We start from the raw sequence: 64,717 nt of genomic DNA on the forward strand, positions 1-64,717 counted from the left end.
AGTGGTTGCTAGGGGGTAGAGGGTGGGGAAAAAATAAGCTATCAAATCATGAAAAGACGTACAAGAACCCTAAATGCATATTACTTAGTGAAAAAAGTCCATCTGAAAAGACTACATAGTGTGTGATACCCACTATAGAACATTCTAGAAAAGGCAGTAAAAAAAAAAAAAAAAAATCAGGGGTTGCCAGGGGATAGAGAGAAGAAAAGATAAATAAACAGAACACAGAGGACTTTTAGTGCCATGAAATTAATCAGTATGATTCTATAATGGTGGATACATGTCCTTATACGTTTTTCAAAATCCAAAGATTGTACCATGCCAAGAGTGAACTCTAATGTAAACTGTGGACTCTGGGTAATGATGGTGTGTCACTGTAGCTTCATCAACTCTGGTGTGGAATATTGAATGTGGAGGATGGTGTTGCGGGGGGGAGGAGGGGGCAGAGGTTATACAGGAACTTTGCATAACACCTCACTCTTGCTGTGAACCTAAACCTGCTCTAAAAAACAAAGTCTATTTAAAGGAAAACAAAAAGTGAACGAATTTGGAGGAATATTTGACTTCCGATGATGTACGTTACTAGCTTTTCTAGAGATAGCCTGAAGCAATCAAAACCACATCTTGTTCCATAATCAGGAAGTAAATAAACTGAGCCTGCAAATACATCCTGTGTACTTAAACAGATTTGTTAACTTTTGCCAACCTGGGCATAGCTGAAGAGGGGAATTAGAAAGCTCCGTGGCTGTAGGCATTCTTAAATGCTGGGACGCTTTGCTAAGAAGCCCGCTAAGAACTTAGAAATAAAGAGGAAAGACTGCCCCATGTAAATATAGACAATTAAACTATTATTGTGTGCACAGATATACAAAATGAGCTAAAGAGAAGAAACCAGGGCACCTGGGTGGCTCAGTCAGTTAAGCATCTGCCTTTGGCTCAAGTCAGGATCCCGGGGTCTTGGGATCAAGCCCGCCTTCGGCTCCCAGCTCAGCAGGGAGTCTGCTTCTCCCTCTACCCATACCCCCTGCTCGTGATCTCTCTCTCTCTCTTTCTGTCTCTCAAATAAATAAATAAATGAAATCTTAAAAAAAAAAAAAAAAAAAAAAGAGGGGGGCCTGGGTGGCTCAGTTGTTAAGCGCCTGCCTTCGGCTCAGGTCCTGGTGATCCTGGTGTCCTGGGCTCCCTCTCCACTCCCCCTGCTTCTGTTCCTCTCCAGCTGTCTCTCTCTGTCAAATAAATGAATAAAATCTTTTTAAAAAATCATAATAATAAAAAATAAAGAGAGAGAGAGAGAGAAACGGTCTTCCAGAAACGGTGGAAAGGCGGTTTCCAGGGAAAATGTCTATATAATTTAAGAAGGAAAGGTGTCAATCAGAGACTGAAGTGTCACCAAGAGGAATATCGCCATCATCACCTTCACTGTCAAAGCAACGGGTAAGCTCTGTTGAGCTCAGACCATGGGATAAATATTGTTAATTATCACAACCTGTTGAGGAAGTTGCCATTATGTCCATTTGCTTAGAAGGAAATTCAGTCTCCAAAATCCACATTCCTAACTAACAATTATGATGTACTACAGGGATTGGCAAACGTTGTCTGTAAAACATCAGATAATAAATATTTTAAGGCTTATGGTCTCTGGAAATTTCTCAACTCTGCTGTTGGAGCAAGAAAGAAGCCAGATACAGCATATAAATGCAGACTCTGGCTGTGTTCCAGTAAAACTTTGTGAACACTGAAATTTGAATTTCATATATTTTTCATGTGTCATGAAATATTCCTATTTTTATTTTTTGCCATTTACCAGTGTAAACACTAGTTCTCACTCGAGGACTTCTAAAAACAGGCATCAGAAGAGGTTTGGCCCTGGAACCCTAGTTTGCAAATCTTTGGTGTGGACACATTAATACTAATATCCAGTATCTGTTGAAGACTGACCAGGTGCCAAGGCAGCACCGGGCTTTCCTGAGAATGACTCATGTCATCTTCATAGAAACCTCATGAAGTAGTTAGAAGAAATGAGCCATGGCTAAGTTAAGTAGCATGTCCAAGGTCACAGAGCTAGGTCGTGTTGAGCGGGAATTTGAATTCAGGTAGCCTGACTCTAAAGTCTGCACATTCAACCATCACGCTTAACTGCCTTCCATTAAACTTTTAATTTTAGTGCCTCACTCTCTGTCCTTCTGCCCAAGCCCACAGGCTTCACCTTGTCCCTCTAAAAGGCCCCCTGGGTCTGCCTTTGCTTCAGCACTGGCCCGTAGCTTGATAGTTCTCCCAGCTCTTTTCCTAGAGCCTCTTCATCCTTCAGCAGCTCCATCCCAGGACCCTGAGACTGGGACCTGAGCCAAAGGCCGACACTTAACCGACTGAGGCCCCCAGGTGCCCCTTAGGCTTGGGTTTTTTGAAGTAAGCTACTAAGGCACTGAGCCACCTCAGTCTAATAATGGTCTCCTTGTTAATTTTGCATTTGTGACAATAGAGTAAAATGGAGAAAACGTTGCCAAAAGGTCATTTAAATTGGAGCCAGGGAACCTGGCTGGCTCAGGCAGCATAAGCAGGCCACTGGAGATCTTGGAGTTGTGGGTTCCAGCCCTGCCCTTGGTGTAGAGATTACCTGGAAAAAAAAAAAAAATCTTACATATATACATATGTCTGTACATACGTGCAGCATACCTGCATATACATATGAGATCTACTTTTTTTTTTTTTTAAGATTTTGTTTATTTATTTGACAGAGAGAAATCACAAGTAGGCAGAGAGGCAGGCAGAGAGAGAGGAGAAAGCAGGCTCCCCGCTGAGCAGAAAGCTCGATGCGGGGCCTGAACCCAGGACCTGGGATCATGACCTGAGCCGAAGGCAGGGGCTTAACCCACTGAGCCACCCAGGCGCCCCTGAGATCTACTTTTTGTCATTGTTTTGCAAAATACACTTTTTTCATGGAACAAAATAAATAAATACATCTTTTAAATTAAAAAAAATAATAATAAAATGGAGCCAGGATGACATTGAAGAAGCAAGTCTTATGAGTGTCTTCCCTGTCAGATTTTGGAATTTTTGTTGAGCTCAGCTAAGAGCCAAGGCATCTGCTAAATGTTAAAATATACATAAATGGACCTTCCCCCTGACACTGGCCCCAACAACCAATCATAGATCGACGAGTGTAACTGCTGCTTTACCAGCAGCACTCACATTTCGTGCAAAACTTAACATAAATTCCCTCTTTCCTCTTTAAAAACTCTATAACCTCCTTTGTCTCTCCAGAGCACACTCCTGATTCCAGCTGGACCAGGGTATCCTGATTGAAATCCCTAGGACCCCAAATAAACACATAATTTATTCCGCAGCTTGCAGTTCTGCTTCTCGTCGGTAGACACTTGCTACTCATAGGAGAAATTCTGTTCCCTGCAAAGGATGAATTCTTTCCGTGGATCGAAAAAAGAATTCCTCTGCTCATGATGTGACTTCTCAGGCATTGTAACCAGTGTGGGCCCAAGTAGACGGAGAGGCAGGCAGAGAGGAGGAACTAGGCTCCCTACCAAGGAGGAAGCCCGATGCGGGGTTCGAACCCGGGACCCTGAGATCACGACCTGAGCCCAAGGCAGAGGCTCAACCCACTGAGCCCCGCAGGCGCCCCTGGCCTATGAGTTTTTATTGGAAGTCACATCTGTGTTCATCCATGAATTAGCCTACTCGGGAACGCCCCGGGCTCCGATGGCCTTTAGTTATTCCTCATCTTTCCCAGAAGGTGTCGCTGGTCCTTGAAGGGGGAAGGTCTTGTTTGGCCATCAGGCAATTAGGCGGTAGATTTTCTTTCAGGTAATTGCTCCTGGGAGCGTCCAGACAGAGCTGTGCTTACCAAACTTCCAGATTGGTGCCCCTGACATCCTCCCTTTCAATCTCTTTATCCTCTGGTTAAACACCCCTCTCCACCACCCCCGCCCCTCACCTCAGCTCCCAACACGGACCCAACTTCTCAGTCCTGGGCAGCCATTTTCTCACGATGACCCCTCCTCAGCCTACCGGGTCTGTTACATCACAGGGAGCCGCACTCCTAGAGACCTTCCCCAAAACACACCAGTGTCAGCAGAAGCATATTTGATACTGACGTCATTTGCGAATATATGTGAGGTTCTGTGGGGTCTGGAGACGGCAGCCAAGAAGGAATTCTTGAGACCTCTTGGGTGCAAGATGATGGTTTTAGTAAGGCCCGGGGACAGTACCTGTGGGCAGAAAGAGGGACTGCTGCCTGAGGCTCCCTTCTGCAGCGGATTGTGAGGAGCAAATGATGATATACTTAGGAGGTGGGGGAAGTAAAGATACCAGAAATCCCAAAAGGATTCAGGACTCTGCTAAAGAAGACACAGGATACCAGAGGCCTTATTATTTGTCAAACCAATTGTTTTTCCCTCTAGCAAGGTTATTAGCACTAAGACAGTGAGGATGTCCCTGGACGAATATTTTATTCTGCCTGCCTCAAGGATTTGTCAGTGGGCTGCAGCTATAAGGACATTTAATTTTATCTATATTTCCTTCTGCCTTTGTTTCCACATCAAGATGTGTGAGCGGAAGTTTTATAAATGTTTTTTCCCCGTCTCTATTTCTCAAACTTTCTCTGAATTGGTTACACTATTTGATAATGTAAAATCAAAAAAAGATTTTTTTTTATTAACATAAAATATACTATTTGTTCGGGGATACAGGTCTGTGAATCATCAGTCTTATACAATTCACAGCAATCACGGTAGCACATACCCTCCCCAATGTCCATCACCCAACCACCCCATCCGTCACCCCCCAACCTCCAGCAACCCTCAGTTAAATCAAAAAGATTTCTAAAGGTAGGCTAAGTTATTACTAGGTCAGGGATGACATCATTCTGTGCTCGGTCGTTTGTACATAGTCTTCCCAGGTTTTGCTATTATTGAGTAACACCTGTGTGATTACATACTTAATAGCTTCTGTTAAATTTATTCACATTTTTAAGTAGTCAAATAAATACATCTTAAAGAAAATCCTACATGACATAAGATGGAAAATGCATCTGCCACAAATATAAAGTAACTAAAAATAAACGCAACAGAAATAGTACAATATTCTCCAGTCTGCTTTAATACTATCACCCGCTGGAAGCCGGGGTCCTTTGTTAAAAGGATAATTAGCAAGTGTTAGGGATCTTCTCTTTTACTTAATCAGTATGATTGAAGGAGCATTAAGTCATTGTTAATTAATACAATGGCTCTCATGTCTTTTATTGGGTCTATTTGCACTTTAATGAAGTAATCTCAGAGACAATACCTCGGTTGAAGGGAACGAATTCTCGAATTCTCTAGAAGTTGCCTCTCAGGTGCAGGGGACTGGTGGGGGTGGAAGAGGTCTGCGTGTGCCTACGGTAGGGCCAAAGTGGGTGAGCGGGCTGCTTTTTCCTGAAGGTCTTGTATTCAATGGTGGCACGTGGACGTGGGCCTCACAGGCAAGGAGTAAGGTCTGGAGGTGAGAGAGCCCTTATTCCCCAGCCTGGCTCACTCAAGTCCTTTTTTTTTTTTTTTTTAAAGATTTTATTTATTTATTTGACAGAGATCACAAGTAGGCAGAGGCAGGCAGAGAGAGAGAAGGGAAGCAGGTTCCCCTGCTGAGCAGAGAGCCTGATGCGGGGCTCCAACCCAGGACCCTGGGATCATGACCTGAGCTGAAGGCAGAGACTTTAACCCACTGAGCCACCCAGGGGCCCCTACACGGGCCTGACCACAGCTCCATGGCTACTCCTACAAACATTCACAGAGGGAAAGCATGCATGTCTCTCTCGTTCTTCCAGAAACACTGAAGACAGATGAAAGAGAAACCTACAGCCAAATGGAGAGCTGATGGAGTTCCACAGGAATCAACGTCCTGCTACACTGGCTTTGCAGTTCTTTTCCCCCTTCACTTTATTCTTTGCTCGTCACCGCAGTTGCTGGCGTTCCCGGACTTGGGTCCTTGGAGCCAGCAAAACTAGAAATGAGGCTGGACCCCACATTTAAAAGCCCAGGTGAGGCTTCATTGGGACTTGGGCTCGAGTACAAGAGAGGCAGCAGGAAAGAATCCTCAGGCCGACTCTCCGAGGAGAGGTCGCAGGGAGTTTTTTAAAGAAACTTGGGTGAGGGGCGCTTGGGTGGCTCAGTCAGTTAAGAGTCAGCCTTCAGCTCAGGTCATGAACCCAGGGTCCTGGGGTCAAGGCCCTAACGAGCTCCCTGCTCAGCGACAGTCTGCTTCTTCTGCCCTGCCCCCTCTTTCCCGCACTCATTCTCTCTCTCTCAAATAAATAATCGTTAAAAAAAAAAAAGGGGACCAACAAAAGAATGCAGGAAGTGAGGTAGGAAAAGGGTGCTGTCTAAGCCTGGAAAGGTGGGTAGTTATTAGCACCTTGGAGTTCAAGGTCATGCTTCTTTGTGAGTCTAATTAATGTGTCTAATTAACATGTTAAATATCCACCCCTAGGTGTGATTTTTAGTATTATAATGAGGAAGAGAGTCGGTGAAAGTTCAGGACTAGGGTTCATTTTGGTGCAAACTGGTTGGGACCAGTCTGGGTTTGCTGGTTAGCTGGTGCTTTCCTTTGCAAGAAAAGTAACAGCGTCCAGGCTGCTGGGAATTTTTCCCGTGCTCAGGGGCTTGTGCCCACGGTCCCCGACTGGCTCACTGTCACTAATTATGGATGAAGATCTAAAGAACAGCTAAGTCTATTAACATGTAGTAAAATAAGCTCGAGATTTGGGAGCAGAGGACCTGAGATCTGATGCTCTTTCAATAGTCCTTTGCTGTCTGATTACCTGATTTATCCCATCACAGAGTATATCTCTTCTTCCAGTAAATCTTGAAGTCTCTCCACCTTGTCTGAATGGATTAGCCTCGGAGGTCCACAGTTAGCTCCGTGTAAGAGGAGAACCGTAGTGTCCATCCGCTCTGCATGGCCGGCGTCTAGACGAGGTCAGCTCTTGTACCCATCAGGTCAGTGACCACAGAATCTTATGAATCAGAGAAAACCAGCCATGAGCTGGCACCTCATTCCACAGCCCAAGGCAGTGAGGAGCAAGTGGCAGCCAAGAAGACTTAGAGAAAACCACTATGCGTGATCAGGATATTGAAGATCATTTTTACCTAGTACAGCCACACCTCAGAGAGACTGCGGGTTCAGGACCAGACCGCAGCAATAACGTAAACATCTCAACAAAGTGAGCCAAATGAATATTTTGGTTTTCTGGTGCATGTAAAAGTGACGCTTACCCTATACTGTAGTCCCTTAAGTATGCAATAGCATTAGATCTAAAAAAAAAAAAAAAGCCCATAAATAAAGTATTGCTAAAAAATGCTAACCCATTGTCTGAGCTTTCAGCAAATTGTAATCACGGATCACAGATCACCCTAACAAATATAATAATAAGAAGAAAGTTTGTGGGGCACCTGGCTCACTCAGTCAGAAGAGCATATGGCTTGATCTTAGGGGTCATGAGCCCCACTTTGGGTGTAGAGATTACTAAAAATAAATAAACTTCAAATTATTTTATTTTATTTTATTTTTTAAAGATGTTATTTTTATTTGACAGAGAGAGACAGCAAGAGAGGGAACACAAGAAGTGGGGAGAGGAGAGCAAGAGGGAGAAGCAGGCTTCCCACCAAGCAGGGAGCCGAATGTGGGGCTCGATCTTAGGACCCTGGGATCATGACCTGAGCCGAAGGCAGACACTTAATGACTGAGCCACTCAGGTGCCCTCCCCTGCCCCCCAAATTTTACATACTAGGAGAACTACCTCCAATTTGTAAAAAATGCAGTTGTCTGCAAAATGCAACAAAGTGAAACACAGTGTGAGTTATGCCTGAATTTACTCCTTACAATAGCATCATGAATTCATGTCTGTTACTACCACCACTTTACAGGTGTAGAAACCAAGGCACAGACAATCTAGGTCATTTGTTCCTAACCACGATCAATAAGCAGTAGAGAAAATTTTGATTTACACTAATGCACCGCTTAGGGAAATAGGAGTAAGAAGATATACAAAACACTGCCTTGCCCTTGAAACCTTCCACCCTAAAGTAGGGGCGAGGAAGAGGCACAAACATGAACACTAAGCCAGGTAGAAGACAGAGCCAAATAAGGATATTAGGAGGAAGGGTTCTTTCTGCATGGGGATGTGTGTGCCAAGAGCCAGGACCAGAGGGTCCAGCCATCCACATCTGTACCAGGGACTCCCTGGGAGGGAACAGAGAGGGTCAGGCAAATAGAGCAGCACAGCTTCCAAAGATGGCTTGATGGTCCCTTTCATGCCTGATTTGCCTGTGTGTTCCGACATTGATCGAATTTAGGATCCCCAATAGGGGACAGTGGACATGGAGCTCCTGATGTGCTGGAACAGGAAGCCCTCTGCCCCACTATGGGAGAGTCTTGCCCCTGTCAAATTAACTAAACAGGAAGGTCATTAGACAGCAGTGGTCTCCATTAGCAAACCAAAATCTAAGTCTGAAAGTGCCTCAGGGTTACAAAATGGAAGGACAACCCATCACAAGCAGTCAACTAGACATTAAGCTCTAGCCAATCAATTTCCTTGTTTCACCCTTGCCTTTTCTCTATACAAGTCTATCCCCACACTTGGTGGAGTACCCCTAACCACTTTTGGTTTGGCACTGCCCCATTTGGAAGTAAAAAAACTTTCTGCTCCCTTTATCTTTTAATGTCCCCAACAGTCTATTCATGTCCTCAGAACTAAATTAACCCAAAATGCAAGACATAGAGGAGAAAGTTAGATGACCCCACAAAGGAGGTATAGGGACAAACCCCAAATATGGAAATCTTCTATAGGAAAACAGATCTGTTTTCTGTACGTCAATGACATGGGGGTCAAAGGAGAGAAGACTACTTGAGGTGCCAGTACTAAGGAGACAGAACCTCGTGTAAGATAGACCCTAGTTCGAAGAGACTGACTGTAGAAAGACACTGGTGAGAGAATCAGGGAAGGCTGATTACAGGTGATGTAGTAGATAACACTGAGAAAAAGTCATTTAGTCAGGAGTGATAATGGCACTGTGGTCGTATGAGAAAATGTCATACTGTAGAATCTATTGTGCTTTCTGAGATTTGACACGACTTCAAGCATCTTCTTTATAACCTTGAGCAAGGGGCGCCTGGATGGCTTAGTTGGTTAAGCATCTGCCTTCAGCTCAGGTCATGTTCCCAGGCCATGATCTTGCTGTTGTTGTTGTTTTTAAGATTTTATTCATTCATTCATTCATTCATTCATTCATTTGATAGAGTTCCCGTTGAGTAGGGAGCCTGACATGGGACTCAATACCAGGACCCTGAGATCATGACCTGAGCTGAAGGCAAACTTTTACCCGACTGAGTCACCCAGGCGTCCCTAAATAAATAAAATCTTGAAGAAGAAGTAGTAGTAGGGGAGGAGGAGGAGGAAGAAGGAGAAGAAGAAGAAGAAGAGGAGGAGGGAGAAGAAATGTTGTAGATCTTGGTGATAACATAACTGTTTACCTTGTCAAAATTCATAGATCTATGCAGCAAAAAAAAAAAGGAAATATTATTCCACGTAAATTATACTTTAATAAACTTATTTTTAAAAACAAAACAGGATGAGACCCAGAGCTAAAGAAGAGAGAGAGGGACAGAGGGTGGGAGGAGAGGGAAGAGAGGAGAGAGGAGACTCTGCAGAGAAGGCTTGGAACCTAGAGACCAAGAAAAACTCCTTGTGAACACTGACCAGTGTGAGGTCCTAAGTCCTTCTGAGAAACGCCACCTCCCTGTGTCCGTTTCCACAGCCTCAGGGAGGAAAACCAAAAGATAAATTCTGCTTCGCTTCCCTCCCATGTTCCCTCTGCTGTACTTCTGAGTGCTATACCTCTCTCTCTGTCTGCTGTTACCCCTCCTCCTCGCCTTTTTCATTCTCTTGGGAAGACAGCCTCGTCTCTCCTCCTAGTCTCGGTGCTGGCTGTGGAAAGCAGGGGCTGAAACATTTGATATCACCTTGATATAACTGGAACAGCCTGTTCCGGGGACGGAACAAGCTAGCGGTGACCCAGAGATTTTTGTTAAAGAATCTGACTGTATTGATCCAAGTTTAAATGAAAGAATCAATAAGTATTTTTGCTGCTAAGCAGTCTGGCCAAGAATTGATGAAAAAAACATTCAGGGGACGCCTGGGTGGCTCAGTTGGTTGGACGACTGCCTTCGGCTCAGGTCATGATCCCGGACTGCCGGGATCGAGTCCCACGTTGGGCTCCCAGCTCTATGGGGAGTCTGCTTCTCCCTCTGACCTTCTCCTCGCTCATGCTCTCTCTCACTGTCTCTCTCTCAAATAAATAAATAAAATCTTTAAAAAAAAAAAAACATTCAGGAAGAATTAAGTGGAAAACAGTGGGGTTCCCTTTCCGGCTCCTTCTAGCTGATGAAGAATTCTTCCTGATTTCCATTTTGGCAAATGGGGGTCTCATATCTCACTGGGGGGGTGTGTGCCCCGGAACCCCTCAGGACACCTTTCAGACAGGGAGAGTTACCTAATCACAACCTGTTTATTTCATCCTAAATTACAGCATTGAATACTTTGCGGAGCTGTCTTTTTCTTGAGAAAGTACATTTGTTAAAGACTGAAAGTTGATTGATTAGTAAAATAATAAACTGTCTTGTCTTCCTATGTATACCTTCAATTTCCATAGTTGCTTATTTCTTGTAACAAGAATTTTGGGGACTAACGATCGAACTATTTGGATTTTGGAAGTGTTGTTTTCATTTCATATCTTAAATTTTTATTTTTATTTTAAAGTTTATTTTTTGAATGTCAGATTGGGTGATCCATTCCAATAGGTCAAGAAGTGGGAGGGGCACCTGGCCGGCTCAGTGGCTAGACCATGTGACTCTTGATCTTGGGGATGTGAGTTCAAGCCCCACATTGGGTGTAGAGATTATATAAATAAAATCTTCTTTTTTTTAATAGGAAAAAATTAGAATGAAAAGTTTTCCTTCCCATCTACAGAGCACCCTTCCCTAAAACAAGTTTCTTTTGTATTCTTCCAGGGGTTGTAATGCATATGCATATGAGTATTTGCTTACCCCATTTTAAAGTGTGAACTTTCTATCAAAGTACATATCCCTGGGGACGCCTCAGTGTCTCAGTTGGTTAAGCATCTGCCTTCAGCTCAGGTCATAATCTCAGGGGTCCTGGGATCCAGCCCTGTATCAGGGTCCTTGCTTAGTGGGAAGCCTGCTTCTCCCTCTCCCTCTGCCTGCTGCTCCCCCTGCTTGTGCTCTCTCTCTCTCGTTGACAAATAAAATCTTAAAAAAATAAAAAATAAATAAAGTACATATCCCTGGAGAAAAAAAAAATGCACAAATAATAAGCGATCAGCTCAATGGTTTTTCTTATCGTATAACCCTAGATCAACAAAGAAAACTTGACCAGAATCTCAAAGCCCATATCCAGTCATTAACCGGACCAGGGCTCAAACCCTCCCACACTTTATCCTAATTTCTAGCACCATAGACCGAATTTTATGTAATACAGTGTGTATCCCAATGTACCTAGCTCTCTCCTTCCACAATGTGTCTGTGAGATTCATCCCTGTTGTTACATGTAGTAGCTGATTTATTTTTGTTGTTAAATAGTATCTCATTGCGTAAATAATATACTTCACTTGATCTGTTCTACTCTGTGCGGACACCTGGGTCTGGGACTATAACGAATAGTGCTGCTATAATTGTTGTCTTTCTTTTCTTTTTCTTCCTTTCTTTTTTTTTTTTTTTAGCTTTTATTTATTTATTTGAAAGAGAGCAGGAGCAATGGGGAGGGGCGGAGGGAGAAGCAGGCTCCCCCTGAGCAGGTGAAGCCCAATGTAGGACTAGATCCTACAACCCTGGGATCACGACCTGAGCCGCAGGCAGCCACTTAACTGACTGAGCCACCCAGACAGCCCTCTTTTTTTTTTTTTTTTTTTAAGATTTTATTTTTTAAAGTAATCTCTCCCCAAATAGTAGGGTTTAACTCACGACCCCAACCAAGATCAAGAGTTGTAGGCTCTACCGACTGAGCCAGCCAGACGCCCCATGTTCCTGCCTTTTGGCAAATAGCACGCAAGCAGTTCTGTTGCACTCCTAGGACGGGACTCGCGGGATCACAGGATTCGTGTATTTGGCTTCTGTACGTGCTGACAAAGAGACCATATTCCCAACAAGGCTGTCTGCGTTCTAGTTGCTGTATATCCTCAGCAACACTCAGGCACCCATTCCATACCTTTTCTTAAAGAATAATAGCCAAATAACTTCTTACATTTGCAGGTCATTTGGAGAGCCTCTTAGTAAATAGGTATTTATTTAGGACTTCTGCCCATTTAAAAAAAAAAAACACAAGCTTTTTTTTTTTTTTTTTTTTAAACTGATCAGTAGTTCTTTACATTTCTGGCTATGATTTGTTTTTGTAGTTGGCACTTATCGTTCCCTGCTTTAAAAATCTTTGCCTTCCCGGGGCACCTGGGTGGCTCAGTGGGTTAAGCTTCTGCCTTCAGCTCAGGTCATGATCTCAGGGTCCTGGGATTGAGCCCCACATTGGGGTTCCCGCTCAGTGGGGAGCCTGCTTCTCCCTCTCCCTCTCCCTCTGCCTATCATTTTCCCTGTTTGTGCTCTCTCTCTGTCAAATAAATAAATGAAATCTTTAAAAAAAAAAAAACATTTTTTTTGCCTTCCCTAAGCTTATGAAGATATTTATCTATGTTTCTTCTATTAGATCAATTGTTTTGTTTTCAGATATCTAATCCTTCCAAGCTGAGGGCTTTTATTTTTTTTCAAGTTGACTTTTATGTATGTTGTAAACTAGGAGTCAAGATTCATTTTTTTTCATATGAATATCCAGTTAACTTAGCACCATTTTTTGAAAGGGATGTCTTTTTTCTACCACACTACAGCATAAATCAGTTACGAATCAATTGCCAATTGCCTGTATGTGTGCATTTCTGGACTCTGTCTTACTGGTCTATTTGCCTTTTGTTGCACCAATAACACACAGATTTCACTACTAAATCTTCACAGCTTTACTGAGGTATAATTGATCAATAAAACTGTAAGATATGTAAAGTGTGCGATGTGATGATTTGATGTATATTGTATCAATTAACCCATCCATCACCTCACTTACTCACCTTTATTTCTTCACTTGGTGAAAACATTTGAGTGCTACCTTCTTAGCAGATTTCAGTCATACCATACAGCATGTTCGCCACTAGAGTTGCCATGCTACACGTTTGATCCTCAGACTGTATCCATCTTACACTGAAAGTCTGTACCTTTTTACCCACCTCTCCCTCTCCCTATTTCCCCCATGCCCCAGCCCCTGGCAACCAATTTCTACTCTCCATTTCAGTGAGTTGGACTTTTTACCGTAATAAGACTTGGTATCTGATGGTTGAAATCCTTTATCTTGTTAGGCTTCAGGGTTGCCTCGGCTCTACTTGGCCCTTTGCATTTTCATACAAATTTTAGATGCAGTTTGACCCCTCCCCCCATCCCTTTTTAACCTAAATCAGAGCAGAACAAACATACAGGTCTGCATCTTGGTTTTTTCCCATATGTCAGAGGTTTTTATATAACTACCTAAAGAGCTTCGCTATTTTTTTTTTCTGAAAGCTGAATAGTATTCTATAGGATGGATGAGACATAATTTATTCTATCAACCGCTGTTAAGGGACAGTTAGGTTAATTCCTATCTTTTGCTCTCATTCATACCTCCAGTGAAGACATTTAGGTTTCATGTAAATTGTTTTCTTTGGTGGTCATCAATGTAAGTTCAAAGATATTAGTAAATTTTTCTTACTGTTCATCTACTGGGAATAATAAAATAACAACACAGGATATGATTAGGAAGAATCCTTTGTGGCTTTTGGCCAATATTTGCCATTTTGGCAAGTATAGTAGTTGATGTTAAAAATAACCTGATGTGGGGGCACCTGAGTAGATCAGTTGCTTAAGCGTCCAACTCTTTATTTCGGCTGAGGTCATGATCTCAGGGTCATGAGATCAAGCCCGCCGTCTGACCTGTGCTGGGGGTGGAGCCTCCTTAGATCCTCTCTGCCTCCCCCCACCCCACACCTCTCTCTAAAAAACCCAAAAAACAAAAAAACCTTTATGTAGGAAATATGTTGGGATTCAGAGCCAATGGCCAAGAAAGAATTCTTGAGACATCTTCCCTGCAAAAAGTTAGTTTTATTAAAGCACGAGGACAGGACCTGTGGGCAGAGAGTTGCATTGGGGTCATGAAGAGTGGCTTATGATATACTTTCAAGTTGGGAGGGGTTGAGGGATAGTGTGAGTCTCTAAGGAATTTTGGAAGCAAAGTTTCCAGGATCTTGGGGGGCTAAGCTATTGTTAAGAAAAGGTCATTTATTACTGTCTAGTAAAACTCTAGTCATGAGACCCTTCAGATATGCACAGGTGGGCCACAGGCTTGGGGGATGATTGCTAACATAGATGCTGGGGGTAGAGACATAGGAAGTTCCAAAGGAATTTTTATATATTACAGAAGACGTACAGGACCCTAGATTGCCTTTTGCCCTTAGGGGCGTGTCAACTTCGAGGCCCTTGAGTTTCTAGAAGAAGGTCACTCTGCCTGTTTCAAGGATTTGTCAGTGGGCTGTAAGCAGCAAGGAAATCTAAGTTTTCTCTTTTGCCTTTGTTTCCCACATTATAACTAACGTCTGTACAGAGCTTTAGGGCGAAAGCGTTATGTAACAGAATCATTCTACATACGTCACTTTCACCAATGAGGCAGGGATGTATTTTTTATCAATTTCATGTTACAGATGAAGTGCAAAGAGGCTGAGTGACCTGCCCAAGGTTTAGAAGTAGTGAGATGGGGTAGCTGGGAATTGAATTCCAGCTGCCTAACTTGATGTCTTGCATAAAGGCAAACAAGCAATTATAAACAATTAAGCAATTAATTGCTTATAATATAACAATTAGTATAAGCAATTACATAACAATTAATATAAGCAATTATAACACATCAGAGCTCACGCCATATTGCAAACTCCATGACATAATTTTTTAGGTTAACTGCTCAAAACTAAAGCTAAGCTTTCCTATTACAACTTAATTTATTAAATATAATCATGACTCTTGGGAAAGTTACATTTTAGATACAACTGTCTTTGCAACTTAGATTAGGTTAGCAAACTTTGAACAGATTTGAAGCAAAAATATTCTATTGCTCCACCTAGGGTCAAAATAAAGACCTGTACCAAGGTTCTGATTCAATTAATATTTTCCACATCAAGTATAGAGCGGGCCAAAACTTAGTTCTTAGGTAACTCCACATTTATTTTGCTAAATAAATACTTAATTGTACTTAGAGACTATTTTACCTGACTGTGTTTCTGAGGTGGAGTGGCTTTAGCTTCCGTTGACTTTTATTTAAAAAAACAGCGGGGATGCCTGAGTGGCTCAGTCGGTTAGGCAGCTGCTTTCGGCTCGGGTCGTGATCCCAGTGTCCCGGAATCGAGTCCCACATCGGGCTCCCTGCTCAGCGGGGTGCCTGCTTTCTCCCTCTGCCTTCGCCTGCCACTCTGCCTGCCTGTGTGCTCTCTCTCTGACAAATAAATAAAAACTTAAAAAAAAATCTTTACAAAAAAATGAAAAAAACAGAGCGGACACACTAGGGTCCTGAGGTTTCAGCCAAGCTTCCCCTTGGTTGAAGGAGCTGTGTAGGAATCTCATTCCCAGCCAACTCCGGGGACAGGGACTGGTTTGAGTTCCGTGGGAATTGTCACCGACCCAGGATCATCCCTTTGAGGATCACTTCAATTCTTTTTCAAAGGGTCTGCATTGAACATTTTCAAGGAGCCCTTTAAATGCAATTATCTTAGGAGGGGCAGTTCAGTCTAAGTGGCCTTGACCCCCCGCGCCCTGCCCCCTGACTGTTCCCTCCTATTCCATTTGGTTCTGTGACTGCCTATTGTTTTTGCCGTCTAAAACAAGTTAAGCTTCGGAGGAAAGAGGAAGAAAGATAGCTAGGAACTCTCCAGGCCCACTAAAGTGTCCTATCCAGCCTTTTCCACACTGCATTATTAATACAATAACAATGCTTACTTAGTTATCTGCAGCATATGATTTTTAAAAATGCATAATACTAATATTGCTCGATTGACGTTTCTTGCATTTAATTATTAACTAGTAGAGATTCTGCAGTTTTAATGAGAACTAATGGTAACATATGAAACCGTCCTCCTCCCCTCTCCCTACAAATCTCAGGGCCAATTCTAACCACACCCACCTATTGGCGGGATAAGTGTACCTTTTTGGGCCCGGCTATCGGTTCCTCAGTTTCCCCGGACTACCTCCTCCAGAGGTCCTGATGCAAATTCGAGGGCTCCAGGGCAGAAGTGGGAGGAGCTTGAGTTTGGGGTTGGTAGTAGCTGTTCTGCTGGTTTTGTCCTGAACTTCTCTTTCAGGTAAGATCATTTTAATCTGGAGTCTGATGTTATGTTCTCCTGAAGGCAAAAAGCAGTGCAGGCTCTAAGTAGTTTTTAGATTTTCTAAAACAAAGAAAGGTTCTCTGAGATCATCAGCCTCTTGAGGCCGAGGGAATGTGATCTGTCCAAATTATTTAGGTAATTTTTTAATCTATTTTTTTCCTTCTCCCTTACCCCCCTGTTTTGTTTGTTTTTTTCTCCAGCACTTTCCTTTCCCCAAAATCTCCAATCAGGCCTCATTAAGTTCATCTCCAGTCTTCAACTACAGCTTCATCAAGGAAACGTTGAAACCTGTCAAAAAGTAAGTGATTTGTTATATGTTCACTTCTTTGTGAATTTTAAAAAGATTCCTACCTATTTAAAAATTTCATTTTTTTAAATTAAATTTACATTAATGTTATGTGAAGGTTGAAATATTTTAGGAACAAGTGGAATTTTGAGCAAGGGTCAACTCCTACCTTTTCCTTTGCTCTTATTTTGGGAAGTCCTGCTTTGGTTTACAGAAACTCGCCCTCCTTGTGGACTCCAAGCGTGCATCTTGGGTGTGAGTGAACTTGTCATTCTTCAGATGCACATAAATAGGAACACCGTGGCCCGCTGCGTGGAAAGCTGAAAACAACGTTCTGTGGGGGGGGGGGGGGAAGACCGAGGTTCTCAATTTCACTTTCGAACAATAACTTGTGATTCATGCAAGTTATTTAAGCCGTTTATACATTGGTGTCCTTACAGGTTATCAAAAGATAATTTATTTGAGCAAACATCGGCTGGATTCAGGCAGGCCAAGACTGGAAGTGTTGAGAAGCGCTCTGCTGACCAGAACGCCGGCAATGGCAGATGCAGGAAAAGAAACTAAAGCATAGAAAGGAAATTATTTCCTTGGCTATCGCTTAAAGCCTAGTCGGCTGTGATTGATCATTTTTCGTTTTGATTTCTTAACCTCGAGGCATTCTGGGCTTAGATTTTGGTTTGCTTATGTAGGCCACCGAACCATTACAGCCATTTTGGTCCACTGGCCTCCTTGTCCAGTTAATTTAACAAGATAAAATGGAGACAACCCATAACTCTCAAAGTTATTGAAAAATTAAGTAAAAAAAAAAAAGATGAAATCATCTAGTAAGTAGACATTCAATTCAACAAGTATTTATTGAGTCTGTGTTAGTTCAAGCACTTGGGACTAAATAATTGAGCAAAACACAAAAATATATTGCTGCGTGCAGTTAACGTTCTAGTAAATTGCATAATAAGTAAGCACCTGGGAAAATAGGTCAGAATTTAATAGAGCAGGGGCGCCTGGGTGGCTCAGTGGGGTAAGCCTCTGGCTTCGGCTCAGTGTATTGGGATCGAGCCCTGCGCATCAGGCTCCTTGCTCAGTGGGGAGTCTGCTTCTCCCTCTCCCTCTGCCCACGTCTCCGCCTACTTGTGATCTCTCTCTCTCTGTCAAATAAATAAAATCTTAAAAAAAAGTAAAAAGTTCATAGAGCTATGTCCTAATAGCAGAGCACGGCCCGAAGTATCAGGCGATCCAGGGAGGTCACACTGGAGAGGTGACATTTGAGCAGATTGGAAGGTGATAGAGGTTTGCCATGCTGCAAAACAGGGAAAAGCATTTCAGAGAGAGAGGGAACAGCCAGCACGGAATCCCCAGGTGGGAGCAGCCCTGTCTTGTCCCAGAAGCAGCAGGCCTGCGGGTGTGTTATACTCAGGAAGAGATGACAAGAGATGGGGGTCAGAGAGCTAAGGGGTGAGGAGACAGCAAGCTAGATCAGGTAGAGCTTTGTAGACTTATTAAGGGGGTTTGGCTTTTGCTCTGAGTGAAATGGGGAACCACTGGAGCGTTTGAGCGGACTTCTTTGAAAAATGTTTCCTGCCCAGTGCACCTGCCTGGGTGATTCAGTGGGTTAAGTTCCTCTTTTGGCTCAGGTCATGATCCCAGGGTCATGGGATCGAGCCCCACATTGGGCTCCCTGCTCCGCAGGGCATCTGCTTCTCCCTCTGCCTCTCCTCTTGGCTTGTATTCTCTCTCACTCCCACACACACACACTCTCTCAAATAAATAAATAAAATCTTTAGAAAAAGTTCCCAGGCCACTGAGTGGAGAGGGAGAGTATCAGGTTGGAAGCTGGGAGAGTTTGCCTTAATCTAGGTGAGAGATGATGAGATGAGGTCAGGTCAGGTGAGAGTTGGCCAGTTGCCAGACAAGTTGTGAAGGTCGAGCCAACAGACGTTCCCGACAGATTCTAGGTGGAATGTGTGAGATGAATGATGGCAAGGATTTAGGCCTGAAAGGAAGTTCAGCAGGGTTGCCAGTCCCTGGGGGCAGGAAGAGAGGCTGGGGATGGAGAGGAACCTGGGTCTCAGCCCCGCTCTGACCTGTGGACTGGCATGTTGATGTTGCTATGTCTGTTAGATGTTGGCCTGGCCATGCCAGTGGGCAGTTAGATAATGAAGTTCAGATCTTAGGACGGGGTCTGGGCTGGGGGTATGTATGCCTTTGGGAACAGTATAAGTTCCTGCAGGAGCCTGCGCAGGAGAGCAGGGGTAGGAACCAAGGTCCTGCGGCCTTCGTTGATAAGACAAGAGGAACAAGGAAAAGAAATGATGAGGAAGTGCCCAGGAGGTGGGAGAAAAATCTAGAGGGTATGGTGTCTCCGAAGTCAAGTGAAAAGGAGCTTTGGAGCCAAGAGATTGATCACTGTGTCCTGCAACCCACCCACCAGGTGGGAGGCACTGGGGACATGCCACAGGAGCACCTTGGCAGTGGCCATGGGACCGAGGTGCGCACAGAGCAGTCTCAGTGGAGTGAAGGGTGAAGGTTTAAGTGGGATTTGGGGAAGGAGTATGGTCCTCACGTGCATATAATTCTTTGGTGATTTCTGCTGTAAATGAGAGCAGTAACTAGTAGGGGCAGAAGGAGGCCAGAAGGCACAGGGTGCCTGAGTGGCTTAGTCATTAAGCACTTGCCTTCAGCCCGGGTTATGATCCCAGGGTCTTGGGGTCGAGCCCTGCCTTGGGCTCCTCAGTGGAAAGCCTGCTGTTTCCTCTCCCTCTGCCCCTCCCTCTGTTTGTGCTCTATCTGATAAATAAAATGAAAAGGAAGCCAGAAGAGGTACTTTTTTTGGGTCTGGTTTTTGTTGTTGTTTGTTCTTAAGATTGGAGAAACAACACCCTTTTGGTATGCTCGTAAGGGTGATGAGCAGATGGAAAAATTCATGAGGCAGGGATGGGTGGAATTAGCAAGGCCATATTCCTGAGGAGGGAAGAGGGTCAGGGATTAAGTGGTTTTGGACTGGAGTGCAGACACATGGGGGTCAGCAAACTTTTCTACAAAGGAGGAGACAGTAAATATTTCAGTTCTTGTGAATATACGGTTTCTGCTGCAACTTGCTTGTCTCTAGAGCCCATACAATACATAAATGAGGTGGGCGTGGCGTGTTCCAATTAAACTTCATTTCGGTCAGCTGAAATGTTAATTTCATATAGGTTTCACATGTGACAAAACATTTTTGTGATCACCCGCCCCCTCCCCCCACCCCCAATTATTTAAAAACTTAAAAAAACAGGCATGGGGATGGCTCAGTCATTAAGCGTCTGCCTTCTGCTCAGGTCATGATCCCGGGGTTCTGGAATCGAGTCCCACGTCGGGCCTCCCTGCTCAGCAGGGAGCCTGCTTCTGCCTCTTACCTTCAGCCCACTTGTGCGCTCGCTCTCGCTCGCTCTCTCTCAAATAAAACCTAAAAAATAAAAACAAAGTAAAAAGCTCCAAAAATAAAATAAAATAAAGACTAAATAAATAAATAAAACAAATAAAAACTAAAGACCATCCTTTGCGGGCTTATAGAAACAGGTAGTGGGCTGGATGGCCCATGGGCCACGGTTTGCCAGCCTCCAGTCTAGGTGGCAGCGGGGAGGTTAGTTAACATGGATGAATACAAATACAGTGGAGATACATGGTGAGGGGAATTCAGGAATTCTCCCAAGGGCTTGGATTTTCTGTTCAGTAGGACCCTGAGAATGAAGAGAGAGAAAGTACAGTAGGTTTGAGGAGAGAAACGAAGGCCAGAACTACAGAGGGTGACTCGACCAGGAGCCGATTAAGTAGGATGAGTCTCTGTGCAGCCTGAAGGCCCCTCTTGAGGTCTGCGTTCCTGAGTCGGAAGTGAGACAGCCACAATTGACTGCATGAATGGGGACACCGAGTTGTGAGAAAGTTGGGCCTTCCCAAGCTGTGGTTTCGCCAAAGGAGTTTCAAGTAGGAGGAGCATAGAAGATGCATTTATGCAGGAGAGTCATTATGATGGTTTTAAGGTCTCGCAGATAAAACAACAGGACGCCCAGTTACATTTGAATTTCACGTTAACAACAAATAATGTTTTAGTAGAAGCGCAGGACACAGGAGGGAGGGAGAACATAAAGCTGTTGAAGGTATCTTGTGGGTGCGGGGCATCAGTGGACTGGAGGTTCTAGTGTGGAGGACTGTTGGAGAGGGCTATCAGGAAGGCAGAGGTAGAATCAGATGCTTAACCCTGAGATTAGGAGCAGCTGCAGCTCCTGGTCGTGACAAGGTTCAGGGTTCCGCTATTGGGATAAGCCAGTAGCACTGGGTGGACAAGACCACTGGGGGTAAGGAATTCAGGGAACTCACCGAGGGGTCGGGTACACTGATAGGTCGTTGATAATGCCCTAAGAGGGCTGAAATAACTGTACTCTTCCCATGTATCCAGCACCGTGTTGGGACAGGAAGTAAAGATTAATTAGTGTTCCGGGCTAGAGTGACCTAGAAAGGTCATTTAGAACTGGATCAGGCGGGCCCTGGAATGTCGTGCTAAGAAATTTAGGAACATTGGTTTAAGATCCCTCCCCTGTGTTGAGAAATAGTGAAATCAATACAACTCCTCCATTGACATACCTGAATATGAGAGGTTTCAAATATGGACTTGAAACGTATCCTATTACCATGTTATATAAACTGGGATTGGGTCAACTGCTCGGTCTTTTTAAGCCTTCATAATCTTCTGGTTACTTATAAAATGAAAGTAATATAGAAAATACTTTAAGGACTTCCTCCTGCCCCCCCCCCCACCCACAAGTGAGTAAAAATCAGACTGCATAGAAAGAGTGAGGTTGAGTCCTTAAAATATGCATTGGACCTGTGTGGTGGGTGCCTGGAGGTTGGCCTAAGGAGGGGTTAGGGAGGAGCCTGCATAGGCTGCAGCATGACTTAGGAACAAGGTGTCAGGTCAGACCTTTGAGAAGAGGGAAGGAGCAAGCCAACATTTTTTTGCTAATTAATGTCTCTGTACTGCTTTAGTATGAACACACTCCCCACCCCCCACCCTTGCCCGTAGTATACATAGGCTGTAACTGGGATCTGGAAACTAACTGAAATTAGAGGAGACCTAAAAGGGCCTTCCGAGGTGCCAGGTTCTCAAACCACAGTGTGCACTCGGTAAGACGGGCTGCCAGTGCTTATGGAAAAGCACGCTCCATGACATTATCCAATCAGAAATGGAAAATGGCTTATTTGCATAACTGGGATATAGGTCATTTGGGGGAAGACTGTGGCGTCCACAACCCAGCCACACCCATGGAGAACATTATGGGGCCTGGCGGGCCTGCTAACGCCTTCAATGAAAGGGAACGGGTCAGGTGACAGCTAAGAAGCCCTCTACCCCAACTCCAGAGGCTCAGTCAGTGGCAGAAAGCAGAGAAGGGGTTTGTGCAGAGCGTGTCCTCCATTCTTGGCAGAGCTCTTGGCACGTACAGATCAGTAAATAATTTGTTGAGTGAATGAATGAGTACAGAACAGCGACAGAAATTCTTCAGAATTTCCTAGGTTGTGTTTGACCACTTAACCAGATATGTGGCCTTGGGCAAGTTAATTAACCTCCCTGAGCCTCAGTGTCCTCATCTGAATAATGAGACTAATTCTGGTCAATACCTCCACACCTTTTGCAAAGATGGAATGAGATCGCACTTAACAGTTAAAAGGAGTGATGGTTGCTGATAGGAAAAGAGATAGGGAATAGTCTTTGTGAGGTGGGAGCAGGTTTTTAGAAATAACTGGAATTAAAAGTGGGGTGGGGGTCCCTTTAACATTTTTGGAAGTTCTGGAACCTAGGAGAAAATCTTCCAAGTAAAGTTAAAAAAAAAGTATTTGCTTTCTATTACATTATCAACTCGTATGGAAGACAGTGGTACGTCTATTACCTGGAAGCAAATCCCTGGGGATAGAGAACACCCTGAAAAAAATAGAACAAACATACAGATAGCAGGTAAATCCTGGAATAAAACTTCAGCCTAGACTGTCAGATATCAAAACCCTTATTGTTGGAGTACCTGACTGGCTCAAGTCAGTAGAGCATGCAGCTCTCCTTCTCAGGGTTGCGTTCGAGCCCCGTGTTGGGTGTAGAGTTTACCTAAAAATAAAACCTAAAAACAAACCAACCCATATTATTTCTATTACACCAATAATTTAGGCTCATTATCTTAGAATGTTAAAGGTGACTTTAGAGGTTTCATCCAAACCCCAGTACAGAGCCCACTTGTCAGCAAGAGTGACTTGAATATTTGAGGTCAGAATGAGATCTCTTAAGACAGTCCCATTCATTCTGAATGGAGCTGATTATTCAAAGGTTCTTTCCAACAAATTGGAATTAGTCTCCATCCATTTGCCCCATGTTGTCACTGGCTCCGGCCTCCAGGGTTGCCCAGAGGAAATCTCCTGCCTGAGGGAGATGGGGCCATGGCCTTATGATTGTTGTGTTACCATTCCCCACAGCCGTGCACACGGTGGGCACACAGGAAATGCTTGCTGCATTGAACCTGTTTCTGCCTTTTCTCACGATTGCTGACAGAGGAAATAGCTCCCATTTCCAGTAAATCCTAAGATGACGGCTGCAGGTACACAATGTGAGATGCTGGCTCCAAGCCCTGAGGCTGAGAACCATCCTGGAAGATTAGAATTAGGCTCTCCTTACTTCCTTCTGTCAAGAGGCATTTATTGAGCACCTACTGTGTACCAGGGACTGGGCACCTGTCACTCAAGAAAATAGGCACCTACCCTTGTGGAGCTCTTCTTGTGTGAGAAAATAGAGAATATGTGATCTTTTAGAAGGTGATAAGTGCTAGGGGGAAAAAATTGAAGCAGTTAAGGGGAATTGGGAGTGTCAGAATGGGAAGTGTTCTGGTTTCAGTTGAAGTGGGATGGCCATGGAAGTGAAGACAAGGAGGTAAAAAAGGCATCTGGGAGGTTATCAGGGGGAAAGAGCAGGGAGGGCAGAGGGAATAGACTGTGCAAAGGTCCTGAGGTATGAGCCTGCCCAGTGGGCAGGAGCTGAGTGAGCCAGGTGAAGGGCAGCCAGAGACCCCTCAGAGAGACATGGGCTCTAGCTGCATTGTCTGGCACAGTGGCCTCTAGCCACATGTGGCTCTCAAGCTCTTGAAATATATCTAGTCCAAACTGAGACATGCCATATGACCAAAGGACATGCTGTGTTTCAAAGACTTGGAATGAAAACAAGAAGGTAAAATTTCTCAATTTTTATATGGAGCCTATGTTAAAGTACTAATGTTTTAGAGATACTGCTTTTAAAAATACACTGTTAAAATTCATTTCACCTGTTTCTTTTTACTTTTTTATTATGGCTACTGGAAAATTGTAAATGCCACACGTGGCTCCTATTTCTGTTAGTCACTGCTGGTCATCTATACCTTTCTAAGGATTTTGCTTTTATTCTGGTTAAAATGGGGAGCTCTTGGAGAGTTTAGAGCAGAGGAATGACATGACCTGGGTTTTCGTGAAAGGATGGGTCGGGCTACTGGATTGAGGTTAAATTGCAGAAGCTCATGTGTAGAAGCAGAAGACCATTCAGGAGGTCCTGGCAGTGACTCCAGGGAGGGGTGTAAGGGCGGCTTAGCCCAGGATGCTCCTGATGGAGGTAGTGAGATGTGGCTGGAATCAGAATATATTTTGAAGACAGAGACTGTAGGATTTCCTGCAGGAATAGATGTGGGATATTAGAGAAAGTAAGGAGGCAAAGATGTCTGAATCAGTTGGCCTGAGAAACTGGAAGAACAGGGCTGCATTTAAGTGTGATAAGAAGGGACGCCTGGTCTTCACCCAGCTAATTTTCCTGTCTGGCTCTTAGATACAATTTAACTGAGTAGTTAAGCATCAGAGTTAGATTCAGTATTAAATAATGACAGGTTTTGCCTAGTTTTATGGCCGTATATTAAGTTGCCTTCCTTTCTTTGATCCTGACAATGAGTGAATATTTAAGTGTATGTATTTTTAGAAGTCAACTCAAGATCTTTTAAAATAAATTTTGGTAGAAATAAAAAAGAGGGGACAGCTGGGTGGCTCAGTCGGTTAAGTGTCAGTCTTTGGCTCAGGTCATGATCCTAGAGTTCTGAGATCAAGCCCTGTGTTGGGCTCCCTGCTCAGTGGGGAGCCTGCTTCTCCCTCTCCCTCCAACTACTGCTCGCCCTGCTTGTGTGGGTGCTTTTTCTGTCAAAAAACAAAACAAAACAAACTGAGATAGGAAGACTACAGACAGAGCAGTGGAATATCAGGATATCAATTGGGGTATCAGTTAAATGGTAGTGTGGATGTTGAGTAGGCCGTTGGATGTGTGAAGTGTGGCACTCGGGAGAAGTCCGAGTTAGAGGTTGTATATTTGGGAACTGTAGTATCTATTTAAAGTCAGGAGACTAGGGTGTTTGGACGGCTCAGTTGGTTAAGCGTCTGCCTTTGGCTCAGGTAATGATCTTGGGGTGGTAGGATCGAGCCCCGCATTGGGCTCCCTGCTCAGTGGGGAGCCTGTATCTCCCTCTACCTTTGTCCCTCACCCTGCTTCTGCTTGCTCTCTCTCCGTGTCAAATAAATAAATAAAATCTTTTTTGTAAAGTAAAAATAAAGTCAGAAGACTAGAGGAGCTCACTAAAGGAGTGAGATTATGTTTAGAAAACACGACCAGGTGCCTGGGCAGCTCAGTAGGTTAAGTGGTGGACTCTTGATTTCCGCTCAGGTCATGACCCAAGGGTTGTCAGATCCAGCCCATCATCTAGCTCTGTGATGAGCATGGAGCCTGCTTGATTCTCTCTCTTGCTCTCTCTCTTAAAAAAAAAAAAAAAAAAAAGTCCAAGGACTCAGTTTAGGAATAGGACTGGGGGGAAAAGGTGGAAATCAGCAAAGAACTAAGAAAGGCGGAGAAGAGTCAGATTAGAAGCAAGTAATCGGCTGTATCTAGTGCTTTCTGTAGGTAGAGTTAAGATGAGAACAAGGACTTGACAGTTCGATGTAGGTGATGTGCAGGTCAGGAGGAGTTTCTTTGGAATGGTCTGAACAAAAAGTCTGATAGCAGTGGGTTTAGCATCAGCGAGCATGGAAAACTCCAGAAATTTTACTGGAAAAGCAAGGAGAGAAATGAGGCCAGAAGCTGGTAGATAATTGAGGCTAAAGAGAGATGATGAATAATGATGAGATAGATAAGAGCAGGTTCATGTGTTAATGAGAACAACACAGGAGAGAAAGGGAAGTTGATGATGTGGGGGGCAGGGCAGGGGGAAACGGAGCAAAAAAAATCTCCGGAGTCCTGTTGCCATAGAGATGGGAGGGCGTTTCGTTGAGGACACAGGTAGGGTTGCCCTTAAGAGCCTGGACAGTTCATCTACGATAGTGAGCAGAAAGCCAGCGATCACCCAGCGGCTGCTGGGGTGGGGGTAGGGGGCGGGGGGAGGCGTGTCGTGGCCGCTCACTTCCTGCTGCTTCATTTCCTCCTGAAGTGGGAAGCATGCAGGTGGGCAGAGAGGCGTTGGAAGTGTGTGAAGGGAGCTGAAAGTGTAACACAGCTGTCTAGGAGAGGGCGTGAGAGTGACCGCACTGGGGACATACAGGGTGATTGAGGGTCCTCGTGATATTACCGGTCTGAGTTTGAAGCCAGAGCTGTGAGCTGGGTGGTATGTTTCCTTCGGCCACTCTTTGCTGCAGTTGGGCCAGGACCAGGGTCAGCGGAGAGTGGACGGATCCAGGGCTGTGCTACCTGCAGATGGGTCGGGGGTGCATTCAAGAGAGCGTCTTTTTTTTTTTTTTTTTTTTTAAGATTTTATTTATTTATTTGACAGACGGAGATCACAGAGAAGCAGGCAGAGAAAGAGGAGGAAGCAGGCTCCCTGCTGAACAGAGGGCCCTATGCGGGGCTCGATCCCAGCATCCTGGGATCATGACCTGAGCGGAAGGCAGAGGTTTTAACCCACTGAGCCACCCAGGCGCCCCAAGAGAGCGGTCTTAATGACGCTCACAGAGTTCGCTCATTCAAACAGCCATTTGGGCAGTGCTCACGGTCGCCACTGCCGCAGTGGAATAAACTTGCGCCCGCAGCTCGGCGCTGCCTCGGCGAGGACCTTGTTTGCGCTCGCGCGGCTCCCAGGTGGCCCCGGCAGGAACCCTGGCTGGAACACCAGATAAGACAGGGCTGCCACCTTCTGGCCAGTTGCTGCTACTGCAGACACATCGGCCCAGCTCAGCGGCTGGCTTCTCGCTGTGGCTGGTTTAAAAAAAAAAAAAAAAAAAAAGAACAAAAAAACAAAAAACAACGGTGACCGGCCAAAAGCTAGCCCTGGGAGGCCACCGCCTCTGCCTTTCCCCACCCCTCACTCCTCCGTTCTCATTCTCAGTAGCAAGCAAAATAATGCCTACGAAGGGACGCTCTTTTCCTGGGAAAGGTTTCCATTTTAGCAGACAACTGTGAATATTGAAAAGCCTTCAAGAAGCAGGGGAATGAAGTAGTCTGTGAATTTCACGGGTCCATGGAAAACCAACGCATAAAATACTGGAAGTGCAAGGGTTTGCGCTGTGACCATCCCTGAGCACCCACCCATACCCACAGACACACATACTACTTTGCAGATGGGACACTACACTCAATAGTAATCCCAAACTGAGTTGTATGTTCTTAGATCAGAATCCATATTCTGTGTTTACTGAGACACCATGATGCCCCAGGCCCCAAATAATGTATTCATCAGCCCGTGGTTTGGTTTAAAAAGCCTTCAATATTCTCCACTCTTCACACATATTTCCTGTCTTTTTCTTTTTAAAGATTTATTTTATTTATTTATTTGACAGACAGAGATCACAAGTCAGCGAGAGGCAGGCAGAGAGGAGGAAGCAGGCTCCTCACAGAGCAGAGAGCCCGATGTGGGGCTCAATCCCAGGACCCTGGGATCATGACCTGAGCCGAAGGCAGCAGCTTATTCCACTGAGCCACCCAGGCGCCCCACATATTTCTTGTCTTGATTAGAATTTTTACAACTATTCCTTTTAGTATAATAGCACTGAAATCCTTTAAAAATTAAATAAATTAATCTGATAGGATTAGACAACATGTCAGGCTTTATTTTATTACTGTATCAGATTAGTTACCCGGCAGCTGGGCCCAGAACAAATGGAGCCGCAAGTGGGCAAGCATTTATGAGTTGGTTTTAATTTTTATTAAGACAATACCTGAATATAAGTTCAAATAGTTAAAAAGGCTTATGATGAAAACGGCAAATATCTGATCTGCCTTTTTTTTCCTCCTACCCTTGTATTCATGGAAAATGACTTGTGTCGTCTTTTTGGCAATCTTTCTTAGCATTCATCTCCATGCTTCTGAATAATGTATTTATATTGTGTTTCTCAGTTTATCAATTTTAGATATTACTGTTTCTTTTCCCTCTCTTCAGGTAATGATACAAAAGATTTTTGGCTACATTTCTTTGACAAAACATAGTTCATTGCTGAGGTACAATCCTTTGTTTTTCCTGGAATTAATAATTGTCTTATTTAGTTGCCCAACTACTTCACTGAATCTTTACCACACATACTTGATAATATTACAGAGGCACTGCTTCTCATTTTTCTTGTAGTCCTCTGTATTAGCATTCTCCAGAGAAACAGAAGAAAGAGAGAGAGAGTGTGTGTGTGTGTGTGTGTGTGTGTGTGTGTGAGAGAGTGTGAAAGAGAGTGAGAGATTTCCTTTTTAGGAATTGGCTCATATGATTGTGGAGACTTGGCAAATCCAGAATCGATAGGATAGGCTGGCAGGCCAGACGCAGAAGGGTTGATACTATAGCTCAAGTCTGAACACAGTCTGGATGTAGAATTCCCTCTTGCTCAACGGACATCATTCTTTTTTCTCCTAAGGCATACAACTGATAGGATGAGAACCATCAATATTATATAGGGTAATACGCTTGACTCAAAGTCTATCGATTGAAACATTAATCTCATCTGAAAAATACCTCTTCAGCAACATCCAGACGACATCCAAATAATCCAGGATCTTGGACTTGCCAAGTTGACACATTAAAATTAACCACCAAAACAAAACAAACAAAAGACAAAACAAAACAGAAAACCCACAAAAATGAAATTTAACCCTCAGGGCGCCTGGGTGGCTCAATTGGTTAAGCATCAGCCTTTGGTTCAGGTCATGAACCCAAGGTATTGGGATGGAGCCCTGAGTTGGGCTCCCTGCTCCGCAGAGAGCCTGCTTCACCCCTCCCTCTACCTGCTGCTCTGCCTACTTGTGCTCTCAATCTGTCAAATAAATAAATAAATAAAATTTAAAATACATATATATATATCTCCTTTGCACTTTCTTTCCTAGAATCCTCTGTTCATGAATATAGTCTCTGCTTTTTTTTTTTTTTTTGGTCTCTGGTCTTAATTACAGCCTTCTGCATACCTGCCACAGTGGACTTTCTTCTTGGCTGTCCTGGAACCCTTTCTTATCCAGTTACCCCTGTTTGAGGGGAACATATCCTTCAGTAGCTTCTGGTGCAGCAGAAGTAAAAGTTTAAAGTCACTGAATGTTTAAAACATTTTTAACCTTTTTTTAAAGATTTTTATTAATTTATTTGACAGAGAAACAGCTAGAGAGGGAACACAAGCCCGGGGGAATGGGAGAGGGAGAAGCAGGCTCCCCGCTGAGCAGGGAGCCCAACATGGGACTTGATACCAGGACTTTAGGATCACAACCTGAGCCGAAGGCAGACACTTAATGACTGAGCCACCCAGGCGCCCAAAACATTTTTATTCTTCCTTCACATTTGACTGATAACAGCGTGCTCTCTAAAATGCTGGGTTGGAGATGCTTTTTTCTTAGAATTTTGGAGGCCTTCCTCCATCATCTGCTGATTTTCCAGAGTTGGCACTTTTGAACAATCCAGTAAAATTCTGATTTACTTGCATTTTTTCTCTGAAAGTTTAAAAATTCTTCTCTTAGGGCGCCTGGGTGGCTCAGTCGGTTAAAAATGCTTTCTCTTGACTCCCAGGGTCCTGAGTTTTTGTGGTGACACGGCAGGGTGGGCCTTGCTCACTCACTGTTGAGCACACAGCCCAGCTTTTAGTCCAGGGTCCCATGCCCTCCAGTGCTGGCTGGAAACATTTCTTATGTCTGGTTGTTTTCCCTCTTTTTAACTATTTCCCTCTTAATTAATTATTTTCCCTCTTTTCAATTATTTCTTTTTCTGGTAGCTGCTGCTTTTATTTAGGTTGACTTTCTAATCTGACCCTCTAAGTGGCTTTCCTACTTTTGTTCTCTTTCACTTTTTTAAAAAAAGATTTTATTTATTTATCTGACAGAAAGTAGAGAGGGAACACAAGCAGGGGGAGTGGGAGAGGGGGAAGTAGGCTTCCCACCGAGCAGGGAGCTGGATGGAATGTGGGGCTCCATCTCAGGACCCTGGGTTCATGACCTGAGCCAATGGCAGAGGCTTTAACCCACTGAGCCACCCAGAGCCCCACTCTTTCACTTTTTTTTTTTTTTTTTTAATTTGACAGAGATCACAAGTAGGCAGAGAGGCAGGCAGAAAGAGAGAGGGGGAAGCAGGCTCCCTGCTGAGCAGAGAGCCCGATGCGGGGCTCGATCCCAGGACCTTGGGATCATGACCTGAGCTGAAAGCAGAGGCTTTAACCCACTGAGTCACCCAGGCGCCCCCACTCTTTCACTTTTGATTTAACTTTCTGTTTGGTAGGTTTCCCTGATTTCCGTTTCCTAACTTTTTATGATTTCTTTCATTTTAACTATTACAATTTCCCAGAGCCCTTTCTTGCTTTTTGATTTTTTTCTTCTTTTTTTTTTCTTGTGACCTCTTGGTGGTTCTCTCCTCAGGAATGTCAGTGGCATAGTAACAGCATTTCCTATACTCTTTCCTCCAAGGCTTGGTTAGTTGGTTAAGTTGGTTTTTTTTTTTTTAAGATTTTATTATTTATTTGTTTATTTGACAGAGAGAGACATAAAGAGAGAGGAAACACAAGCAGGGGGAGTGGGAGAGAGAGAAGCAGGCTTCCCATGGAGCAGGGAGCCCAATGCAGGGCTCGATCCCAGGCCCCTGGGATCATGACTTGAGCCAAAGGCAGACGCCCAACAACTGAGCCACCCAGGTGCCCCTAGTTGGTTGTTTTGAAATCTCTTTCATGTTGGTGGCTTTTTCCAAATGCGTAGTCATCCTTGACTACTCATACTTAGGAGTGAGATCACTCTTTTGGCAGCTGTACACGTACAGGTTAAACTTTGTGGGTTGGTGGATTCTCTTTAGGGGACTGGTCCTTGAGCTGCCCTTTTTTATTATGGAATGCTAAACTGTTCACACTTCATTTTTCTAAGGCTGTTCAAATTCTGCAGAAAAGAAAGGTCATCCATTTCTTGCAACGAGAGTGATGTCCAAACGTAGGCCTCATTGCTGATCTTCTGAAGGCAAGGTGGGAAGAAAAGGCCGAGGTCCCCATAGTTAATTTGCAGACTTTTATTTAATCGAGCTAATTTCAGCCTGGGGCTCACTTCAACCTTCCCTTACTCTTTATGACCCCAAATGGCAAATGTCTCCAAATCCAAAGCCTTGGTTATTCAGATTCCCAAGAGAACAAATCGCAGCTCTCGTATTGGCTGGGGAGACATTAATATCTCACCAGTGGATTAAGGAAAACAACTCAACTGCCCAGTACTAGGACATTCCGTCAATGCTTTTGCCTTACTCAAGCCTGGCCTTCCTTAATCCCTGGGGTGTCCAGGCACTAACTAAGCCTGTGAGCCAGTTGGCTTTCTTTTTTCTTCCACATTCATCTCCGTTTAAGTTAGAAAGTTCTCCCCTTCCTTTTTTTTCTTTTTTTTTAAGATTTTATTTCTTTATTTGACAGAGACAGCGAGAGAGGGAACACAAGCAGAAGGAGTGGGAGAGGGAGAAGCAGGCTCCCCGCTGAGCAGGGAGCCTGATTCGGGGCTTGATCCCAGGACCCTGGGATCATGGCCTGAGCTGAAGTCAGACGCGTAACAGCTGAGCCACCCAGGAGCTGCAGAAGTGACTTTAAATGCTCATTCACAGCTACTGACAGATGGTAGGGGCAGAGGGGCAGGGCTGGAGTTGTTGTAAGACCTCTAGTGGTGTTCCTGTTCTGTGTTGCCTGGTGAGGAGCTAATGGCTGAGAGTCTCAGCTTCTCCATCTGTGAAATTACACAAACACTCACCCTGACTATCTTAGGAGATTGTTGTCAGATCACGTGTGATCATTCAGATCCAAACGTTTCCCTGACTGTACACTACATTGATACATTCAAGGATAAGTTCATGGACTTTGCCAGAAACTTGCCTACCTTTTCTGTGGAATGTGAAATTAAATGCAGTGCATTCCATGATCTTATGACACTCAGAATTTAGTAACAGTTGTTTAGAGAAGAGGGAAAATGACAAAGACAAAAATCTGGCCCTTTTTTTTTTTTTTTTAAAGTACTGGAATTTACTTCTCCACTCTGAAATAATTCCGTACATATTTTTCTGATCTGTGTCTGCTGCCATTGGCTCTCTACTGTGCTTTCTTCTTTGTCTGCGTTGAGTTTCTCCAGCCTTTAAAGAAAGGCTCGGAAAGCTTCAATGTGGTGGGAATGATCCAAATGTCCATTGGTAGATAAACATACAAATACAATAATAGTATATGCACACAGTAGAATAAGATGCAGCCTTAAAAAGGAAGGAGTTTTTTTTTAAAGATTTTATTTATTTATTTGACAGAGAGACCACAAGTAGGCAGAGAGGCAGGCAGAGAGAGAAAGAGAGGGAACCAGCTCCCGACGCAGGACTCAATCCCAAGACCCTGAGATCATGACCCAGGCTGAAGGCAGAGGCTTAACCCACTGAGCCACCCAGATGCCCCAAGGAAAGAGGTTCTGACACTTGCTACAACACGAACCCAGAGGACAGGATGTTGCGAGAAATCAGCCAGCCACAAAAAGACGAATGCTGCGTGATTCCACTTGTCACATTAATCACAGAGACAAAATGTAGGATGGTGCTTGCCAGTTCAGGAAGGGAAGGGAGTTATATTTAATGGGTGTATTTTCAGGTTTTCAAAATACAAAGAGTTCTGGAGATGGACAGTGGTGACTGTTGCACAACTGTGTGAATGTGTTTAATGCCACTGACCTGTTCTTCAGTGGTTAAAATAGTAAATTTTATGTTATGTGTATTTAGTCACAGTTAAAAAATAAGAAAAATGAAGCAGCTTAAGTGCATGATAGACAACATGTCCAGAAATAAAATCAGGTGTGCATGGTTCTCTAGAACATTTTTTTTTTTAAGATTTTACTTATTTATTTGACAGAGCAAGAGAGAACATAAGCAGTGGGAGGTGGCAGGCAAAGGGAGAGGAAGATGCAGGTTTTATAAAAAAAGATTTTATTTATTTGACAGAGATCACAACACGGGGCTCAATCCCAGGACCCTGGGATCATGACCTGAGCTGAAAGCAGATGCTCAACTGACTGAGCCACCCAGGGCCCCTGTTCTCTAGAATCTTACGTATCTGCAGCATAATAGTAAGGGTTCGGTACACTTGTGGAGCTTGTGGAATTGCACTGTATCTCTATGTACCAAGTTTTCAAGTGACTTTTTTTTTTTTAAGATTTTTTTATTTATTTGAGAGAGAGCACCGAGGTGGGGAACAGAGGGAGATTGAACCTCAAGCAGACTCCCCACTGAGCGATGAGCCCCATTCGGGGACTGGATCTCACAACCCTGAGATCATGACCTGACCTGAGCCGAAATCAAGAGTCAGACACTCAACTCACGACCCTCCCAGGTACCCCTCAAGTGATTTCAATGAATTGTTTTCAGGGTTAGGTGTTCTGAATGAAGTTTGAAGAAATTTCCGGAAAGATGACTGAAATAGATTTCAATAAATACCAAGTTTCAACTATTACTCTGGAGAAAAAGAAAGAATTATAGGAACAATCAAAAGGAAAGTCCATGTCGGCTGTGTTGTGTTCCTTCCAAATGACTGGCATTTTTGGTAAATGACAGGCCTTCTAGTAGCAGAGACCTTGGGCAATCATCTGGTCCAGACCATGCCTCCAGGCAGGTAAGATATCATCATCCCATTTCGCAGATGAGGCAATCCTGGTGACTGGAGAGGTAGAGAAACTCGGCTCAGGTCACAGAATGAAGGAAGGGATGGCGTCCAGAGCTCAGGGCTCCTGCCTGCCAGGACTGTGTTTGTTTCTGCTCTCACACTGTCTTCTCTAACTCCTCTGGATCTCCATTTTTTTTTTTTACCACATTCTAGAGTTACAGTATTAGCTATCCTCATTATTGTGTATAGAGTCTTTGAGTGTTCAGGCTGCTGCTCTGGGAAAAGGCGGGTGGTTAAAAAGCTTTTCAGAGTTGATTTGATGGTTATCTGGAATTGAGTCCCAGGTTCAGACTCTAAAGACAGGAATCCATGTGATGGTGGATGAATTGGTTGACCTCTGTGACTCTCAGATTCCTCATCTGTTTAAAAACATGCCTGATTCAAAGTGTTTTTGTGAGTCAGTGATACTTGTTTGTGAAGATATTTCATGTGGTATAAAGAAAATGGTTTCCAGGGGTGCCTGGATGGCTCAGTCGGTTGAACATCTGATTCTTGACTTTGGCTCAGGTCATCGGCTCAGGTCATGGTCTCAGGTCATGGTCTCAGGGTCCTGAGAGCAAGCTGCACTAGGGCTCTGTGCTCAGTGGGGAGTCTGCTTGAGAGTCTCTCTCTCTGCCCCTCCCCCACCTCTGCCCAGCTCTCTCTCCCTCGCAAATAAATAAATAAATCTTAGAAAAAAGAAAGAAAGGGGCGCCTGGGTGGCTCAGTAGGTTAAAGCCTCTGCCTTCGGCTCAGGTCATGATCCCGGGGTCCTGGGATCAAGCCCCACATCCAGCTCTCTGCTCTGCAGGGAGCCTGCTTCCCCGCCCCCCCCACTCTCCCCCCCCCCGCCTGCCTCTCTGCCTACTTGTGATCTCTGTCTGTCAAATAAATAAATAAAATCTTAAAAAAAAAAAAAAAAAGAAAGAAAAGAAAAGAGAAAAGAAAGAAAGAAAATGGTTTTTAAAGTATGGTCCTGTGAGTCTTGGGGGTACCCCAGACCCTTAACAGGATTTTATAAACCAGGAGGTTTACAAAATTAAAACTGTAAACCAAGAGGTTTACAAAATTAAAACTATTTCTATGATTATATTAAAATGTTATTTACCTTTCTTCACTGTGAATCTCTCATACATGTGCAGTGAGGTTCACAGAGCCTACATGACCTCCTCATGGGCTGTAACAGATTAAATGCAGAAGCAGATATGAGATGTCCCACTGCTATTAGGTTAGATTTTAGAGATTGGCAAAAAATATTACCGTGACTCACTCTACGAATTTTTGTTTTGAAGATTTTTTTTTATAAAAGTGGTATTTATGTTAAAATGAAATGGGTTATTACTATTATTTTACATCAGTTAATAAATATTTCAAAAAATGTTCAGTTCTGATTTCTAATAGGGTAAACACTGACAGAACCACATAAAAGCTTTTTGTGAGTTTTCTTTTTTTTTTTTTAAGATTTTATTTATTTGACAGAGATCACAAGTAGGCAGAGAGGCAGGCAGAGAGAGAAGAGGAAGCAGGCCCCCCACTATGCAGACAGCCCCAAGCAGGACTACATCCCAGGACCCTGGGATCATGACCTGAGCCGAAGGCAGAGGCTTTAACCCACTGAGCCACACAGGCACCCCTCATTTCTTTTTTTAAATTTAAACAATCTGCCATTATGAATTTGAGAGCTTATTTGTTTTTTGTTTTTTTCCTTTTCTGGGGGGGTGACACTGGGCTCATGGTTGTGACTTTTTGATATTACATAGACATCTGTCAGTCATAGTTTCTGTAAGTAAAGCAGTTCTCAAGACCTAAAGTATAAATGTTTTTTTAAAGTAAGCTTTGTGCCCAATGTGGGGCTTGAACAATCACCCTGAGATCATAAGTTGCATTCTCTATCAACTGAGCCATCCAGGCACCCCTTAAAGTAAATATTTCTAAATTGCACAATATTTTTCAGAGAATACCATGACATCCGGGGCCTTCCCCACCTGAACCACCAATTAGGGAACAGTCAACCCTGTCTGTCTTGTCCACCCAGAGATTTAGAAAGAACACTGAGTGAGCCTCTTATTCCCAGAAGAGATACAGCTCTTTATATCTTGCAGACCTGAAAATACACCCATTAAGTAATACCTCCCTTCCCCTCCTGCCCTGGCAAGCACCATCCTACTTTCTGTCTCTGTGATGGATTTGACAAGTGGAGTCAGGCAGCATTCGTCTTTTTGTGGCTGGCGTATTTCATGTAGCATCCTCCCTCTCGGTTCATGTTGTAACAGAACCTCCTTCCTTTTTAAGGCTGCATCTTACTTCATCATCAGTGTATGACGATGTAGGATGGTCTTTAGAACTGAAGTATATTATACAGAACTTGGAGAGTTCTCCGCATGAGAACCACAAGGGGCTTAAAATTTGAGAAACCCTAAAGGAAAAACCCAAAGTTCAGTTTTACAAGGCACGGAAATAGAACTCTGAGAAGTCCCTAGATTACCTGCTTTAAGAACCGCAGGTGTTTGGTTTTGGGTCTGACTGGGCTGATGGTGGTTCTCTGTGTCCTGTGCATTGACTCAAAAGAGAGATACTATGGAGCATTTTCTGATTTTAAGGGGTGTCCGACAGGTTCCTTTAGGTGCCCCTCTTTAGAAGGATAAATAAAAAGGAGAGTGGTTTATTTTGAAATCTGGGTAAAATGTGGGCTTACCTAGATGGAAGATGTGTTAGTAGATTTTTTTTTAAGATTTTTTTTTTTTAAGATTTTATTCATTTATTTTACAGAGATCACAAGTAGGCAGAGAGGCAGGCAGAGAGAGAAGAGGAAGCAGGCTCCCTGCCCAGCAGAGAGCCCAATGTGGGGCTCGATCCCAGGACCCTGGGATCATGACCTGAGGGGAAGGCAGAGGCCTTAACCCACTGAGCCACCCAGGCACCCAAGATTTTTTTTTTTTTTTAAGATTTTATTTATAGGGCACCTGGGTGGCTCAATCACTAAGCGTCTGCCTTCAGCTCAGGTCATGATCCCAGATTCCTGGGATGGAGCCCGGCGTTAGGCTCCCTGCTCAGCGGGGAGCCTGCTTCTCCCTCTCCCCTCCCCCTGTTTGTGTTCCCTCTCTCACTGTGTCTCTGTCAAAAAAATAAAATCTTAAAAAAATAAAAGATTTTATTTATTTATTTGAGAGAGAGAGAGAGAGAGAGAGTGTGTGTGTGTGTGTGTGTGTGTGTGTGTGTGTGAGCACAGTGGGAGAGAGAGAGGGAGAGGGAGAAGCAGACTCCCCGCTGAGCAGTGAGCCCTATGCGGGGCCTCAATTCCAGGACTCTGAGATCATGACCCAAGCCAAAAGCAGACACTTGACGGAATGAGCCACCCAGGTCCCTGTGTCAGCAGGTCTTTAACAGGTGCAACTGAAGGACTCAGTTCAAAGGAGTAAAAGTGTAGATGGTATTCGTGGATCGCACAATCCCAAAGGAAAGGCCTGAGCTGGCCACGGGCTCGCCTGAATCCAGGTGTCTATCCTGCCTCTCCCTTTGTCCACCTCTCTTCTGCATTTTGCTCCTTTGCTGGTTCTATGGCCCCAATTCTGTCCCGTGACGGGAGAGATACACCCATAGCAGCGCTGAGGCCCGCTGAAAGGAACACCTCTGACTTGGGAAATTGCAGGGAAGGACTGTGTAGTTCAGACTGCATCCCATGCCAGAAGAGACAAAGTTCTGGACAACAGTTTCCTTAAAAATGGTGAAGTTAGGAGGCAGGAGGAACTTGACACCAGAAAGGGCTGATGTGTCTGGTGATTGACTCTGTCATGAGGGGAATGCCTTTTAACATTACTGTTCTCTAGCTGATGTTTCTCCTTTGACCGAGATCGCATTGCTGATGCCAAGAGATTGGTTACCTCATGATCTAGAAGGATTGAGTTACTTAACCCTGGTGTACCTCAGTTTCTCATACTAATATAACTTAATAATACTGTGTTTCACATGGCAGTTGTGTGGATTAAGTGTTTAGAACAGTGCCTGACATACAATAAAGGTTAATTCCAGGGCTTAGTTTACAGTAGAGAGAACCAGACAGTGTGTGAGGCACCAGGAGGATAGACAAGACTTACAGACTCTGGAAAAGTTCGTTCCTCTAGGGTAGCAGGGTGTCTGAAGACCGCAAACTGGAAAGCACCGGTGCTAGTCCACGTAGGCAAACACCTCAGGATTGAAGGTCTGTCATACTTGTCCAGAAGCAGCAGTACGATGCCACTCTTTTCCTGGCATTCTCGAGACATTTGGAAATGCAGGGCTAAGAGGTCAGGGTTGACATTGTGACTCAGATGTGTTTCTGGCCATTAGTGTCTGGGGAAACAGTATGTTCCTGGGACAGTCCTACACAGAGAAGAGTTCCCCTTCCTAAAATGCCCAAAGCACCCCCACTGATATAAGAAACTAGAATGGCCTCAGTAGGCAGGCCCTAGAGTGACAGGGAGTGCAAGAGCGGAGGGACTGAGAAATCCAAGCTTCAGGGGGTGAGGTCAGTCACCAAGCAGTAGGGCCTCTGGGCTCCTGGCTTTTTTTTTTTTTTTTTTTTTTTAGTTTCATTTTTTTTTTTGAGGAAGACAGAGCGTGTATGTGTGTGTGTGTGTGCGCGCACGCATGCAAGTGGCGTGGGGGGGCAGAGGGAGAGGGACAAGCAGACTCCCCACTGAGCAGGGAGCTTGATTCCCCTGAGATCATGACCTGAGCCCAAACAAAGAGTCAGACACTTAATTGACTGAGCCACCCAGGTGCCCCTGGGCACCTGGCTTTTGGGGCAGGATTCTTGTCTTCGGGAAGGAAGCAGAGACGGGAGAGAGCAGTGCAGAGCTCTGAGGACATAGGAGCAGAGACAAAGACTCCAGACGCTGCACAGCACTGGGCAGGTCATGCAGGACCCCGGCCAGCAGGCTTGTCTGAGTTCTGCCCCAGCTCTGCCACCTACGTGCTTGTGAGGTCCTGTGTTTTGTTGTTGTTGTTTTGGTCAGTTACTATTTCTGTAAACCTTGATTAACCCCTCTGTACAGAGGGTATACTAAGGATAGCCTCCGCCATGTAAGGGTGCTGTGAGGACAGACTTCTTAGCATAGCAGCTGACACACTGTAAGTGTTCGGTCAAAGGAAGTGGCATAATTATTGTCATCCGTAACAATGACAGAGAAGCAACGAGAACAGTTGGCCTCGGGTGGTAGAAGTGCTGTTAACCAGTGTGGGACATAAGGGCACAGCTCGGTCAGAGTGTGGATGGAGACAGCTCCTCAGCTCCTTGCTGTGTCCAAGTGGGGTTGGTGGTTGGGATGAAGACGGATGCGATGTTGCAGCCGGGGCCCAGCAGATCGTTGCGTGAGGAGAAGGGCCGTGGAAGATTCCAGCTCCTCCACAAAGGAACCAGCAGCTTAGCTGGGGAGCTAGGACTAACACTCAGGAGTAGTTAAAGGAATAGTAGGTACGTGTACTCTTACAATTACGCAGAGCGGTATCTAGGTTCGGTGATTCATGGAGGGGAAAACAAAAGTCCAAAAGGATGTGACCAGATGTTAACAGTGGGAATCTCCAGAGATGAGAACACAAATTTGTTAAAAAGATTATCAATTTATTTTATAATTAGGAGAAAAATGTTAGTCCTAAGAGATCGAAGACAGCCTATAATTCAGTTAAGAGTTCTGGAATGCCACAGAAATAAGAAATCACACGTTCTAGACTAGAGTGGGAAGATCAGGAGGAGGTGGCATCTGGGGGATTCCTGACGGATGGATAGGATTTAGACATGGATGGGAGAAGACACCCTAGAGGGGGAGACCTAGGCGAGTGGATAATCATGATGGGTGTGCCACTCACCAATTTATTTCCTCTCAGGTCTAAAATCCATTCTTGGCCCTGCTTTGTGATGCTGGAGCTGAACTCTGTAGACCTTTCTCTCTTGCCCATTGGCACAGCGCTTGGCTCTGTCCTGCTACAGCGTGCCTGGGGACGTTGAAAAGAGTCCCCTGATCAAGGAGGGACTACAAGATTAGTCAGATAAGGGGCACCTGGGTGGCTCAGTTGAAGCCTCTGCCTTCAGCTCAGGTCATGATCCCAGAGTCCTGGGATCGAGCCCCGCCCGCATCGGGCTCTCTGCTCAGCAGGGAGTCTGCTTCCCTTCCTCCCTCTCTCTGCCTGCTTCTCCGCCTACTTGTGATCTCTGTCTGTCAAATAAATAAATAAAACCTTTAAAAAAAAAGATTAGTCAGATAAGCACAAGAAAATTTTTCAGACTCTCAACATCTAGGCAGAAGAGAAATTCATTAATGAGCTGAAAGACTAGTAAGAAATCTTAATGTTGCCAAAGATCGCTTAGCAACTGCCTGACAGACCATGAGTCTTCCCAAGGCTTGGGTCCTCTGGCCTGCTCATCCCTTCCTCTACAGCCTGTCTTCCCTGGTCAGGACCCTCCTGACAGGCGCCTCCTTCTCTGAACGCTGAGTACACCACACTTTTCACACCACTTTACCTTTGGCCAGAGTATTGCCACTGCCGGGAACACCGTCCTCCATTCTTTGATGCCTTGACAAATATCTGTTTGTCCTTCAAGAGGCTGATGGGGCATCACGATGCACATCGTGGTGGTGAAAGACGTTTCCCCAGATTATCATCCCTCCAGCTTCATACCTTCCCCTTCCACATTCCTTCTGGATGCCTCGATTCCATGCATTCGTTATCTTAGGCTTATTTGTGTCTTTGTTCATCTTTTCCGCTATGAAACTTAATACTTTAATTCTCCCTTAGATCTCCAGAGCTTAGCAGATAGCCTGGAACATAGCATGTGGACTGAACTGACTTGGGAGGATGGTGATATTTGAGGGAATTAAACACTCAGAATTAGTGTGTGGGGGAGGGCATTGGTAGGTGTAGAATAGCATTTTATAGTATTCCTGGTTTAGGAATGTTGGCCATCCAATATCTGTTCCAGTAGGTTCCATCAGCATGGTATTTCCCCACCTCTGCCTGTCTCTCTGTTCTCTCTCATACACAGGCAGGGTAAGTGGTAGATGAATTAGAATCTGTTGTTAAATTAGTCTGCTTTGGGCTCAACCTACGAAATTCTGAGCAGGAAAACAACTATACTTCCTCATGAAGTTCTTTTTTTTTTTTTTTTTTAAGATATTTATTTATTTATTTATTTATTTATTTGACAGGGGGCAGGGCCGGGGTACAAGCAGGGGAAGTGGAAGAGGGAGAAGCAAGCTTCCTGCTGAGCAGGGAGCCCCATGCAGGGCTCCATCTGAGACCTTGAGACCATGACCTAAGCCGAAGGCAGACACTTAAAGACTGAGCCATCCAGGCGCCCCCCTCATGAAGTTCTTTTTTCAGTGTCCATTTCAGTCAACATCCCCTCTTAACATAAAGGAGGGGAAAGTTCCAAGGTGAACAATAGAATATGCCTCACATTGCTGGTGTTCTGGGGACAATTGGGCTTGTTAAGTGACTGCCTGTATCGCTCTTTCCTGGCCCAAGCTCTTAAGTCCATCCCAAACTCAGAGTGTCTAGATTTTGATTGGATTTTTGCCAGAGCTCATTAGCATAGTGTACCTTGGCCTGGATTAGGGAACTGCAGCTTCTGCTTAGAAAATGACCAGAACCTGCTGGGACCTGAACCAGAGATGAGATTTTTATGACACAGTGTTGTCTGCTTCTCCATAAGAAGTCAGAAGGTAAGGAAGCCAGAAATCCCTGGGCGAGGCCAATGTAAGGAATATGCTAATAGCGATCCCATTCCTACAGGATTTCAGTTCTACTTGAAATGATGAAATTTGAATACATTTTGCCCCAAGTTGCTTAAAAAAAAAAAAAAAAAAAAGGAAATCTTTACAAATTAAGTTTTTTAATTCTGGAGAAAAACTGAATTATTTATTTTCTAAGGGCTGCAAACAGTCGTTCCTGTGTTTTGTTCTTAACTTTCAGGGAAATACTAAACTAAGGTTTGTTCATTTGGCAACAATTTATAACTGAGAAAATAAAAAATGAAATCTTTGTGCAGCAGGATTTTTTATTCCTCTCCCCTTAGTTTAAAAACAAAAGAGTTATGTCTGTGTCGTTTAAAGAAATGCTTAGGAATTTTTGAGATATGACTCTTGTTATTCAAGGTCTTAAAAAAAAAAAAAAAAGTTCAGTCTGTCCCAATGAGCTACAACAAGTTTTAGACCATCTGAGTTACTGTTGTTAACACTCAGAGAGGTAACCCCATAAAGCTGTTACCATCAGGTCGCCACATGATCTCTGTGTCTCGTAGACTTGGAATTGAAATCTGAATTCAGGTCAGTCTGTAGCAGCATTTCTTCAGCAACTCAATGTTATTTCCCAAACATAGAGTTTGATTTAGAACTCCTGGGGATTTAACCTTGCATGGCAGTGTTTGAAACAAGGGTGATGGACTTCATGCTCTTTGAATCTTTGACCACTAGGTTGTAGGTGAGTGTGGTAGGGGGATAAGGGGTGAAGGGACCCCTATTAGCTTATTATGTAAGGGTCATACTTTCGGGTCAGCAGTCTTCTATATTCATATACTTGCCCTCAGATCTCACTAGCTGACAAGTGTTAGGGTTATATAAAGATACGTGACTAAGGAACAGAGCCCATGGCACTTCTCAGTTGGAGACTATTAAACTAACTCATAGTTCAGGTTTACTATTAAGTTGTTTTATGTAACATCATTATGTCCCTTGTTTTTACAAGAGCCACCAGCAAATGGAGATTGCACGCATACTAACATGTTTCACTTTGTGTTCTACTAATACGCACATTTCACCCGCAGAATGATCACTTTTTTCCTCAGAGTAGAACATTTTCTTTCTTCTCCTTCCTTTCTTTCTTCCTTCCTTCCTTCCTTTCTTTCTTTTCCTCCTTCTTTTTTCTTTTTTGGCTAAATCTCCTTTAACCAGTTATGATTAGAAACCAGAGTGGTATTTCTCATGGGGGAGGAAATTCAGTGTGCAAACATTTTTGAATCTCTGTCATTTACATAATATGATTTAATCAGAGCAAAATGAGATAGAATCTCCGGTGGGGGGGGGCAGGGGGGGGGGAAGAGGGAGATTTTTATTAGAAAACCTTGAAGGATACTTTTGAGTTAAAGTCAGAAAACAATATTTTTATTAAAAAAAATTTTTTTATTTTATAACATTCTTTTTATTTTATTTTTAAAATAAAATGTGGTATTTGTTTCATGGATACAGGTCTGTGATTGATCAATCTTACACAACACCCAACACTCCCCACACACATAACCCTCCCCAGTGTCCATACCCCAGCCATCCCATTCCTCCTGCCTCCCCAGCAACCCTCAGTTTCCTGAGATTAAGAGTTTCTTATGGTTTGTCTCCCTCTCTGGTTTCATCTTGTTTCATTTTTTCCTTTCTTCCCCTATGAACCTCTGCCTTGAAGAAATACTATTTTAAAGCAGTAGTTCTCAAACAGTTCTGCTCCTTCCAGGGGACATCTGGCCATGTAGGGAGACATTTTTGGTTGTCACAACAAATGATGTGTTGCTACTGACACTTAATGGTCAGAGACCACAGATGCTGCTAGATGTCCTACAGTGCACAAGATAACCTCCCACAGCAAAAAGTATCAGGTCCTGGGGCTCCTGGGTGGCTCTGTTGGTTAAGCGTCTGCCTTCGGCTCAGGTCATGATCCCAAGGTCCTAGGCTGGAGCCCTACATCGGGCTCCCTGCTCGGTGGGAAGCCTGCTTCTCCCTCTCCCACTGCCCCTGCTTGTGTTCTCTCTCATGCTCGCTCTCTCTCTCTTTCTGTCAAATAAATAAATAAAATCTCTGAAAAAAATTACCAGGTCCAAAGTGTCAATAATGCCCAGGTTTGAGAGGGAATCTGATTTGAGGCTATCCATTAATACTATTTGAAAATACAAAGTACACACTGGTTTATTGAGATAAAAATTCATCTCTGGAAATTTAGATTTAAAAACTTCTGGATACATTTGGTTGTGATGTTTCCCACTTCTGACTTGAACCACACGTGTGTAAGCTAGTGTACAAAGGTAAATCTACGAAAACAGCTCCAAGCCAGCTCTCCCTCTTGCCCCAAGGTATATGGAGGACAGTGTTCTAACCATTGGCTGCAGGTGACAATGGTCCCCACTCTGGCATTCCCAGCCCGGGCCTAGCAGGGAGAAAGGCAGCCCCAACCCAGTGAGCGTGGTGCTTCTGACACCCCGTGGTCGAGCTTTATTGTTACAAGATCACTAATGACTTCTACATTGTGTTTTTATTTTGTATGTTGGTGCTTGCAAAAATGTCAATGAAACAGGTTTTTCTGGCAGGCGAGTACTGATTTTTATCTCTTTAACGGTCAGTATTACTATCACTTATTTTTTAGCGTCAGAGAACGGTCTCCAGGTCTAAGCTACTGAGTCAAGAGTGGATTGATCCGACCGTAGGAAACGCCGTTGAGAGGCAGATTCCTCACCATTTCTGTGGAAAATTGGGTAGAAGGAACCCTATGGCTGACCTAACTGTCATGGCGCCTGAAGACCTTGATTCCGAGGACAAGGAGATGTTAAGCTGGGATATTAACGATATGAAACTGCCACAGGTACGTACTTACATAAGAATCTGCCTTCAGCCTTTGACTCTGAAGCCTTAACTTGTTACATTCTGGAAGGAAATTGGTGAGAGGCCAAGCTGGGTAAATTCCTGTCCTGCAGAGCTTTGGCTGGGCATCTAACTGCGGAATTTTAAGAGGAGATGCCATGACCTAGAATTGGAGTGGGTCTTTACCTGGTGACACCACGCCTCATCCCACAACAGTTACAGACTGAAACAAAGAAAATGCTGCTTCCCTTCTCTTTTCCAAGTTTGGCTTGGCTCCTGTCGCACCTACCCCAGCTAGCTGGTAGAATAAAGTCGATGATAAGTTATTTGCAAATAGATGGACTCTACACAGTGCACAGATTCCCAGAAAGCCTTATTTGCTATATAGTATTGGGTTTTTAAAACTTCATTTTTAAAGATTTTACTTACTTATTTGACAGAGAGCACAGGCAGGCAGAGTAGCGGGCAGAGATAGGGGAAGAAGCAGACGCTCCGCTGAGCGGGGATTCCCCATTCAGGACTCGATCTTGGGACTGACTCCAGGATCGTGACCTGAGCCGAAGGCAGTTGCTTAACCAACTGAGCCACCCAAGTGCCCCAATATAGTAGTGGTTTTAAATTAAATCTGTAACTGGAATGTTCAAATGATAGTGCTCTTATGGGCCAGAGCAACTCTTCTAGAACTTGTGTAAGTAAGATGGGGTGGATATACACGGGGCTGTTTTCCAGCTACGGAGAGACTGTTTCATATTTTCTTTACCTTCATTTTTGGCATTTGACTTTTTAACTCTTAATTTGGTGGAAAATATTAATTGTGTAAAACTGACCTCCCCTGACTCCCTTTTTGGCATTCCAAGGATGTTTTCACTGGAAGTTGTTGGAAAGGGTATTGGGAAGGCAGGGTGGAGATCACCAGTACTGTTTAATGAAAAGGTCAAGCTAGTTTGCCTGATTCTGGGGAACAAATTTGTTTTTTACCAAGGCAGGGCAGAAGAAATGAGCTTCCACAGTCTCAGTTTAAAACCATTCCGGATTTCATTCTCACGAAGACTTCCAGATCATTTCAAATTTCACTCTAATGAAGGTTTTCTTTTGTTTCTCTGTTTTCTCTTAAATTCCTACCTATGTTACCTCTCAGTAGGTCTTAGAAGAGCTGGAAGTCAAAAAGTATACCCTGGGGGCACCTGGGTGGCTCAGTGGGTGAAAGCCTCTGCCTTCGGCTCAGGTCATGATCACAGGGTCCTAGGATCGAGCCCTCCATCGGGCTCTCTGTTCAGCAGGGAGCCTGCTTCCCTTCCTCTCTCTCTGCCTGCCTCTCTGCCTACTTGTGATCTCTGTTCTGTCAAATAAACAAATAAAATCTTAAAAAAAAAAAATATACCCTGCTTTTCACTCAGTTAAGGTGGTTAAATAAACCCTAGTTGAATCATATAAATATCTATTGTAGGGATTTGTCCTTATAGTTGTGCCTTTTTTTTTTTTTTTTTAGATTTTATTCATTTATTTGAGAAGGAGAGAGAGAGCATGAGCAGTAGGGAGGGGCAGAGGGAGAAGCAGACTCCCTGCTGAGCAGGGCTCCATCCCAGAACGGTGGGATCCTGACCTGAGCCAGAAGATAGACGCTTAACTGACGGAGCCACCCAGCTGCCCCTTTATGGTTGCTCTTAATTGGCTTATGATCGTTGCTACTGTTCTAGGAGAAACTTTAAGGTACATTTTAGTTTACCTGGCTCAGGGATGTAGATCACTTCCTTTTCCTAATTTCATGATCGTAGCTCACAAGTAGCTTCCAGGTAACCTAAGCTTCAAGAGTAGAAGTAAGCAAGGACCTGGAAGGTTTGCCGGGCCGCTTCCTCGAGCAGGGGTTTTAATGGGGTTTGAGAACCCTCTGAAGTGGCGGGGTAACACTGTCTACTAACATGCATTTTTTTTTTTTTCTGGGACCAAAGACTATATCATTCATCAGATCTGTAAACAAAAGAAAGGAAACACCAGGGGCACCTGGGTGGCTCAGTTGATTAAGTGTCTGCCTTCAGCTCAGGTCGTGATCCCAGGGTGCTGGGATCGAGCCCTGCATTGGGTTCCCTGCTCTGCAGAGAGCCTGCTTCTCCTTCTTCCTCTCTGTCAAACAAATAAATAAATAAAATCTTTTAAAAAAAGAAAGGAAGCACCACTTCTCTGGAGGAAAACTCGGAACTCATGAAAGTTCACTTTCCATTATGAATTTCCAAAAACAAAAGCATTCTCAGTTTCCCAAGACATTGCATTCAGAAATTTACAAAAATACACAATTTAGTTTTGAAAATGCATCATTTATAGTTAATCAAAAAGTAGGATTGCTCCTGGAAATAACTCCGTGAACTTTAGCAAGTGCCCTTGTAAATATCCCGGGGTAATGATTAGAAGTGCAGTTCCTTTGGGGCACCTGGGTAGCTCAGTCAGTTAGGACTCCTACTCTTGGTTTTGGCTGGGGTGGTGATGTCAGGGTTTGTGAGATCGAGCCCCGTCCAGCCGTTTGAGGATCTGTGCAGGGTATAGAGTCTGCATAAGAGTCTCTGTCTGCCACTGCTCCCCGCCCCCAGCTCATGCGTTTTCTCTCTCTCTCTCAAAAAAAAAAAGTGCCGTGTCCCTTTAATATTTCTAAGCAGAGACACCACCATCCTGATCTGGGTTTGTGCTGGCTCTGGAATCGTATCACGAACCATTTGAGGTGAAAAATAAAAGGTTCTTGGAAAGATTTCCAAGCTGATTAGGTTGTATATTTTGTGAGTATTTCAGGGCCGAGTGGTTGCACTGTGTAAGCCGGGGTATGGGGACAAAACCCCGGCTTGGAATTCCAGTTCTGCCTCTTTTTAATCTGTAAAGCCTTAGGGAGTTGTTTACCTTTACTGAGACTCCCTTTCCTCTTCTGAAAATAAGGTGGCTGCACTGACCGGTCTAGGGTTCTGGGACCTGAGAGTAGGCAAGCAGCCTGCCTTCTAGAACTGTCAGCCCAGCATTAACACAGTACCTGACATACATTAACAGCAGTTGATAAGTGTGGAATTAACTAGTGAATGGCTCCACTGCTTTCAATCTGTGTGACTCTAAACAAACCATTTTTAAGTCTCAGTTACCTCCTCAGTAAAAGGAAAATCGAAATTCCTTACGCAAGCCGCTTAGAGCCCTGTTTGCCAAAGTATGTTCTGTGGACTATGGGTGACGCAGCATTTTTGTAGGTGTTGTAAAGAAAAACAGAAGCCCTGGGTTCAACGAATTAAACAGATTTCTTTGCGCGGATCGGAGACTTCCATCCACGTCTGTGTTGGCGGTGCTCCCAAAAGAAGGCGGTGTCGGACTCTGTGGCTCTGACTTGTTTTTGACCCTGGAGTCCTCTCTGTGGAGCCCCTCAGGCGATTCATGTTCCTCAGACTACCCGTTTGGGCACCAAAAAAAATCCGGTTTGAAGGATCAGATGCAATTGCTTGTTATTGTTGTAAATTTCGCACAAGGAATTCAAAGTTTGTTTTTTCCTAATTTTGTGTTCTTGCCAGGATGACTACTTCCACAGTGTGTAGGCAAATTCTGGCAACTGGTAGACCCATTTCTTTACTGCTAATCTGCTCACATGCTTCAAGTTTTGAGATGGGCCGCTGAATGCTCAATGCAGGCTCCATGCCCTGAAATTCCGTAGCCCCTTACACATCTCAATCATGCCAAGATTTATGGGTTGGTTTTTGCCAATAGTGAATGCTGATATCCTCATTAGGACATTAGATGTTCCGTGGGGCGCCTGGGTGGCTCAGTTGGTGAGGTATCAGGCTCTTGATTTCGGCTCGGGTCACGATCTTTGGAACATGCTTGGGATTTTCTCTCTCTCCTTCCTCTGCCCCTCCCCTGCTTGCTTGCCCTCTCTCTCAAATAAATTAAATAATTAAATTAAGTTCAATTTTAAAAAGACCCAAACATTTCTGAGTGATGACAATGTGTCAGACACTACAGCAGGCTCTGGGGATATAGGGGCCATGAAGCTATGCTAACTTTCATGGATGAGCTCATGATCTTTTGGACAAATGGAGTAATAAGGTCAGTGCCTGAATGGAGAGTCTGTGTCATGCAGAAAAATGCTGGAGGTCCTTGCAAAAGGATATATGTAATTCAGTGTGCCTTGGACATGGGAATCAAGACGGCTTCTGGCAAAGGGCTTTCTCGGAGCAATGCCTTGTAAAATGTAAAAGGGGGAAGCAAACAAGACCATCAAGGCAGAACAGGGCACCAGAGTCCAAAAGCTATTCAGCCTCTACGTTTTTTCTTTTTTAAGATTTTATTTATTTATTTGACAGAGATCACAAGTAGAGAGGCAGGCAGAGAGAGAGAGAGGGAAGCAGGCTCCCTGCTGAGCAGAGAGCCCGATGCGGGACTCGATCCCAGGACCCTGAGATCATGACCTGAGCCGAAGGCAGCGTCAGCCTCTACGTTTGAGGGAGCTTGTGCACAGGCATCCAGCAGGGTCGGCAGTAAGATGGGGGAGGCTACTGGCTGGAAAGGCGGTTTGGAAGCAGACTATTCTAAGAGGATTCAGTTATTTTCTAGGAAAAGGGTCGTCATTAGGCTTTTGGGGCCAGATAGAATCATGATTGGATCTGGGGCTGAAAGTCCTCTTGCTCTGGCTAAGTCATCCCTCCCCTCTATTTGTTTCATGTGGGCTTCCTCCTCCTCCCAGCTGCATGTTAGATCTTTATAAATCTTCCTTTCACTTGCTTCTGTTTCCTCCTCTAAGGGTGGTCATTTTGACACCCTTTCTCCATAATCCAGCCCCCAGGGAGCCAGCCCTGAACTGCAGGCACTCAACTTACTCAAAACCACCATTGATAAAAATCTCAGACCAGTGTGGTGTATCAGTTTGCTTTCCCTTTTTATTCCCCTTATATTTTCATTTTCATTTTAAAGGTGCAACTATAATTGCATTAGGGTTTGCTTGACCCAAGCAGCAAATGTCTGGTGTTGGTTTCCCTACATTAAAAATGTTTATTACAAGTTCACGGAAAGGGTCACAATCTCATTAATACTGACTGTAACTCTTGGCAGCTTTGAACAGCTAAGAAAGTGCTTTTTTTCTTTTTCTTGTTTGGAAATTGGGAAAGAATTACTTCTTTTTCTTCCTAAGTAGCACCCACTTTGGCAGGGCGCTGAGAATACCTGTTCTGTTCCTAACACCAGCCAGTTTCTCTGAGTACAAGTACAGGGTGTACTCAGAAGCACCATTGCAAACAAACCCTGAATCATTTGGTTCCTAAGTATGCAGTTTAAACCTGTGGCCAGGGGTGCCTGGTTGGCTCAGTCAGTAGAGCATGCAACTCTTGATCTTAGGGTTATAAGTTGAAGCCCTATGTTGGGCATAGAGCTTACTTAAAAAATAGTAAAATTAAATTAAATAAAAAACAGCAAACCATGGCCAAAGCCACACCAAGCCGTTAACTCACAAAATTCCAATCTTTAAGTATATTCTTTTCCAGAGAAAAGATAAATATACATAGGCTAAACATAAGTATAGGTCAGCCTAAAATCTGGTGAGTCAACCACAAAGAACCCATGTCTCCAGTTAGTTAATTTCCTGGACCAGGATTTTAGCCAGCAAGGTTGCCTTTGCCTGAGACTTCAAAGAGAAGGTGAATCTTGGAGCTCTTCAGTGAGTTCAGGTGTGGCTAAATGTAATCCCAATGAGCCGGGAGTAATCAGATGTGTCTTGGTGCTAAAGAGCTAACAGGTAAACCAGATTCTGGGTTTCTTGTCAGTTATTATCTGCCTGCGTGATCAGGTCACATTATTGTTGGTCTAACAGGGACACCTATGACTTTGTCCTCCTTGCCAGCGTTCCCCTTGATGTCAAGGTCATTTGAACTTCCTGGGACAGCTCCACCTATAATGGACTCCCTTGGTCATTGAATCCCCACTACTGGAGCTAGAATCACTCTGCCACCCCGGACTCTTGTTGGGATGGGGACATTACTGCATCTGCGGTAGGAGAAACTGTCTTCTGGGTGCCTGCCGGGAGGTCCCTTGCTTAGCCAAGTAGAGTGGAAAGGAAAGGAAGGAGAGTAGAGAGAAGCAAGCGATGGAAGGTTTGAAAACAGGAGAACTCCGGCCCATCTTAGTGTTGTCTGAACAAATAAGGACACTTTTGTTTTGAATTTTGATCCTTTAACAAAGGTAGGAAATTGCAGTATTAGCCCTTATAAGGAGTCACTCTTGAGTTAACTCAAAACCATTTTGTTGAGTTGGATTTCTTCTTTGAGAACACGTGGGTTTGGTTTCCTGTTGGCGCAGAAGAGATATGTTCCTGAAAATGTGTATAGAAACCAAAATGCTGGTTGAATTGGTTCTTTTTCTGTGTTCCATAAGTAACATGTCATTTATTCCCTCTATCTGATTTGCTTAAAGGTATATCTGTATGCCCTCCCTGTTTTATTTGGAAATATTTATTTATAAAGAAGCTATTCTTTTTTTTTTTTTTTTAGATTTTGTTTTTATTTATTTGACAGACAGAGATCACAAGTAGGCAGAGAGGCAGGCAGAGAGAGAGGGGAAAGCAGGCTCCCCGAGGAGCAGAGAGCCCAATGCGGGGCTCAATCCCAGGACCCTGAGATCATGACCTGAGACAAAGGCAGAGGCTTAACCCACTGAGCCACCCAGGCACCCTGAATTAAGCTATTCTTAGCATTAAAGAAAAATGTAGATAATTGCTTTGTATGAGAGTGGATTATATGCTAGGTGTAATCCATTTTAATATAATAACAGGGTAGTGTAGGTGTTTTGATGCCATATTTCACAATTTTCATTTTATTAGTTTTGTTTTAATAGTACATATTTAATTTTTAAGGGACCCTATTAGAACTTCAAGTAGTTAAGTAAAGCAGAATAAGGAAGATTGGGTTAAGGAAGATTGGGTGCTCTAGGATTCCATGGAGATGCAGAGATTTTGAGTGAGTTAGAGGATTAGGTCTCTTAGTAAAAAAATTACAGAAGTCATAGTCATAGAAATGTTAAACCCCCAGTGATGTTACCCCTTGAGATTATAAAATATAAATTCGTTAGATTTCCTGTTGGAAACCTGAAGAACATTCCCTTTAAATTATAAACTTCTTAACCGAGAGGAAAAACAAAGTTACTCATGAAAAGTTAGAAATTAAAATAAACACAAGATCAGGAAAGAAGAAAACATTTTATGGAGATCCGCTAAACGAGATTAAGAAATGATTATTCTTTCTTTTTAAATTTTACCTCTCTAGTGCCTTGAATTTACAAGGCTTTCAGAAACCACTGTCATTCATTTGACACTTGGGTTCCTTTGCATTATGGGAATCTAGGTTTTGTCTTAATTTCAATGTCAAATGATGTCAAAGATTCCACTAAGCATCCAAATCAAAAGATTGAGCATAGAGAAGAGCTTGATATGAACACATTTACTCCTAGGAATTTTCTCGAGTTAATACGTTGTCAGAATTATTACTGCATTACTGATGGAACTGGAAATGTAGACTGCCAGTGAAGAGGCTGCTGGGAAGAAAAAAAAAAGGCCTAAAAGATAGTCAAATGTGGGGCACCTGGCTGGCTCAGTCAGAAGAACATGTGACTCTTGATCTGGAGATCTCGGGTTCAAGCCCCACACTGGGTGTAGAGGCTACTAAAAAAAAAAACAAAAAAACAAATAAAAAGACAGATAATATTTTCAAATGTAGAAAATACTATAATCCCTGAGGCAACTGGCTGGCTTAGGTTTGAGAATGTGACTCTTAATCTCAGGGTTGTGAGTTCAAGTCCCACGTTGGGTGTGGAGCCTACTTAAAAAATAAATAAATAAAATATTTCTTAAAAAGAAAATACTGTAAGCCCTAAAACAAACCTCAACAATGTTAAAATAGTTAAAATACAGTGTTCTCCAACGATGGTGGAACCAGCCTAGAAATTAATAGCAAAGGGCAGTGGGGAAACCTGCACATACATGGCAAATAAACTGTATTTGTAACTCATCCGTAAGTCAAAGAGGAAGCTTCAAAGGGAGATCAAAGTATACATTGAACTGAGAGAAAACTGTGGGGAGAAAAGACGATGGAGATCATTTCTTCCTCTGAACCTCTGAGACACTCACACATACACCTTCCCCTCCTCGTGGTTCATGGGATTAATGGCACTGACCAGCCTGCAGGGGCTACTCACCTTGAAAATGAAAATCTCCGCTTTTCTTCAAGTCTGCATGGCCCTTGTCTCTGCTACCATGACAACTGTGCTTTGTGTCTGAATTATTCAAATGCCTCCAGTCAATTTTTACAGCCCAAATTGTTAAAGGTCCACATGTTAGTGTTTGAACCCACATTTTTCTTATTTCAGAAGATAAAATATTCTGCTTCTTGGGGCGTTTCTGTGACTATAGAAATTAAGAAGGCATTACTTAGAGCCTTAGTTCAGAAGGCAGAGAAGAGAAGACAAGGTGTGTGGAGGAAGCAGGAAGGGGGCTGGCTGCCTGACATGAATCTTACCCAGCTCGGAATTCCCAGGGAATTGGGAGAGGGAGGGAAAGAGCTGGAAAAAGCAGACGGTCCACTCAGCATCTTGGCCTGGCCGTGTCTGTTTCCCAGAAGCTCTGCTCTAGCTGCCTGATGGACCACAGGGGCCTTTTGCAGACGCCACACGCCTTCCTCCATTTCCCTTCTCACCTCACAGCAGTTACAGTGAGGCACATGAATGGTTCCCCTGAGCCATTACTCTGAGAAAGAAGGCTGTGGAGTCAGTTATTCCAGTAAAGTCTTTGCTTTAGAGGGGCTTGGACTCCCATCTTGGGTTTGGCTTGACAAGGTTTAAACCACGAAGTGCCTCTCTGTGGGTCTTCTCCCTCCGGAAAGCCGTTGGCTCTTAAAACCACATTGGCTGCTTGTAGTCCTCCTGGATCTGGTCCTCCAGGCACGGCTTCAGATGTTTTATGTGTGTTAACTCATTCAGTCTTCATAACATCCCTGTGAGGTGGGTACTCCTGTCACCTCCATTTTCTAGAGCAGGAGAGCAGGAAGTGAAGGCACCCAGAGGGCAAGGAACTTGGTTAAGACTTTGTACTGAGGCCGTTTACTTCAGGGGCCGGGCTCTTAACCGGAAGTCAGGAGACTTTCTCTAAAGGGCCAGATAGTGAGTATTTTCAGTTTTATGGGCCATTACAGTCTCTGCTATAATGACTTGACTTGGCTGTAGTAATGTCAAGTATGCATAGACAACACTCAAGTGAATGAGCTTGGCTGTGTTCTAATAAAACTTTATTTACAAAAAAAAAAAGCAATGGTCTGGATTTGAACCATGAGCCCTATGTTGCAGACCCCAGCTTTTTTTTCCTTTTTTTTTTTTTTTTTAAAGATTTTTACTTATTTATTTGTCAGAGAGAGTGAGTACATGCAGACAGAGTGGCAGGCAGAGGCAGAGGGAGAAGCAGGCTCCCTGATGAGCAAGGAGCCCGATGTGGGACTCGATCCCAGGGTGCTGGGATCATGATCCGAGCCGAAGGCAGCTGCTTAACCAACCGAGCCTCTGTCAAATAAATAAGATTTTACTTATTTATTTGACAGAGAGACATAGCAAGAGAGAAAACACAAGCAGGAGGAGTGGGAGAGGGAGGAGGCAGCCTTTGGCTAAGCAAGGATCCCGATGTGGGGCTCAGTCCCAGGACCCTGGAATTATGACCTGAGCTGAAGGCAGATGCTTAATGACTGAGCCACCCAGATGCCCCCAGACCCCAGCTCTTAACTGTACCAACACTACCTCTACCTCATTTATGTTTTCTCAGATCCACCTTAGTTCCCACGACATGCCATTCAAATGACAACTATCATTATATCAAACTTAAAGTTTACAACACATCTGCTCTTGGTGGTACTTCTTTGAAGAATATTTTATCACTATGTCCATTTTCGAGAAGAGCAAAATGAGGCTTCAGAGATAGTCACTTGCCCAGAGTCTCAGGTTACAAAGCTCTTTGGCACATTTTAAACTTGAAATCTAACTCAATAAACACCAACTTCCCCATGCTGCCCTTCCATCGTGTTGTTGATATTTTCTCTTTTCCTTCCAAAATGCCCGCCCCCCGCAATATTCTATGCCTGCTTTCTTGTCGGGGAATCAAAAGGAAGGCACCCTGACCTCTCCTTCTGGACCTTCTAGAATCTTCTCTCTGACCTTCTAGAATCTTCTTGATGAAAAATGTTCTTCTGTCATGCCAGGTCTCTGGAGGGTATGGGAATAGACACAGGCTAAGTTTGAGTATGGAGACTGCTTAGCAAATGTCATTCTTTTTTTTTTTTTTTTTTTAAGATTTTATTTATTTATTTGACAGATCACAAGTAGGCAGAGAGGCAGGCAGAGAGGGGGAAACAGGCTCCCCATTGAGCAAAGAGTCTGATGCAGAGCTCCATCTCAGGTCCCTGAGATCATGACCTGAGCCGAAGGCAGAGGCTTAACCCACTGAGCCACCCAGGTGCCCAAAGATTGTCATTCCTGAGAATGAAGCAGGATCAGTCAAATGCAGGATCTATGCGCCAAAGGGCCAGAGGAATGTGAGCCTCAACATCAGTGACTAACATTTATTGAGAGCTTATTCCATACTAGGTGCTGTGCTAAGTATTTTTTATATATTATCATATTCTCAGAACCATACTTAAGATTGGCAGGTCTCGTTATCCGTATTCTACAGATAAAGAAACAGAAGTGCAAGAAGCCCAATGACAAATGCCCTAAGGATTGAGTGTACTGATGCTCTTTCTTAAGGAGAGCTTAGATGTTCACGCAGGGTGAATAGTGCTAGTGCTAGTGCTAGGCAAGAACGTAGAACTTTGCAGCCAAAGTAAACTCCCCCTCCTTGTTGGAGGCCCATGGATCTAGAAGTAGAGAAAAAGGAAGAAGTTCTCCCCAGGGGAGAAAGTGGCTATCAGAACCCTCCCAAACCCAGGTTCTCTAGTTTTCCCACTGTTCAGCTCTGGTGACTGCATAAACTCTTCACCTTCCCAATAAGGTAACTAATGTGTTATGAGATATTATCTCACTACCCTGCCACAGTGTTTTCCAGTGTTTACACAATCACATTACTTCACCTCAAAAATTCTTTGTGGGAGATGGTCAATAAGTCTTCTCTCCAAGGCCTAGAGAATCATCATGGAGTAGAACTCAGGGGAGGTGGGGGGTACTGAATGACAGCCCAGCTTGGTCCAGGGAGCAAACATTCAGTAGACCCGACAGGTCTATTGGTGTCACTGCACCGAGCTCAGATCCTGCTGTCGGGAGTGAAACGCTGGTTGGTCTTTGCCAAAGGTCTCCACAGCTCTTGGAGGCCAAGACCACCTTCACATCTAAGAACAGTTGTGTGTTTTTTCTTTAAGATTTTACTTATTTATTTGAGAGAGAGAGAGCACGAGATGGGGTGGGGCAGAAGGAGAAGCACGTGCTGAGCAGGGAGCCCAACGCAGGGCTCTGTCCCAGGACCCTGCAGTCATGACCTGAGCCGGAGGCAGACGCTTAACTGACGGAGCCGTACAGGCACCCTACGCAGTTGTGTTGTCTCGCTTAAAATACAGCAGTATGCTTTGTGTCTGTACCAGAATGTGAAAAAGACCGACTGGTTCCAGGAATGGCCCGATTCCTACGAGAAGCACATCTACAGCTCAGAGGACAGGAACGCGCAGCGGCACCTGAGCAGCTGGGCCATGCGCAACACCAACAACCACAACTCCCGCATCCTCAAGAAGTCCTGCCTGGGCGTGGTGGTGTGCAGCCGCGACTGCTCTGCAGAGGAGGGCCGTAAGATCTACCTACGACCCGCCATCTGCGACAAAGCCCGGCAGAAGCAGCAGAGTGAGTAGCGTTGGGGGCACAGCGAGGAAGCTGGCGTCCAGCAGCCTCCTCACCCCTCGGGGTCTGCCCTGTGGTTCTCCCCATGCCCAGAGCACCCGCCAACAAAACCGGTCCCTTGGGTTAAGGCCCCTGACTCAAGGCTTCTGTTCAAAAGCGGAGGTACCACTTAGGGGACTCATACTAGTTCATCAGGACCCCACATAAAGTCTAGGAGAACGTTGTTGATCACACTTGACCACGTGACATCTTGGGGAATGGGTCCCCATCCCCCCCACCCCGCCCTCGCCCAGGAGCTCAGTGAATGTTTGGTCTGGAGTGGGAGCAATGGGACGAAGTTTGAGATTCGGCTCCAGTCCACGCCATTTAGGTCAACGCCATAGTCCGGTTCGTTGTGTTCCTCTTTATCACGTCCATCGGATTGTGAAAGAGATGCATCCAGCATTCCCCTGTGCCCTGCCCGCTTTGGATCTCAAGTTACTTCATGTTCTTTCTTTGTAAGCTGTCTTGAAAACTGGCTCTCCAGAAAGGGTCTGGTCTCAGTCATTTACACTTTAATGAACATTTAGGGGCTGTGCTTCTTCTTTTCTGTGACTTTGCTCCTTGACCCTTTAATTCTCACTGGGAAGTGAAGGATTTCTGTCCTCTTCTCTACAAAGAATTTCAGGTCTCAGTAAATACGGAGGGAGGGATTTTCTGCTCAGAAGAGCTCTCCCTTGACCTGTGAGATATCCCAGTCTGTAGGAAACCGCTTCCTCTGTCCCTGTGTGAGACTGGTCTGGGAGGCTTTGATGGCCAGGCTCCGGGGCTCAGAGGTAATGCCCAGTGGAAGGGAGCCCGGAACACTGCACCCAGGCCCATTCTCCACCATCCCGGCGTCAAGCGCCGACTGCGGGGGCCACACAGACTCAGGACTCAGGTGGCAGGGTCACCTGCTTGTGCTCTCTTACAGGGAAACGCTGTCCAAACTGCGACGGGCCTCTGAAGCTCATTCCTTGCCGAGGCCATGGGGGCTTCCCGGTCACCAACTTCTGGAGGCACGACGGACGCTTCATATTCTTCCAGGTTGGATTTGACTTACAGTTAGGAAGTGTGTGCAGAGCACAGGGGGAGGTTGTGTACAGGAGACGGGCAGGGGAATGCGAGCCCGTACCAACCCCGAGGCGTGCTCTGGGCAAGCAGATGTCTGTACCCACACCTGCACACAGGCGCCAAGACCCGGAGCCCCAGGAGGGGAGCTGGCTGATTCCACCTCCGGCCCCTGGGGGGGAGGCACCCTGCAGTAATCTCATTACGCTCAGGCTAGCGCAGTGCTGTGGTCTGTGGTTGGCTTCAACAGTGTGGGTGTGCAGGAGTCCTTGAGAGGGTGGTGCTAAAAACAGGATAAAGTCTGGCTTCTGATGGCAGAAGGTCCGTGGTGTGCTGGTCAACAAACCCTCCAAAAAGAAAATGTCCCAATGGCTAGCGTGATCACAGCGGTTCCCATCGTGGCTCATCTCCAGCTGCCAGCCAGCTCCCAGAATTCCCGAGCATTCTATAGCTGGCTCTCAGCTTGGGCAGCTCCAGCATGCTTTGAATCCCAGCTCCCCGCTCACTCATGGGGGGACAGGGAGGAGTGTCTCCTCCATAGCTGGTGGAGTGTCCCCATGCTTCAGTTCCCTACTCTGTAAGCTGGGGTGGTGATAATGGCGCCAGGACTGATGCTGAAGAGTCAGTGAGGTGTGTGTTGCAGCTTCCTCTGCACACCACAGGAAGCACTTTGTAGTGTCGCTTGCAAGTGTGACTTCACCAGGTGGGCGAGGGGCACCGTGTTCAAAGGCGGGCAGGAAAGCACATGACAGGCCGAAGAGGTTTATGAAGTCTTGGGCCTGCAGCAGCACCCAGTCAGGCGGCAGGGCACGGGGTAACATTCTGTACATCGTGAGGTCCAATCTTGCTGTTTATTTTACCTCCTTTTCTCTTGTAAGTCAAAGGGAGAGCATGATCATCCAAAACCAGAAACCAAATTGGAAGCCGAGGCAAGAAGAACAATGAAAAAAGCACACGTGGCATCTGCCTCTGTCCCCTTAAAGCTGAAGGAGAGCCCAGAGACAAAGGTAACCTGTCCCCCATGTGTTCAAAACATATGGTGACTCCCCACGCCCGTGGTGAGGACAATACCCTTCTCCAGTCCCTCCCCACTGACAAATGAGGTCGAAACCATCCCATCTGGCTCGTCTATAGGGCAGCATCCCCCAGAAAAAAGAAATAGAATCTGGGGTTTTCCTCTTAATTTCTGCCATCTTGTAGCATGCTCTCAAATACTCTTCAACTTCATGTAATTTTAGAAACATCTTCCCTGCTACAATTGCAAGGAGAGACTTGGATTAGTACTTAACCTCTATTTGGCACTTTATATTTTGGTTCAGAAGTGAACCTAAAGTGGTCTCAGCAAAATACCATTCCAAAATGGGCATTCTTCCCCTAAATAGATTAGCAGACTCGACCCAGAGGAAATAACCAGGAAGTTTCTGAAAACATTGACCACCTGTGGGGTTGGGGGTTGGAGAGGCCACACTGTGATGTGAACTCTCTGGCTTTATGGGCATCATATTATAGGTTGGTGGGTTTGTCTGCTTGATAGTGATGCTAATTCCTGTATTTTACTGCTGCTCCGTGCTCCACATTTCTTTTCATGAGGACCGAGATGGAGCCCGTGCATCCATAGAGGTTCTAAGTATGCCTTACGTAGAAAAAGAAAATGTCACTTGGGTCGGTTATAGGGACACGTGAGCCCCTGAAACCGAATGGCAGGTTCTTCACCCCTTCTCCCAGCCATGGGACAAGTTGAAGGGCATTTCCTCCCACTCTACCTGGTCACAGTCTCTCTATCTCCCCCTTCTTGTTACATAAGCCAGCAGATCACTTAACTCTGAGCCAGTTTTTTTTCCCTGAGATGAATTGCAAAGTAGTACGTATGCTTCCTTTATTTATAGAAATAAATTTGCTACTTCATTTTCTAGAGGCCCTATTTATGGGTCAACAAAATCCCCATGAACTTGGCGAAAAGGCTCTTGAGAAGAAAAGCAACAGAACAACCCTAGTCTCTCAGACTGCAAATAGTACTAAAAAACAGAAAAGTCAAGGAAGGCAATGACGTGTGTGTGTGTGTGTGAGAGAGAGAGAGAGAGAGAGAGAGACTGGGTGAGCAAGCAAGACAGAGAGCCCCTGAGAGTTATACTGAGTATAATATAAATCTTTGAAGCTGTAGTTTGATTTTTCTTAAATAGTCTCTTACAAGTTTCTCACAAAGACAGTTACTGTATCAGATTTGTGTTTGAGGATGAACCATTTTCAACACACTCACTCTGCTCAGAGTCAGAGGAGTGAGAGTAACAGAGCTCGTGCTGGTGAGTAGGCTGTACAGTGGACCTGGAGGCAACCTTGACTTCTTTCAGACTTTAAGTGCTTGTGGTGAAACCCCACTGTGTGTTTGCACTTCAAGTATGTGAGGAATGAGGAAAGTTGGACAGAGCGCTTATTTGTACAGAGTAACTCTGGGTGCCTGTGGTAGTCATGTCAATTTGCTTAACTTATTAATGTGAGCTTTTCGCTTTCCTTTCTAGTCTCTTCCAGGTGAAACCCAAAGTTGGGGAAGTTTTCCTTTAACTTGGTCTTTCCAGGAGGGCGTCCAGTTGCCCAGTAGTTACAATGGACGTTTAATAGCTAACACTCCCCAGCAGAAGTCTCTGAATGATTGCTTGTTCTTCTCCAAGAGCTGTTGCTTGGGGGGAACCACTGACCTGGCAGACCCCACTTCCACCTTGGGCCCCACTAAACTCTATGACAAATGCAAACTGTCCAGTAGTTGGATCTGTAATGGTGGGGACCTGCTTCATCCTGTTTCCGGAGTCTTATCTGACTACGGTGATCGGCAAACATGGAATATAAATACTGCCTTGGGGAGACAGTCTCTTAATGACAACTGTTGTCCCAGTTACCCTTTCCCTCTGACCAGCTGGCCTTATGACTTCTCCCCTTCCCAGAGCTCTGCAGAACTCTTTCCCCAGCAGATTCCAGTGGAACCGCCTGCGGCCGAAAGTAGCTGTCGCCCACTATGGCCTAATCCAGGGGGTGAGCTTTATGAAGAGAGGCTGCATGTGGATTTTAACAGCTGCTGCCCTTCCTCCACATGCCACTCACCTCAGGAAGACCCCTTTCTCTTTGCCTACGCCTCCCATCCCCACCATCAATACTCATTGACAGGCAAGAGCAGCAAATGGGATTTTGATGAAGACATGAGGGGCGTGGGTTTGGATCATTACAGCAATGAGATGCTTCTAAACCTCTGTCCTTTAAGATGATCCAAACTGAAAACCTGTACACTATTATCAGGACTACAATTTAGTGCAGACTCTCTGGAAAACAGTATGGAAGTTTCCTTAGAAAACTCAAAGTAGAACTACCTGCACTCCCGTGGTCATTGCAGCAGCATTCACAATAGCCAAAGTATGGAAACTGCCTAAGTGTCCATCAGCAGAGGAATGGATAAAGAAAATATGGTGTGTGGTGTATATATATATATATAAATGTGTGTGTGTGTATATATATATATGTGTGTGTGTGTGTGTGTGTGTGTGTATATGTGTGTATACATATACACATATACACATATACAGTGGACTATATTACTCAGCCTCACAAAAGTGAGGAAATCCTACCATTTGTGACAACATGGATGGACCTTGAGGGCATTATGTTAAGTGAAATAAGTCAGACAGAAAAAGACAAATACTGTGAACTCATTTACATGTGGAATCTAAAAAAACCCAGACTCATAAAAACAGATCAGATTGGGGTTGCCAGAGGTTGTTGGGGGAGGGCGGGAGTCATGGTGGGGAATTGGGTGAAGGCAATCAAAAGATAACGAAACTTCCAGTTTTAAGATAAGTGTACATTTATGTAATTTTGGAAACTGTAATGTACAACATGATGACTCTGGTTAGCAATATTGTATTGCATGTTGGGAAGTTGCTGAGAGAGTAGATCTTAAATGTTCCTACAACAGGGAAAAATGTGTAATTATGTGAAGCAATGGATATTAACTTATTGTGGTAAAAAATTTGGCAGCAAATACATATATCGGGTCATTATGTTTTACATCTTAAACTTATACAATGTTATATGTTAATTATATCAATAAAACTGGAAGAAAAAAAAAGATTACCCAGGTTTTTTATAACCATTCAAGAAAACTGTTTTAAGAAATGGCTGAAAAAATTTCTTTGGGCAAGAGCTTTCAGAACATAACCACAGGTAAATCAGAACCATGGCAACAAGCAGAAGGCAAGACTTCCTCACACAAGTACTTTGGGTCTTCCTCTATTCCAATCCTCTCATCCTTAGCGAGGAATGGAAACTTGTCTGGTCTGTGGTGAGAAATGTCCTCTGCTTTTTCTCCCTCCTCGTTATTTGGGGGGTCTCAGCATCTCCACTGCATTATCTGTTACATTACCTTGAATCCTGTTAAACAGCAGAGATGAGAAGAGCCCACCTACCTAGGATCTCACCTCTGCCTTCTGGGAAGCTGAAGCTGAAGCAACAGGGATAAAGGGTAAGAGAGCTTCAGAGGTGTAGAAAGATGAAGATTCCACCACGGAGGGTTGTTTTTTTTTTTAAGAGTTTTTTTTTTTTTTTAATTTATTTGACAGAGATCACAAGTAGGCAGAGAGGCAGGCAGAGAGAGAGGAGGAATCAGGTTCCCTGCTGAGCAGAGAGCCCAATGCGGGGCTTGATCCCAGGACCCTGGGACCATGACCTGAGCAGAAGGCAGAGGCTTTAATCCACTGAGCCACCCAGGTGCCCCCACCACGGAGGGGTTTAATGCATTGCCTAGTATTAAACCTGTGGGGTTGATTCGTCAACTCTGCACTTTCTGGTTGATTTCTAAGACCTGTCAAGACAAGGAATATGACCTGATCCCATCTAAGACAAAGACAAGACTAAATGGCTGCAGGAGGAAAAATCCCATCGTGCCAAATGGCTTCCTGCTTTTCCTTCTCACTTTCCTTCATGGCCTTCCCCTTCCATGAAGGCTTAGACTCTTGTCCCATTTAACTTTGTTTTTATAGTGGCTAAGTCAGTGGCAAATTCCTAAAGGAGCTTGAGAAATGTTAGCTCAGAAAAGTCCTTGCGTAATGAATGTGGCCATGGTTGGCCAGCCATGTTTGAATGCCAGTTCTTTGCTAAAGTACTTGACAATAAAAGATGACCCTAGACATAAAATCTGGAAAGAACTGTGCAATAAACAAATATTTTCCAAAATTAATTATTTTCTTTCTATTTAAAAGATAACAAATGCACATAATACAAAATTTGGTTGCTGATCTCCTCCTCAAGGCAATATTGACTCTTTCTTGTCTATTCTTCTAGAGATAGAGGTATTCTTTGTGTGTGTATATAGATGTGTGTGGTGTGTGTGTGTGTGTGTGTGTGTGTGTGTGTGTGTGTGTGTGTATAGTACTATATGAGATTCATTTCTAGCATGGCTTTTGTCATTTTAGGACACATCTGGGCTTCCGGTCCTTATAAGCAGATAGGACCTTATAAGCATATAATTGGCTCATTTTTGTTTTAAAGATTTTATTTGAGAGAGAGACCACACAAGCAGGAGAGGGAGGGCAGAGGGAGAGGGAGAAGCGGAAGCAGACTTCCCACTGAGTGGAGAGCCCAATGTGGGGCTTGACCCCAGGACCTGAAGATGGTAACCTGAGCCAAAGGCAGATGGTTAACTGACTGAGCCACCCAGGCACCCCAGGTTGTCTCATTTTTAATGGTACAGAATACATTCCATGACTGCATTATAATTAATTTAAGTAGTCCTCTATTAGCAGACATTTAGATTGGGTTGAATCTACTTAATTTGTTTTCTAAGTGCATAAAACTTAGAGTTTAACAGAGTTCTAAAGCAAGTGCTTATGTAAGCACCATTCAGGCCAAGACATAGAACTTACTGACATTAAGTCAGTTAAGGTCCCCTGCTAGGAGCCCCTAATCTCACCCACTCCTGATCTTAAACCCTTTTCTGCATTCCAAACACTATGTAATTGACTGGCTTTTTATATTTTTACTATGTTTGCATGTACTATGGAACAATAGTTCAGTTTTGCCTTTTGGGGGGAGCTTAACAAATAGAATCATATGGGATACTGTAAAAAAGTTGAAATATAGCTTACATACAGAAGAATGCACAAATCATCTATACAGCTCAGTAAATTGTCACAAGCACACACCAATCTAGCCATCAGCTAGTTAGCATGTAGTTTGCTCGAGATTGTCTCCATAAGAATCAGATTGCTTTGTGTGGTTGTGGTTTGTTATTTTCAGTCGTAGTAAGTTATTTTTTCAAGTTGATTTAAGTAATCTCTGCACCCAGTGTGGGGCTCAAATTCACATTCGTGAGATGAGGACCCATCTGCTCTACCAACAGAGCCAGCCAGGTGCCCCTAAATTATTTTTTTCACCCATAAATGCCTTTTCTCCATGCTCTAAAGCAAGCGAGATCTGCTTGCTAAAAATTTTGGCTCAAAATTCTGGAAAGTAGTGTGCCAGAAATTCATTTCTCCTCTGAGATTTCCAGGGTTTTGAGTCCCCTCTTCTACATGGTCCTTGAGTCTGTAACCACTGGATCCAAGAGTTTGAACTAAGTTTCAAGGTCACTTGTGAAATAACTGAACATACATGAATCTCTCTTACTATTTCCCAAATAAAAGTTTATCCAGCATGTTTTTATTGCTTTGCAGAGAAGAGAGATTCTTTTCTTCAGAGCATAATCACCAATTAAAAACTACAATAGACTTAAAATACACTTTAATGTACCTTGAATATTGTGATTTTTCCTTGTTTTTCAAAGGTCTAATTCTTACCATTCTTCCTGCTCCATCACTGAGAGCAGGGGTGGGGTATATTAGTGTGTGTGCTCAACTTTTTTTTTTTAGACTAAATTACACTATATAAAATTGTATTAGCTTTAGCTACCCATATAACACAATGATTTGATATTTGTGTATATTGTGAAATGATCAGCACAATCAGTTTTGTCAACACCCATCACTGCACATAATTCCAAGCATTTTTTCTTGTGATGAGAAGTATTAAGATCTGTTCTCTCAGCATCTTGCAAATACATACAGTATTGTTTCGTCTTTTGTGCACATATAACTTTAACTGAAACTGCCAAACTATTTTTACAAAATGGCTATATTATTTTGCATTCTTACCAGTTAGTGTACAAAAGTTCCAGTTGCTTCTTGCCCCAATCTTTTAAATTTCAGCCTTTCTAGTAGGTATACGTAGTGCTATTTCAGTGTGGT

The 64,717-nt window shown here is 44.1% G+C and overlaps 1 protein-coding gene across 1 annotated transcript; it reads left to right on the top strand.

Moving 5' to 3' along the window:
• The first annotated feature begins 44,415 nt into the window (after positions 1 to 44,415).
• Positions 44,416 to 60,709, top strand: LOC111152133 (glial cells missing homolog 1). The gene is made up of 5 exons (XM_022510438.1): positions 44,416 to 44,508; positions 56,117 to 56,369; positions 57,319 to 57,431; positions 58,334 to 58,462; positions 59,972 to 60,709. Exons 1-5 carry the CDS (start codon positions 44,416 to 44,418, stop codon positions 60,707 to 60,709), a joined length of 1,326 nt encoding a protein of 441 aa, XP_022366146.1.
• Positions 60,710 to 64,717: the final 4,008 nt, after the last annotated feature.

The sequence above is a fragment of the Enhydra lutris genome, unplaced genomic scaffold, assembly GCF_002288905.1.
Source record: "Enhydra lutris kenyoni isolate GAN:26980312 unplaced genomic scaffold, ASM228890v2 scaffoldscaffold28, whole genome shotgun sequence".
Lineage (NCBI taxonomy): Eukaryota > Metazoa > Chordata > Mammalia > Carnivora > Mustelidae > Enhydra > Enhydra lutris.

What these genes read in the sequence shown, in the direction of transcription:
- LOC111152133 (XM_022510438.1), top strand. Translation starts at nt 44,416, where the DNA reads ATGGCTGACCTAACTGTCATGGCGCCTGAAGACCTTGATTCCGAGGAC. An exon ending in ACGATATGAAACTGCCACAG is followed by an intron (nt 44,509 to 56,116) that starts GTACGTACTTAC and finishes TGTCTGTACCAG; the next exon opens with AATGTGAAAAAGACCGACTG. An exon ending in GACGCTTCATATTCTTCCAG is followed by an intron (nt 57,432 to 58,333) that starts GTTGGATTTGAC and finishes TTCTCTTGTAAG; the next exon opens with TCAAAGGGAGAGCATGATCA.